This window comes from Homo sapiens, chromosome 11 (assembly GCF_000001405.40).
Source record: "Homo sapiens chromosome 11, GRCh38.p14 Primary Assembly".
Lineage (NCBI taxonomy): Eukaryota > Metazoa > Chordata > Mammalia > Primates > Hominidae > Homo > Homo sapiens.
This window is the reverse complement of record NC_000011.10, coordinates 98,446,538-98,518,626: the sequence shown is the minus strand read 5'-3', so window position 1 is coordinate 98,518,626 and position 72,089 is coordinate 98,446,538. Positions and strand designations below refer to the sequence as shown.

The 72,089-nt window shown below is 36.0% G+C and overlaps 1 long non-coding RNA gene across 1 annotated transcript, besides 2 other annotated features; it reads left to right on the top strand.

The window, feature by feature from the left end:
• Positions 22,429 to 22,930: an enhancer, noted in NCBI's record as "NANOG hESC enhancer chr11:98366426-98366927 (GRCh37/hg19 assembly coordinates)". NCBI's record gives its function as "activates a minimal SCP1, AML or CMV promoter by ChIP-STARR-seq in primed H9 embryonic stem cells {active_cell/tissue: H9 hESC(primed)}" and the evidence as "EXISTENCE:reporter gene assay evidence [ECO:0000049][PMID:30033119]".
• On the top strand, positions 22,926 to 65,264 carry LOC105369455 (uncharacterized). Its single transcript, XR_947946.3, has 3 exons — positions 22,926 to 23,804; positions 28,817 to 28,925; positions 64,600 to 65,264. It is a non-coding gene; the product is annotated as an uncharacterized LOC105369455 (long non-coding RNA).
• Positions 65,050 to 65,550: an enhancer, noted in NCBI's record as "H3K4me1 hESC enhancer chr11:98323806-98324306 (GRCh37/hg19 assembly coordinates)". NCBI's record gives its function as "activates a minimal SCP1, AML or CMV promoter by ChIP-STARR-seq in naive H9 embryonic stem cells {active_cell/tissue: H9 hESC(naive)}" and the evidence as "EXISTENCE:reporter gene assay evidence [ECO:0000049][PMID:30033119]".

Genomic DNA, 72,089 nt, shown 5'->3' with positions numbered 1-72,089 from the left:
ATAGAAACACATGCCATGCTCATGGACAGGAAGAAAAAATACTGCTAAAATGAGAATACTGCCCAAAACAGTTTATGGAATTAATGAGATTCCTATCAAATTATCAATGACGTTTTCATAAAATTAGAAAAAAAATTTAAAATTCATATGGAGCCAAAAAAAGAGCCTGAAAAGACAAAGAAATCCTAAGCCAAAACAACAAAGCCAGAAGCATCACACTACCTGACTTCAAAGTGTTCTACAAGGCTACAGTAACCAAATAGCACATGGTCCTGGTACGAAAACAGACACATAGACCAAAGGAACATGTTAGAAAACCCAGAAAAATGCTGCATGCCTACAACCATCTGATCTTCCACAAAGGTGACAATAACAAGCAATGGGGAAAGGACTCCCTGTTCAATCAGTGGCTCTGGGATATCTCACTAGCTATGTGCAGAAGATTGAAACTGGACTCCTTCCTTTCACCATGTACAAAAATCAATTGAAGATGTATTAAAGACTTAAATATAAACCTAAAACTACAAAAACCCTAGATGAAAACCTAGGAAATACCATTCTGTACATAGGCCCTGGCAAATGTTTCATGACAAAGTCTCCAGAAACAATTGCAACAAAAAACTTAACACATGGGACTTAATTAAACTAAAGAGCTTCTGCAGAGCAAAAGAAACTAACAACACAGTAAGCAGACAATCTATAGAATGGGAGAAAGTATTTGCAAACTATGCATCCAACAAACTTCTAATATGTACAATTTATACAGAATGTAATAACAAGGGAAAAAACCATTAGTAAATGGGTAAAGGACATCAGCAGACACTTCTCAAAAGAAGGCATACATACAGCCAGCACACACATGAAAAAATGCTCAACATTACTAATTAATATAGAAATGCACACCAAAACCACAATGAGATACCATCTCACACCAGTCAGAATGGCTATACTAAAAAATAAAGAAGGCCGGGCACGGTGGCTCACGCCTGTTATCCCAGCACTTTGGGAGGCCGAGGTGGGTGGATCACCTGAGGCTGATCAGTTCAAGATCAGCCTGGTCAACATGGTGAAACCCCGTCGCTACTAAATACACAAAAATTAGCCTGGTGTGGTGGTGGGCGCCTGTAATCCCAGCTACTTGGGAGGCTCAGGCAGCAGAATTGCTTGAACCCGGGAGGCAGAGGTTGCAGAGAGCCAAGATAGCGCCACTGTGCTCCAGCCTGGGCAACAAGAATGAAACTTCATCTCAAAAAAAAAAAAAAAAGAAAAAATGTAGAAATAACAGATAGTGGTTTCAGAGAAAGGGAATGATTATACACCACTGGTGAAAATGTAGATTAGTTCAGCCACTGTGGAAAGCAGTTTGGTGATTTCTCAAAGAACTTATTTAAAACAGAACTACCATTTCACCCAACAATCCCATTATTGAATACATATCCAAAGGAATATAAATTGTTCTACCATAAAGACATATGTACTTGTATATTCATCACAGCACTGTTCACAATAGCAAAGACATGGAATCAACGTACGTGCGCATTAATGTGGAGTGTATAAAGAAAATGTTGTACATATATGCAGTGGAATACTCTGCAGCCATAGCAAATAATAAAATCATGTCCTTTGCAGCAACAGGGATGCAGCTGGATGTGATTCATATCCTAAGCAAATTAACACGGGAATAGAAAACCAGATACCAAATGTTCTCACTTACGAGTGCGAGGTAAACATCACGTACACAGGGATACAAGGAAGGCAACAACAGACAACAGGGTCTACTTGAAGGCGGAGGGTGGTAGGAGGGTGAAGATCAAAATATTACCCATTCGTTACTATGCTCACTACCCGGGTGACAAAATAATTTGTAAGCCAAACCCCTAGTGACACAAAATGTACCTCTGTAACAGATCTGTACATGTACTCTCTGAACCTAAAATAAAAGTTGGAAAAAAACCCTCTGAGAAACAAAAGAAATATTTTAGAAGAGAATAAGATAGAATTTTTGTTGTCGCTGTTATCGGTTACCTACATACTTGCATACAATCATGACTATATTATTTCTTAATAAGATGAAGGTAAAGACTAAGAAAAAACATATAGTATACTTCTAAGAGTCTCAGTATTGTATTTCACCATATTTAGTTACATTGAGAAGTGTATGTAAACATGTCTACCCTTTATGTCTATCATACTGACTTCTAACAAAAATAAATTGAGCATAACCTAAAGGGTTTTAATTAATGACTTCCCTTTTTTCTTACTCCTTTATCCAAGTGCAGGGCATAGACAGATAACATAAGGTTTGAGTACAAAGTATTCCAGATGGCCAGCATAATTTTTACAATTCACAATTTCTAATTTATATAAACGGAATCACAGTAAGGTCAAACCAATCAGCATTTTAGTTTAGTGTTTGTTTAGCATTTCGTTTTTGTTAATTTAATCGACGACAGGCACATGAAGCATGTGTTTCACTCTTTTTATTATTTTTTAAAGGCACCTGAGGAATCAAAGATGCCAAACAAAAATATCAATATCTTTAATACTCTCTGGTTTTTAAGATGTTTAATATTCCTATTTTCTTCAAACGTGTTTTACTACGGAAATGTAGCATGCAAGGTCACTTCTTAGTGCAACAACTGACCCATGTTGCTCTCTTCTGGGTTGTCATCTGTTGTGCATTGGAACTCGGAGGTAATTCTAAAATGTCACACTAGTTAGGGAGAGGTTTTAATGTAAAAAGGAGAAAAAATTACATTAAAACATGTCAGAGAGAAGTAAGAGAAGAAAAAATTTAAATCTCTTATTCTTGCATTACTTTATGAGCATGTGAAGGCCTGGTGCATTTGCTAGATAAATTTAGTGAGTGGGTTTGTATTCAAGTGAACTGGTATTTACCCACTCTCCTGCTGGTCTCCCTTCTCATGAGGTAAATTTAGAATCAACCTCTTCAGTGCAATAAACTTAAACTCTGGCATCAGGAAATCTGGATTTTTGTGGCAGCCATTGATAGGAGTTGTCTGAGTGTGTCAACTGCCAAATACTTAAAGACACTGGGCCCAAGTGAAGACACACTTTCCACTCCTGGCATGACGGAAGCCACAACTTTTGTGAAAATTTGAGTTTGGTACAACACCCTCAATGGGTTGAAGGTGCTGGACCAAACCCAATCATACTTCCTGTTTTATAATAATTTTTACAGGGTACATCCACCCCCTCATTTGTAAATGCTTCTTTCTCAGTAAAGAGTCACCTAGTTAATCACATCTTTACGTAAGTGACCACAGGGGGGAAAAAAATGCAGAAGCATATCACAATCACAGTACAAGACCTAACATCTGGATACACACACTTTTTGAATACAGTTGAATACACACACAAACACACACACCCCTCACTACACCAGATATTATTTAAACATCATTCAAAACTTGTTCCATTCACACATACATTAGCTGTTTTTTCTTCTCAAACAATTTGTTGTTGGATCTTAAGTATGCACTACATGGATTTTACCAAATCACAAGCAAAAATAAAAGCTTTGGATAACAAGGAGAAGAGTCCAAATATAAAACAGAAAAAAAAATGCTTTGATAAGCCCAGTGGCCTACTTGAGCAGACAGAACCAAAAGAAATATTTATTAACATCTCTCCTCCTCCTTTAGACCTTATAATAAATACAGCACCAACAAAAATTCAACAGCTGAAATCTTGATGCTCGTTCAAGCCTGCCTGGTTACCGAGGCTTCCAGCATATATCAGCCTTCAAACTCATGAATCTCAGTAGGAGAATAAACTTACAATTTGATTAACATACACTCGGGTTTTCTGTTTGGCAAAAGATTGCTACATACCTCTGGCTGATACATAAGCTGTCATTCCAGAAACTCCCTTCAATTCTAAATTAGGTCATTTAATTTAAGTTTTGTGAGAGGATTTTCTATGGATGAAGTTGTACTTCATGCAATTAACTTATCCAATCATTCCTATGTGTCAGGAAATAATCTTTGCTGATTATCTATAATCCAAAAATTATAGTTTTAGGTATCTTTAGGATGGGAGAGTGATATTCAGAAGAGAAAGATAACTGGTGATAGTTAACGGTGATTAAAAGGAAATAATTGCATCACAATAACACTTTTTGAAAGAGCAAACTAGTGCTTTTTTTCAAATTATTAATCCTAGCTATCTACACCATAAAGTAATTTTATTATTCTGCTTCTTTCTCTCTTATCCGTATATGCAAACACATACATGCGTGCACATGTATGTGCGTGCGCACACACAATTTTTGCACAGGTTATATATATTGAGAGAAAATTAAAAGGAGATATTTAAAATAACAGTTATTTACTTTGGGGGAGTAAATTAATTACAGTATTACATCAATTTTAAGAAGTGGAATTAAAAAAATTAGATCTCTTTAATAAATGACATTTTACAATAGCTGTCAGCCAAATGGCTGTAGTATCACAATTTTTATTCCTGATAGCATATCCAAACCAGACAATTGTACTCTCAAAAATTCAGTAATCAAAGCACTTAAGAATGATGAGTTTAAATAGGAGTACTGTTTGTTTCTGAAAACCTCCAATAGGATACTTTGAAAAGAAAACTACAACGTCAAAAGTTTGCAGAAGATTTATCAGGATCTTGGAAGAATATCTTTTAGACTTATACTGTGTAGTAGTGAGTACTGAGCACTTAAAATGTGGGTAGTATAAATTAAGACAGGTTGTAAGTTAAAAATACAGAATTTCAAAATACAGTATATAATAGTATGTAAAAATAATATAAATATTTCAGTACAATTTTTTAATATATATTACACGTTGAAATGATAAAATATTGAATAAATTTGCTTAAGTAAAATATATTATAAAAATAAATCTCATCGGTTTTACAATTTTATATGTAGTAATAAGAAAACTTAAAATTACACACATAGCTCACATTGTATTTCTATTGCACAGTGTTGCTGTAGACTATATGGATCATTTTTTTGCAACACTGCTGCATCAAAAATATTTTGATGGGCCAAAAGATATTATATGGAAAATACAGACATTGATGGCTTTGAGCCAAATAATAATTCTGAAGATTTTGAATGTGAAAGTAATTTTTGAAAAAAATTTTTTAACTTAAGGGTTTGCTAAGTATGGTCCATGATCTAAATCCACCTCCCACTTGTTTTAATAAATAGATGTTTACTTGAACACAGCCATATATATTGGTTTACATATTGTCTATGGCTGTTTTTGTTTTACAATGGCAGTTTTGAGGAGTTGTGATGGAGACATTATGGTTGCACAGCAAAGTATATTTACTATGACTCATTACAGAAAATGTTTGCTGGACCCTGCCTTAAACAACTGATTTTGTTTATATTTTACTTTTTCATATTTGCATAGAAATGATACAACTGTATATAAACATATAAGTAGATAATGAATCCTAAATAATAAAATATGATTAGGCAATTATTTCATCAGCATTTTTATCTTAGATCTTACAAAACAATGTTTTGTGTTACTTCATGTCTGAGAATTGATGAGTAATACTTATGTTAAGCAAAGATTTACTTTCTATTTCTATAAATAAATATACAAGTTTTATTTGCTTAATAAATACTTATCAAGACATTTATATATATTAGGCATTTTAAAATAAATACATAAAATAGATTTTAGGGAATAAGTTTCTATTGTTCCAGAAACTTACAATCTAGAAGGAGGAAAGCAGAACACACAATTGCAGGGGTTAAATGGCATGTAAATTAAAATGCAAGTGTAAGGAAAAGGGGGTTTCCTAAATTTGGGGATGGTTAATAACCTTAATGTCTCGGAAAGAACACTAGAAAAAATTCCAGTAGACTCAAAAACACCAGTATTGAATAAAAAGAAAATAAAAATGTATTAGAAAATATGACATCAACAGCACAGGCAACAAAAGAAAAGATGGATAATTTGGTCTTTATAAACATTTTTTAAATTGTATATTAAAACAGTATCAACAGAGTAAAAAGGCACCCTACAAAATGGGAAAACTAGTTTTGCAAATCATATATCTGATAATGGGTTAATATCAAAATACATAGAGGACTCAAAACTCAGTAAAACAAACAATCTGGTTTAAAAACAGACAAAGGATTTGAATAAACATTTCTCCAAAAAATAAATACAAATATCCAATAAGCACATTAAAAGATATTCAAAATCATTAATCATTAGGGAAAGGCAAATCAAAAGTACAATCAGGAATCACCTTACACCAATAAGAATGACTGCTATCAAGAGGAAAAAAAACATAAAATAGGTGTTGAAAAGACTGTGGAGAAATTGGAAGCCTTCTGAACTATTGGTGAGGAGGTAAAATGGTACAGAAAGTTATGGAATTCCACTTTTAGGTATGTAGTTATAAGATGTGAAAGCAGGAGTTCAGAGGATATTTGTACACTCATGTTCATGGCAGCGTTAATCACAAGAGCTAGGACATGGATGCAGCCCAAGTTCCCATTGAAAAATGAATGGATAAGCAAAATGTGGTACATATATAGAATTGAATATGATTTATCCTTAAAAAGAAAAGTAATTCTGACACATTACAACATATATGAGCACGGAGAACATTACACTAAGTAAAATAAATGAATCACAAAATAAGGTACTTACAGTTTAATCGCAGAGAAATAAAACAGAATGGTGGTTTCCAGAGGATGGTGGGAGTTGAAAATGGGCAGTTGTTATTTAATTGGTACAGAGTTTTAGTCTTGCAAGTTGAAAGGACTCTGGAGAGGAATGGTGATGATGTTGGCATGAAAATATGAATGTACTTAATACCACTGTACACTTACTAAAGGTTCAAAATAGCAAATGTTATTTTATGTGTTTTTACTACAATAAAAATGGAAAAAATATAGGAAAACAAATGTGAGAATTTTTAACTATTTTAGAAAGCAGGAATATTTGCTAAGACTCAAAAACCATAAGGCATAACAAGGTTAACAAATTCAAATAGAAACTAAAATGGAGGCATTTTCTTCAAGAAAAATATTATTACACAGTCAAAGAATGGTTAATAATTGAAATTGAAAAAATATTTACAACTATTACAACAAAAATAACTCAATTAAACAATGGGCAAATATTTACAACAATTTATAAAAGAGTAAATACCCAAATGGCCAATAAGTAAACGGAAACTTAAATAACTTTATTGGTCACAAGAAAAATGAAAATCAAAATCAAAATCACAGCGTGATTTAACTATTTATTTTCCTCAAGGACTAAATGGAAGAGATGAAATACACCAAGCATTGGCAAGCATGCCAAAAAATTAAAAACTTCATACTATGAAAATTCTATTAGAGAACTTCGGAAGAACCCTTCTATACATTGAGTTATGCAAAAACTTTATGACCAAGAACCCAAAAGCAAATGCAAAAAAAAAAAAAATTAAATAGGTAGGACTTAATTAAACTAAAGAGCTTCTGCACAGCAAAGAACAAACAAAAAACCATCAGCAGAATAAACAACCCAGGGATTGGAAGAAAATCTTCATAATCTATACATACAACACAGGACTAATATTCAGAATCTACAGCAAACTCAAACAAATTAGCAAGAAAAAAACCAAACAAATCCCAGCACTTTGGGAGGCTGAGGTGGGCAGACCACCTGAGGTCAAGAGTTTGAGACCAGCCTGGCCAATATGGTGAAACCTCGCCTCTACAAAACTACAAAAATTAGCTGGGTGTTGTGGCGGGTGCCTGTAATTCCAACGGCTCAGGAGATTGAAATGGGAGAATTACTTGAACCTGGGAGGCGGAGGTTGCAGTGAGCCGAGATTGTGCCATCGCACTCCAGCCTAGGCAACAAAGCGAGACTCTGTCTCAAAAAAAAAAAAAAGTCAAAAAGTGGGCTAAGGAAATAAATAGAGAATTCTCAAAAGAAGATATACAAATGGCCAACAAACATACGAAACAAAACTCAGCACCACTAATGATCAGAGAAATGCAAATCAAAAGCACAATGTGATACCACCTTACTCCTGCAAGAATGGCCATAATAAAAAAATCAAACATAATAATGTCAGCGTGGATGCAGTAAAAAGGGAATGCTTCTACATTGCTAGTAGGAATGTAAACTAGTACAACCACTATGGGAAACAATGTGGAGATTCCTTAAAGAAGTAAAAGTAGAACTACCATTTGATCCAGCAATCCCACTATTGTGTATCTACCCAGAGGAAAAAAAGCCATTATATGAAAAAGATACTTGCATATGCATGTTTATAGCAGTACAATTCACAATTGCTCAAATATGGAGCCAGTCCAAATGCCCATCAATCAACAAGTGGATAAAGAAATTGTGGGCTGGGTTCGGTGGCTCACGCCTGTAATCCCAGAACTTTGGGAGGCCAAGGCGGGTGGATCATGAGGTCAGGAGATCGAGACCATCCTGGTTAACACAGTGAAACCCCGTCTCTACAAAAAATTAGCCAGGCGTGGTGGCAGGCGCCTGTAGTCCCAGCTACTAGAGAGGCTGAGGCTGGAGAATGGCGTGAACCCGGGAGGCAGAGCTTGCAGTGAGCCAAGATCATGCCACTGCACTCCAGCCTGGGTGACAGAGCGAGACTCCATCTCAAAAAAAAAAAAATTGTGGTATATATATATACATATATATATACATACACACACACACAATGGAATACTACTCAGCCATAAAAATGAATGAATTAATGGCATTTGCAATCTGGATGGAACTGGGGACTATTATTCTAGGTGAAGTAACTCAGAAATGGAAAACCAAACATCGTATGTTCTCACTCATAAGTGGGAGCTAAGCTATGAGGATGCAAATGCATAAGAATGATACAATGGACTTTGGAGACTCAGGGGAAAGAGTGGGAAGGAGGTGAGGGATAAAAGACTACAAATTAAATTCAGTGTATACTGCTCTGGTGATGGGTGCACCAAAGTCTCACAAATCACCACTAAAGAACTTACTCATGTAAAAAAATACCACCTGTGCCTTAAAAACCTATGAAAATAAAAGGTTAAATAAACAAATAAATAAACCTTCATACATTGTTGATGGGAGTTAAAATTAGTACAACCTGCCTTTATTTGTTTGGGCTGAGTAAACACAACACAACAAAACGAAACAAAAAAACCATAACTGGGTGGTTAAACAACAGACATTTATTTTCTCACAGTTCTGGACGCAAGATACATGATCAAGTGCCAGTAAGTTTAGTTTCTAGTGATGGCTTCTTTCCTGGCTTGTAACAGTAGCCTTTTCACTATGTTCTCAGAAGGCCTTTTCTTGGTATGTCTGGAGACAGAAAAAGCAAGCTCTCTAGTGTCCCTGTTCATTAAGACACTAATTTTCTGTAAAATAAGGGCCTACACTTCTAATGACCCCAGATCAACTTCATTCCTTCCTTACACAAATATAACCACATTGGAGGTTAGGGCTCCAATGTATAAATTTTGAGGGTACACAATAATTTAGTTCAGTGCACAACCACCTTGGAAAATTTTTTGGCATTGCATAAAGAAGCAGATTGCAAATATTGTCTATGATTCAGAAATTCCACTTCTTAGTGTATACTCAATAAACTTCCATTTCATTAAAAGTCAGATTTTAATTATTCAAAAAAGCAGTTAATGATAATCCCAAACTATAAATTAACTCAAATGCCCATCAGCAGTAAATTAGACCAATGAACTGTGGTCTGTTCACATAATGGAATACTGTAACTCAATGACAATGAATTAGTTACCACAAAATGCAAAATTTCAAGAAACTACAAATATAAACTCAGTGATAAATGAGAGACAAATGAGTACATGTGATATGGTTCAACTTTTATGAAATCTGGAAGGTGTAAAAACAAATCTGTGATTCTAAATGTCAACATAGTGCTTGTGATTTGGGTGGTAAGGAGAAGTGGACAAACCATGAACATTGATCTAAAACACCTGAGGTAGTGTTTAATATTGATGAAACTTAACATAGCCATGTCTAGTTTATGAGAAATTTAAGTTCTACACGTATGGTATAGGCAATTTGTTGTATTTATATGATATTTAAACAAAATTGTTTCTTTAATTGTTAATGCAGTAAAGAAATATTTTATGTTACACTGTACTTTGTGTTTAATTACTACGCATTCAAAGTTGTTGATCCGATTTTTTTTGGTCAATAGTAAAACTTTCATTAAGAAATAACATTATGAGGAGGTAGAGCAAGACGGTGGAAAAGAACCCTCCAGTGAGTGCCCCTTCTCCCACATACACAAAGAAAGAACAATTTGAACAAATATCTATGCAAGAAAACACATTCACAAAAGCTAGAAAACAAAATGAGAGATTATAGTACCTGGTTTTAGAATAATAGTAAGAAAAGGCACATTGAAAAGGATAGAAAGGATAGTGTCACATTGCCTACATAATCCTTGCCCAGCCCCAGGAAACACAGTGAAGAGAGAGACTCCCTCCACTTGATGGAGAGAAAGGAAAATGAGAGAGGGACTTTGGGAATCCAGTACACTTTCTTCTGGTGTCCCTGCAGGCTCATTGATTTAGTGACCTCACATACTGTGAGATAATTTCATAAACAATTATCCTCCAGGGCTGAAACTGCCGCAGTGATCATGGACTTAGGAAACTAAACAGTCAGTCCCTTATGAATTCCTGGAAAGTTCTTTGAAGAAGGACACGTACAATCAAGGACAGACTGTGAAGACTAGAGTAAATGTACAATTCTTCAGTGTTCAGACATTGATGCACATCCATAAGCATCAAGAACATTTAAGAAAATATGTCCTAGCCAAACATACTAAATAAAGTGCTAGCAACTTACTCTTAAGAGATGGAGATATGTGATCGGTCAGATGGGGAATTTAGAATAACTATTTTAAGAAATTTGATGAACTTTAAGAAAGTACAGAGAAATCGTTCAGAAATTTATTAGAGAAATTTAAGAAAGAGGTTAAAATGATTTTTAAGATATCAAACATAATTCCTGGGGCTGAAAAATAGAATAAATAACTGAAAAATGCATTAGAGGGTCTCAATAGCAGAATACATCAAAAAGGAGAAAGAATGTGTGAGCTTGAAGACAGGCAATTTGAAAATATATGGTCTGAAGAGAACAAAACAGAACAAAGAAAGCTTATAAGACCCATGGCATAGCATCAAAGGAGCAAATTTAAGAGTTTCTGGCCTTCAAGAGGAAGTGAAAAAAGGAAGGGTGGTGGTAAAAAGTTTAACTCAAAGAGAAAACTTTCTGAACCTAGAGAGAAATGTATATATATATCTAACTATAGGAAGGTGTAAGATTGCCAGTTAGATTCAAACAAAAAAAGACTACTTCAAGAGCATAATAATCAAACTCTCAAGAGTCAATGAAAAAGATAGGATTCTAAAAACAGGAGAAAGGAAGCAAATAACATATAAAGAAGCTCCAACATGCCTGGCAGCAGACTTCTCAGAGGAAGGACAGGAGACAGTGGGAAAACATTCAAAATGATGAAAGAAAACAAAAAAACAACAAGAAAAGAAATACCTCACCACAAATAATGCTGTATCTAAGAAATCTATCCTTCAGACATGAATGAGAAATAAAGACTTTTCCAGGCAAAGAAAAGCTGAGGGAAATCATCACCACCACACCTCTCTTACAAGTAAAAGCAAGTTCTTAATTCTGAAAGAAAAAGATGATAAAGTGTATCAAGAAAACATCTTCAGGGATACAACTTACTGGTAAAAGTAAGTATACAAATTCAGAATACTCTCAGTGTAATTGTGGTGTGTATATCACTAATATCTTTACAGTATAAAGACTAAAGGCAAAACTGTAACTATAAAAAAGACAATAATTGAACAGATAATATAAATATACGAAAATTGAGACAAGTCAAAATGTAGGAGAAATGGAGTTAATGTAGAGGGTTTTTTTTTGTAGTTTTTGTTTGTTTTCTTTATATTTTGTGATCAATGGTAAGCTGTCATTAGTTAAAAATAATTTGTTATAACTCTAAGATGTTTTTGGTAAGCCTCACTGTAACCACAAGGGAAAAACTATTATTGTAGGTTACATCAAGAATAAAAAGGAGAAAATAAACCAGATAAAATCACTTAAGCACAAAGGAAGACATAAGAAAGGAAGAAAGAAGTTACAAAGCAACAAGGAAACAAGCAACAAAATGACAGTAGTAAGCCATTACCTATCAATAACAACCAATTAAAAGACACTTAGTGACGGACTAGATTTGAAAAAAAAAGACTCAACTATATGCTGCCTACAGAAAATTTACTTTCCTATAAATATGCAAATAAACTGAAAATGAAGGGATGAAAAAGGTATTCCAGGCAAATTAAAACCTAAAAGAGCAGGAGTAGCTATATTTACAGCAGATCAAATAGACATTACGTGAAAAATGGTAAAAAGACAAAGAAGGTCATTATATAATGATAAAAGAGTCAATATAGCAGTGGAATATAACAATTGCAAATATATATGCACCCATCACTGGAGTACTTAAATATATACTGTAGTATAATAATAATAGGGGACTTCCACACCCCATTTTCAGCAATGGACAGATTATTCATATCAAAAATCAGCCAATAAATATTGAAGTTAAACTGCTCTAGACAAAATGAACCTAACAAACATTTACATAACATTCCACCCAAAAGCTGCAGAATACCCACTTTTCTCATCAGCACATAGAATATTCTTCAGGATAGCCATATGTTATGCTACAAAATAAGCTTTAACACATTTTTTAAAAATCAGAATTATATGAAGAATCTTTTTTAACCACAATGGAATAACTAGAAATCAATCATAGAATAAACTTTGAAATTATAAATATACGAAAATTAAACAATACGCTCATGAACATATGCTCATGAGTAAATGAATAAATTAAAAAAGGAAACTTAAAATGTCTTTAAGACGAATGAAATTGGAAACACAAAATACCAAAACCTATGAAATGCAGTAAAAGCAGTTCTAAGTGGAAAGTTTGTACATTTGTACATTACAAATGTAAATGTAATCATTTACATTTAAAAAGTATAAAGATCTTGAATAAATAACCTATGCTTCACCTCCAGGAACTAGAAAAACAAGGAAAAAACCCAAAACAGGGAGAGGAAAATTCATAATAAAGTTTAAAGCAGAAATAAAAATAATAGAGACTAAAAAATATACAAGGTATCCACAAAATGAAGAGCTGGGTTTTAAACAGATAAAATTGACTAAAAATATCCATGAATAAACTTAACCAAGGACCTGAAAAATCCCTGCAATGAAAACGATAAAACATTGATAAAAGTAATTGAAAACATAAAGAAATAAAGAAATCCCACATGTTCATGAAGTGGAAGAATTAATATTGATAAAAAGGCCATATTGCCCAAAGTGATCTACTGATTCAATATAATCCTTATCAAATTACCAATGACATTCTTCACTGAAATAGTATATAAAATCTTAAAATTTATATTGAAAATACAAAAGACCCCAGATAGCCAAAGCAATTTTGAGCAAAAAGAACAAAAATGAAAGCATCGCCCTACCTGACTTCAAATTATATTATAAACATATAGTGATAAAGCTGCATGATACTGACATCAAAACAGACACATAGACCCATGGAACAGAATAGAGAAACCATAAATAAATCCATGCATTTACTGACAACTGATTTTCAACAAAGTTGCCAACAACACACATTGAAGAAATAACAGTCACTCAAAAAATAGTGCTGAGAAAACTGGATATTCACAAGCAAAGGAATGAAACTAGACCCCAATCTCTCAGAGTAAACAAAAAGCCATTCTAAATGAATTAAAAACTTAAACGTGAGACCCAAAACTATGAAACTACTAGTAAATAACAAGGGAAATGCTTCATGGAATTGGACTGGGGAAGAAATTATTGGATAAGACTACAAAAGCACAGGCAGCAAAAGCAAAAATAGACATATGGAATTACTACTAAATTATTACTATGAAATTATTACAAACTAAAAAGCATCTCCACAGGAAAAGAAACAAACAACAGAGGGAAGAGACAATCTACAGAATGAGAGAAAATACATGCAAAATATACATCTGTTAAGGCATTAATATCCAGAATGCATAAGGAACCCAAATAACTTAATAGCAAAAAACCAAAACCAACCCAATTAAACATGGGCAAAAACTCCTAATAGACATTTATCAAAGAAGACATAAAAAATGGCCAACAGGTATGTACAAAATACTCAAAATTGTCAGTCACCAGGGAAATGCAAATCAAAACCACAATGAGATATGACCTTACTCCTGTTAAATTTGCTATTATCAAAAACACAAAGGATAAGAATTGTTGGTGAGAATGTAGAGAAAAAGAAACCCTTGCACATCGCTGGTGGGAATGTAAATTATTATAGTCATTTAAAAAAAACAGTAAAGATGTTCCTCAAAACCTCTTTATTTTTATTTTAAAAATATAACTGCCATATGATTCAGCCATCCCATTACTGGGAATATATTCAAAGAAAATAAAATCAATATGACAAAGAGCTACTTTACTCCCACATTTATTGCTTCACTATTTACGATAGCCAAGATATGGAATCAACCTAAGTGCTCATCTACAGATTAATAGATAAAGATATATATATGTATATTTGGAGACGGAGTCTCGCTCTGTCACCCAGGCTGCAGTGCAGTGGCACAATCTCGGCTCACTGCAACCTCCACCTCCTGGGTTCAAGCAGTTCTCTTGCTTCAGCCTCCTGAGTAGCTGGGACTACAGACGTGCACCACCATGCCCAGCTAATTTTTTAATTTTTAGTAGAGATGGGGCTCTACTAAATATATATATATAATATATAATTATATATTATATATTATAATATATTATATATATACCACGAAAAACTATTCAACCATAAAACAGAATGAAATCCTGTCAATTGCTTCAACATGGATGAACCTGGAGGACATTATGTTAAATGAAATAAGCCAGGCACAGAAAGACAAATACCACATGATTTCATTCACAAAATTGATCTCATAGAAGTAGAGAGTAGAGGCCGAGTGCGGTGGCTCACACCTATAATCCCAGCACTTTGGGAGGCCAAGGCTGGTGGATCACCTGAGGTCAGGAGTTCGAGACAAGCCTGGGCAACATGGTGAAGCCCCGTCTCTACTAAAAATAAAAAAATTAGCTGGGCTTGGTGGTGCACACCTGTACTCCCAGCTACTCAGGAGGCTGAGGGAGGAGAACGGCTTGAACCCAGAAGGTGGAAGTTGCAGTGAGCCAAGATTGTGCCACTGCACTCCAGCCTAGGTGACAGAGCGAGAGTCCATCTCCAAAAAAAAAGAAAAAGAAAAAAGAATAGAAGTAGAGAGTAGAATGGTGGTTATCAGAAGGTGAGAAGAGAATGAAAGGGGGTTGAGAGAGGTTGGCAAACAGATACACAGATACAAAGTTATAGTTAAACAGGAAGAATATGTTGTGGTGTTCTATTAACACAGTAGGGTGACTATAGCTAATAACAATGTCATATTTATATTAAGATTCCTAGAAGAGAAGATTTTGAATGTTTCCACTGTAAAGAAATGATAAATGTATAAAGTAATAGATATGGTAATTGCCCTGACTCGGTCATTATACAATCTATGCATCACACTAAACCCAGTAAATATGTACAATTATATGTCAATTTTAAATGAAACTTTAAAAAGATAAAAAGAACATTATGACTCTCAATAAAAATAAACACTAGCTTTGAAATTATTTAAAATTCCATTAAATTAGCATTAAAGGTATCTTCATAAGCACAAAATGGATCACACAAATAAATGAAATAGTCATGTACAATACAAATGTAAAAATCAAGCAACATTTTATAATGTAGAAAAAGATGGACTAACTGATATGGTAACCAAAGTAACAGCAAGAATACTGTAATCAATAAAATTATATTACAGAATGCAACAAATAGGAGAAAATTACAGAAGCCAGGTATCACTGTAGATAATAGTAAACTTGGGGAAGATAATCATAAATAATTTCTGACTATACGAGAAGCCAGACTCCAGGATGCTCCAAGCAGCATGGAATTCCTCATCTACTTCTTATTTCGAAACCATAAAAAGTAGGTTTATCTGGTGAAAAGTTATACAGAATTACTCTAGTCATTTTGGAACTATGCTTAACTGAGTACTATAAAACTCTACTAGAATAAAAAGTAATAAAATGAAGGTCTACATCCAGAAGTGTGGGGGCTCATCGCTATTGATACCACTTAGCTCTCCGAAAAGTTGGAAAGCCAGGATTATACCACATAGCAATATACTAGAATATTTATCTTTCAGAAAGTAAATAAATCAAGAAAAATACAAATAAATAGTATAACTGGGTCTTTTATAATGAGGAGTCTAGCCAGATGATGAGACTTATCTTTGTATTATACCCCACACATAAACATAAAATGTTAGAATCTACTTTTTTTTCTTGGTACTACATCCCCATATATAAACAGACACCAAAGGATCCTCAAATATGTGGCAAAATTTCTAACCTTAATAATGGTAATAATAAAATACCAAAAATAAAGCCCTCACCGGATTTGATGTGTGTATATGTGTGTTTAAGTTTTGAGGAGATAAGATAGTCAACTGAATTTGTAATATGGAGTGTTACAGTCAAAGGAAGAACACAGAGAAAGCCCATAGTATAGACTAAAATGCATATATGTCCTTTTGATTCTTTCACTGAATAAGAATTAAGGCCTACACATTATAAAATTCAACAATGTTAGGCAAAGAACAAGAGAACTGTAACATCAATGATTACCAGAGCACACAAAAGATCAGGAGATGCTCAACTGCCCATTAGATTAGAGAGATCACATTGAATACCTGGAACGTTCTCTAGATACACAAACATCACAGTAGTTTATATTTCCTAGAGTAACACTTATTCAACTGCTGCCGATAAAATGATCAAGCTGGTCCTCAATCAAATTAAATGCTTTTCAATACAAATTTTAACATTCTTAATTCAGAATGGCATTATTTACATACTAGAAACATAATATTCACACGAATGAGATAATGAAATTAGCAAACAGTTTCCAGTAGCCCTTAGAAATATGCTTAAAGATTTAAAGGAAATTATGAACATAGGGAGGAGAGAATTAAAAGACTTAAATAAAGAAACAAATGAAATATAAGTTCTAATATATTGGACTGACACCAGTAGCTAGTGGTGTATTGGTCACAGAACATTGAATTCTGCTACTGGCAGATTGTGTGTGTGTGAAGTATAATATTCAGCTGTGACTGTGACTACTGTTATTTTACCTAGATCTACTATTACATTGGGCCCACTGTGATGTACATCAACAAAATAGATGCCTTGGGCCATATGTCTTACAATAAGAAAACTCATGACTGGACAAGGATATACCTGACAATGCTATAGAAAGTCCAAAGCCTTCTAAGACCATGCTTAGCAGTAAAAACAGAAAGAATAGTTGAAGTGGAGCCTCCTGCTGTCTAAATTTTACAAAACAAAAAAAAAAAGTGAGTAAGATTGGTGAAATAAAAACTATATCCAGCACCCTCTCTACAAAGGGGATCTGTGAAATGTTTACAGCTTTTCAGGCAGAAATGAAGTAATGGTAGCTACATTAGAGGGTACTGAAAATAGACACTGAATAGTGCCAATTTACAATATCCACTGCCCAAAATCTCAAAAATAATCTTATATTCATCCCTTCCTGGAAAATAGTCTGGGATATACTTTATCAAATGAGAAATAAAGAGAAATATTCATGGAGTTATAAGACAAAAAAATTAACATAGGAGAAATGATAAGGAAATTCCCATGATATGCTGAAGGGAGATCCTATTAAACATAGAGAGGAAACAGCCAGATTTAAGTGGGAAGACAAAGACCCAAGAAGAGATGTCTCAAAGAAGTGTTTTAATATGATTCAGATATTATCTCAGAGAAAATAAAAGGAAGCATAAGAAAATAAATATACCCAAAGTGTCAAATGTAGCTGATATGTGAATAATATTTACATAGTCACAATAATATATAACCTAGGGGTTGATTGACCAAAATATCTGATATAATCCCTATGTGTGCACAGAAAAAGGGAAGTTTTTTGTTTTGTTTTGTTTTTGGAATGGGTGTTAGGGAACTGACTATTCACCTTGTATAAGGGGGAGCCAAAGGAATTCTAAAACAGAGAAGTCAAGTAATGACAATACAAAGATACTATTGAAAACATGGAAATAAACATCTAAAAAGTAGTTAAAAGTGTGGAATGCTATTGCCTACATAGAGCGAGAAACCCAGAGGAAATGGACTGGAGATTACTGATTATTAGGAGAAAATGGTCTAGTGGGAAGGATGAATTCAGACTCTGACACACAGGAGAAAGGCGGCATAATCTTTGTGACCTTGTGCAAAATAAAAATGCCCTTGTGGCTGTGGCTCCCTGTGTGACTGCAAAGTTCATTTGTCTACGAAACCAACCTAGACCAACACTCTGAATTCTCTCTGGTGTTTTGTTAAGCATCCAGTTGTATAGTTACGCCTAGAACTCAGGAAAGAGAACTAAGGAGGATCATACATTTCAGTGAAATCAGTATACAAGCAAGAGTTAAAGCTAGGAGAACAAATAAAATTTCCTTGGAAAGTATTTGGTAGATAAAGAACAGAAAACAATCTAAAGAAGAATCCTAAGAACAACATAATTCATTTCACCCTGATGGTTTCTAGAAAAATCAATTTTGTGTAGAGGAAAATATTCCTCCTCTGGCCTTATGGTCTTTTTATTGGATCTGCTGCTCACAACTCTCAACTTTAAACTTCTCTTTGGCTTTAAATTTAGTCACATTTTCAGATAACCTCTTAAATGCCACACGTTTTCATAAACATCTTAGAAAATGACTACTGTTTTATAGAAAACATGAATATTTATGAATTTTTAAAGAACATGGCATTCTTTTAGAGAAATGCCTAATAAATTTATAATTACCATACATTTACAACACAATTTCTATAAACAGAGACAAATTCATGAAGAAATCATAAATAAGAAAACTAAGGGGTGAGAGGAGGGGGAACCCTACATATTATCTTTCATGCTTTCTTTTTTGTAAAATATAGAAAGTTTAATTTTGCATTATGGTAATTTTAAAAATAACCTTCAATTGTGTTTTATTATGATTTCTTTCTTTAAAACAAATTAATTTTTATACCTTACTGTATATAGCTTACACAAGTTAAAAAAAGTATGTAATTTTCTAAAAGAGTATTACTGGTGAAATTTCTGCTATTATATTTACTTACTGCAGATTAACATGTCTGAACCTTGGCATTTTTGGCATTTAGGGCCAGATAATTCTTCGTGTGCAGAAGACAATGTAGGATGCACTTAGGGATGTATGTAATGTTTAGCAACATCCCTGACCTTTATCCACTTGATGTCAGTAACATCCTCCACCAACCCCAAGTTGTGATAATTAAAAATGTCTCCAGACATTTGTCCTCTGGAAGAGAAAATTGTTCTTGTCTGGGAACCACTGTTCTACATTTAAGAAAAATTTCAGGTCTACTCAGAATTGAAATCAAACTATTAGGATAAAAATCACTATAAGATGATTTATAATCCATTTTGGGTATTTTGAGTATTTAATTATATGAATGCTTATTAATATTTTGTGAATTATCATAATATGAGGTTTTTTTCTTTTATTGTGAGTTACTATAGCTCTTCTATATTAGAAATCATATTGGTAATAGTTCTTGCTGGGCTGTAAATGAATAACAGAAATTAAGTAGTGGCATTGAGCAAAGGGTATGATTTAGATCTTTTTTTTTTTTTAAGCAGAAGCTTGCTAGTAAAACATTAAATTAACTTGATTCTCCGTCCTGCAGGCCTTTGTGAATCTTTCAAACAAGTGATTTAGGGTTGGAAAGAAGAGACACAAACGAAAAGAGCATCTTCTTTTCAGCAGTTTTGGAAATCAGGGCCCCAGTGTTTCTTAGAATTGAGAGGTACAGGAACCTATTTAGTGAGTGTCATTTGGGGTATCAAGTAAGTAGTGAATTACATGTTTATTCAATATTACACTTCCAACTCAAAGGATGACAATATTACATTTCCAATTCAAAGGATAAAACTTTATCTGTTGTCATCAAACAACATAAAGTGCCATTAGATGAGATTGCACTGAGCCCAGTCAACCAGTATTTTGGATACGATAGATAATAAATACTCTGAATTAAGCATGTATTTATGTAGTCAAGAAACAGTAAAATCACTGTGGCTAGAACAGAATAATAGAGGGAAAAACTGAAGGCAACTCTTCCTCTTAATAATCGCTAGGACTAATTTGGATAAACAAAAATGGAAGCAAGAGACTAATTGAGGAAGCTTCAAAATTAAGGCTTAAGGGTGATCAATTTACTGGGTAAATGGTGGTACTATTTATTCAGATAAAGCACACTAGCAGAAAAAGGAGAAATACAATGTCTTAGCCTGAGCAATTGGATGAATGGTGTTGCAGCTTAATGAGATAGGAATCCCTAGCATAGGAGGTATAATTGACAAAACAGGGAATCAATTGTATACCTTTGGGATCTTTTAAGTTAGATACACTGATCAGAAATCCAAGTGGAGATGTCAAGTAGTCAGCTGAATACAGTATAAGGTTCTGAAAGGTAGGTAGGAGGTCAGAGCTGGAGATTAAAATTTACCACTCACCATTATATCACTAGTATTTAAAGTAGAGGAAGTAGGTAATGAGCTTACCTAGGGAGTGAATGTTTCTAAATAAGAACGTGACCCAGTCCTAAGGCTTTCCACTGCTTCAGGTTGAGGAAATGGGAAAAAACAAAGTAAGCAAAGATGATTGAGAAGGTGCTACCACTGAAGTAAAAAGAAAATTCGAGAATGTGTTATATCTGAAGCCAAGTGAATAAAAGGAAAGTTTATAAAAAGAAGTGAGGAGCTGGGTTAGAGATGAAATAAGACACAGATTGGTGACTGAAAAAAAAGATACATGTGCTGTATTTTAAATGAATAAAGTTGCTTTCTATTATCCCCTTGTCCAAGGTTATAGCCTTATAAGAAACAATTATCATATAATGATCTTGCTACTATAAAACTAATTTCCTATTTCAGCATTGATGTGAATATATTTAGCTGACTGAAAGGGATGGAGGAAATACAGGCATAATTTTTTTGTAATGGGTTGAGTCTAGAGAGGCTACCTCTCATAAGAAATAATAAAGCCTGAAATGAAAGTTCACAGAAGATTCCAAGCATCCATAACTCAGACACACGGGGATTAGAATTTGTGCTACATATGGGTAATATAAACCACGATAAATGTACAGCTTTGGTTATATTCGACAATTTGTGTTAGATGATGTCAATTTAAAAACATACTGAAATTAGTCTTAGTATTTTTCCTCTTAGGAAAAGTACATCTATATAGGAACAACAAATTTAATAATTTATCTGTAATTAAAGCTCTAATATAACAAATTTTACAATAAGAAAAAAATACGGTTTGTGAATTCACACAGTTTAAGTGCAGAGGCTTATTAAAGGAATCTGGGACTTCAACACTAGGTTGTGGCTCCACTGTCTGAAGAAATTAAGTCTTCAATATCATGTATCAGGTAAATGCTAAAATATCTTTTGAACCATGTTGACAAAAATTGAGCTGTAGTCAGCATAGGGTGACAACACAGGCAATTTTCTAACTTTCCTGCTGAAAAATAAGCATGCGAATTATTTAGTTTGATGCTTCCTTGTTAAAAAAGAAGTTGAATCAATAGTGGAATTCATAAATTGTAACAATTATTTACTGGACCTTTATGTTTCAGATATTTTGCTATATTTATGATCGAAATTGAGTTTGAAGTAGTATATAATATAGGAATGCTTTCTGATCATTTGCAATTCATAAAGAAATGACCTACAGACAAGATTAGCATACTTAAGGAATTAATTATTATTACATTTGCTTCTCTTCATTGAGTCCATCCTAAAAGCCAGCCACTGGTAATTCTTACACGTATTACCTCATTGAATCATCTTAACAATCCTGCAAGATAATTACCCTCATTTATAAATGTGAAACTAAGGCTCTGTGACTTTAATGAGGTCATTTCACTAAGACATTAAAGTGTTTCAATAAGGTGGAAGTAATGATTTTGTCAAAGCTGCTGAGAGTTCAAGTAAGAGTAAAACATATAAATGATTAAATTTGGAAAAATGGTATTCACTGATAAAGCTAAAAAGATGGTGTTGGTAGAGTCAATCATTGGTGAACTTTCTAAGAATGGCACATTTAGAGTCAGGATAGTAGTTATTCATGTACTTAAATAGAATGGCTTCAGTAGGGAATAAATACCTAATTGGAGATAATTAACAACAGAATAGGACACAGAGAATTAAAAGCAGTAACTATAAACAACTTTCCTGGCAATTGCCTATAAGATGGAATAGATAATCTATCAATTGTCTAAATAATAGTGCAAGGGAGTGAGGAAGGAAAACAGAGTCTGGAGGCAGGGAACATAAGGCCAATTCACACTTCAGCTGTAACAGGAAATATCCTCTCCATAGGGTATAGGCCATGTAAACGACTTTGTAACTTTACTTCTTCCTCTCCATTTACATAGGGCATACCTCAAATAACCAATGGAATCCTAGCAGGTATTTAAACTCTCAAAAATTCTGTAACAGGGACTTTGAACTCCTATGCTCGGGCCCACTCCCACACTGTGGAATGTAGTTTCATTTTTACTAAATCTCTTCATTCCTTCCTCGATTTGTTTGTGCATTTTGTCCAATTCTTTGTTCAAGACGCCAAGAACATAGACACTCTTCACTGTTAACATATTTTGGCGAGCTAGCCAGGAGGAAGAGATAAGCCCAAAGTCTGGGATTTATTCTTCTCCTTTCTCCTTTTCCTTTCTGCTCCAAACAGGCGAATCTCTTTCTCTCTCTTTTCCTTTCCAACCTGGGACCCTTGGTGGGCAGCACCTAAACATGGAAGCAACTGCAGGTTTCTGGCCATGGTCAGTGAAACTAAGGGGTTTCCACAGGCAAAGCCCAACCACCACTGCCCAATTTGCTTAAGGAATCTGGGTCTTTTTCATTTTTTTACTCTTCTTTTTTTTTTTTTTTTTCCGTCTTTCAATGGCTGTTTCCTAGTAGCTCCTTGGAAACTGAGGACAATTGGCTGAGGTCACTCCCCAGTGTTGCCTGAAGGCCTAGGAACAAATGGGAATAATTGCCCTACCCAGAAGGGGAAAGGACTTTTTAAAAATCTTTTCCACACCTGGTCCCTGATTCCTATGTGTGGTGCAGTTTGGAGCAAACTACCTGTTTCAGGTGACTCAAACTTTCTTTTCTTATGCTAAATTCTTCACTTCCCCTATTCAACTGGCTAAGGGCAAAGGAAACCCACCAAGCCTCCAGTTCCTGTCATTAAAGTTTATGGAATGGGATAAGTTATGGAATGGGATTTGATAAGCGTGGCCTTATCAAATTATAAGGATGCTAAAAGTCGAGTTTTACACCCAGGAAACAGCTCACAGTAGGCTCTGGAGGGAATGCATGCAAAGTGGCACCGGTGCCCACCTAAGGCCAAGAGACATCTGGAACTCTTAAGATTGAACCCCACAGGAGGACACTCGGAGGGGATCATCCGGAACTCAAACTTTCCAAAGAAGATGCTCTCTGCAGAGGTGAGGTACAGTAATGAGCCCTCCTTAGAATTTTCTCTCGCAGTTGCAATGCTGCTTGGCCCCAAAATTGTTTAGAATCTGAAGTTTACTGTCTAATGGGAAAGTGGGATGGCATTGCATGTATCCAGGCTTTTGTGCTGCTGTTCTAACCTTCTTTGGTATTCTTTGGCCCCAGTGCTCCTGGGAATCTGGGGAGGTTTAGCCTTTAAACATCTAACTGTCACAGAGACTGCTTTACCTGAAATTTTGGTTCACAGCCTTCCTTAAATTATCCATTGGGGCAAAGTAAAACTGGCAAGTTTGTATTGCTATCTCATGGCTAACGTTCCAAGCTATTGGATCTTTGTATATATGTGTGTATACACGTCTAGATGTGTTTACTTGTATGTACACTTATTGTTATATGTTGTGTCTACCACATTGGCTTCTAAATAAGAGAGCATTCATAAATTAAGTAAATAAGCAATTTTTGAGTTCATGTGACCTAAGTATAACTTTACTAAACAAGCTAGCTTTCACATTATTGGTGGAATAAAAATAGGCCTTCAGAATTGTCAGCATACATTTTTTTCTGAATTTTATGTTTGTCTTTGCTAGATATTTTAAAATGTCAGTGTTAATTTAAGCTGGGAGATGCATGGGGTGAGCCTGCCTCCCATTTTACTCACAGTCTCACTGAGATAAATCCATGTATGACGGCTTCCTTTAAAAAGACTAATCAGAAACTCAAAATAATGCAACCATTTGTCTCTCACGTATGATCTGAAAGCCCCCAATCCCCCTCCTCGCCTTTCCAGACCAAACTAATTTGTAATGTTTTACGTATGTGGATTGATGTCTCATGTCTCCCTTGTTAAAAGTAAAAATTAAGTACGGTGAATGGGATAAATGTTTTAGGTAAACGTTTTGGGTCAATTAAAATCTTAAAGTTATTTTTGATACTCATTTAATATCTGAGTCATTTCCAATTAAGAAAGGGTTGTGATAGGGGAAATATGTTTCTAAAATTGTGGGATTGTACTTATGTATAAATGCCCATATCTGACAGTTCAGGATTTCTTGCTTTTTAGGGTTTCACTAAAGTTTTAGGTTACTAAGGATAAAAATGTTAGTTAACATGTAATTCTGTATAAAAAATGCACCGAAAGTGTTATGTTACTAGTGGAAAAAAAGAATAATTTTGTCTAATTCAGAAGTTATCTAAAAGTTAGCTCAAATTACAGAATTGAAAAGATTATTTATGAAACTAGTAAGGAATCATTAAGTAGGGGAGAAAGATGTGGAAAGAGTTTAAATAATAAAATATTATTTAAATCCTGATAGAGAATGAGAGACATTTGACTAATAAATATTTTCATAGTTAAAGCTCTTAGTCTTAAAGTAAAATAAGAAGTATTGTAAAGAAAGGCATTGACAGTTCGGCAATTTTTTTTTTTTTGATACCATTAAGCATGGAGCTGAATTTAGTGTGGAGCCAAATTTCACATACATGCTTGCGTTGCTTCACACTATGTTTACTCTTTTGCATGGATAGTGCTAGAGTACTAATTGGTCATGTTCCCAAAGTGAATTTCTTGATTACACAGGATGTATGATGATATTAGTAAACTTAAGAATATTAAATTGTATATCAGGAATAAAATATTCAGTATGTGGGGTTTTGGAGGCCTTAGATAACACTGTACTCTCCAGGATAAATTGCATAGGAAAATTGAGGGCCGGTTTTCTGTTTATTTGTTTTTGCTTCTATTTTTAATTCATTTGCTGTTTATTAACCTCTGGCTTTGCTTGTGTATCCATATATATAAAACCATGATCCTTTTTAGTTTCTAGTGGAAGGCTTTTATTTCGTTCTGTGAATAGTTATTTTGTTTCATATGCATTTCTAGCAAGTCATCATCCATTCCATTTATCTGGAATGCCTAAGCTACCTTTGTCAGGCTGCAGGAATTAATGGAGCACACCAGCTTTTTATCCTTAAACTAACTTTTTGGATTTTAGGCTTCCTGATACTTTAAGTGTGTTTAGTATACTGTTACAAATAGAATTTAAGTCATATCTCTCTTTATGGCTAGCTTCTCCAAAATTTGTAAACTATCTATGTGTATTCTTAATTCATGGCAATGTGTTTGTTTGCATATTGTCAAGCAGGGTCTCCAGGGCCGCTCAGGGAGAGAGAACCCACAAACCTAGCATGCTGGCAAAAGGGTAAGAATTTCTTACCAGTCAGTCTCTGGCCTCTTTCTCTCTGTGCAAACTGGTTAACCTCCTCTGCAAAGTTTTAAATTAATGGTTTAATAATAATAAGAGATTACATCAAATATTTTGTCAGAAAAGCATAAAGTGTAATGCCTTTTAGTTGATGTGGCTTTAGCAATCTTTGGGAAATAAAGATGGTTTTCAAGATTATTGGTAAAATACAAATGTCTTCAAAATGTAAACATGTGGTCTAAATTATGTTCAAATATTAGGTTTGCTAAATGCTTTAAGGTCATAAACTGCTTTTTTGGCTTTTAAAATTTGTTTTACTTGTCTGCTTTCCAGCTAGGTAAGACTTGGGGACATGTGGAGTTGGCCACGCCCCTAGCTATGTTGGAAACAGTCAAGCCTTATCAGAACATTACTTACTAGGCCTTCCATTAAAATTCGCCATTATAACATGCAATTAAGACTACTAAAAACAGTTTTACATGCAAAGTGTGCAAGAACAGTAGAATGTGGTTTCTTTTTAAGGTTATAAAAGGTTTTTGCTTCTTTAAAATTTGAGTCATCATTTTGGCAAAATAAATAATTTATGGTAATCTAGAATTCTAAAACCAAACTTCAGTTTCAAAATTGTCTTTCATAAGGCCTGGCTTTCTGGATGAGGGCCCCTGAAAACATCCAGAAGAAAAGTAAACAGGATTATTTTATGTGTTTAGGTACATGGAGTTGCCAAAATGATGTTCAATCTTCTTTAGGTTATATTTTTTTGAATAATACTAATACATATTCCTAAATTTTATGGGATTTCTAAAATTCTAATGTCCAAGAATATGCTATCAATTATAATTATGGTTACTATGTTAAGTTATTGTAAACCACAAAAATAACCAAATTTCCTTGTCAGTGCTATGCACCTAATTTGGAAAAACAACTGGTATCCAAGACGATATAAGCCAAATGTTAATTAAGCATGGATTCACGGAGAAACGGATGGCCACTTTGTCCTTCCTGAGTCCTTAAAGCTTTTATTATTAAAAGTTCTGCATTCCATGACTCATTATGGAAAAGATATAATGATCCAAATTGAATACTTTGGTGTAGTGACTTACAACTTACAAAAATAGTTTATAACCAATGCTTGATCCCATATTCCTGGAAAAACAAAGCTTCAGGTACATTTGGTCACCTGGTGGGACATTTAAACATTTTGTAAAGGGATTTCATTCAATTGTTATTTTCAATGCATGTTTTCTGCTTGTCTAAAAGCTTTCCCATGGAAGAGGGCTGATGTTATAAAAGCAGATTATTATGCTATAGTGTATTTTCGCCAGGTAAAAAAGCTTCTTATGGCTTGGATCTTCCGAGAATATTGGAGAAAGACTATGCTTGCCATCCACACTATAACAAAACTTCAGGACCTTGGGCTTTCGGTTCGTGGTCTTGCAACTGAGAAGGGTCCTTCCACACTTTTGGAACTGTGCACCCATTGGTACCCTTGAGGTAAAGCTAACCAGGGAAATTTCTCCCAAAGAGAAGACAGCATCCTTAATGTGAACAGTTTTTCCCAAGTTCACAGATTAAGACTTCTACTGTCATGAAACTCTTATCTTTGAATGTTTTTTCTTGCTTGTGTCTCTGTGAACAATAGAAGTGGAAAAGGTGTCGGTTTTGTGCACTTATGGGGTGTACTTTTATTTGTGAAGGAGTTTGCAGCCTGCCTTATACATGGATAAACGTATACTTTGATAGATAAAGGATGAAGGCCGAGTGTAGGTAAGACACTTTAATGGTACATGTGTTGCCTCATAATCAGTCAAAAACAAAACACTGGTTCACTCCTCTTAACCCACGTCATGGGTTAAAGGGAACATTGCCAGGAGGCCTTCCTTCACCCTTCTTCTAAAAGGGCCTCATTTGTTAGGTCCTTTTCCCATGGTTTAAAATAAAAGAAGCAATGATTAGAAATGTACCCCTCATGATAGGTTCTATAGCAAATTCTACTGTAGAGGCTACAGTCACACAACAGACTTTAAATTCTCTTGTGAAAGCTATGCTAAATAACAGAATTAGCTAAACAGAAAAGTTACCTGTGCAGCTGCTGGCACTTGTAGCCTATGAGGAAATACATCAAGTAAAGATTATAGAAACTAGTGGTAGGTGATTGATGAAGAATTTGCTTAGTCAAGTGAGTAAACTCTTTAGTTCATTCTTCGATTTGTTTAATTTTAGGAGGTTTGGTTTATGGGACCTTGGGTAAGGAGCACACACCAAACGCTTGGTATCATCCTCCCAATAGTCATAGTAATAGTCTCCCTGGTGTGCTGTATTCTCTCAAAGGTTTTAAATGTTTGCATGCAGCCATCTCTAGAATGTCATATGGACTCTCTTCAACTGGAATAACAAGTGCTGAAAGAAATGTGCAACTATGAGGACACTGTAACCTATGAATGACATGCTGAGACCAGAAACCCAAAATGATGGTAACTGAGAGTGGGGCTAAGGCCATAAGTTTTAGTCACACTCTCGTCTAAGTGAAAACCTGACCAAAAAAGGGGATTTTTTTTTTAAACAAAATTATGAGAGGCCATTGTTTTGGACTGAGCTCATGCACTAGGCCCCAACAAACCAAACCAAACCAAAATGGAGTTGCTCATGCTAAGACTTTAAGGAAACACATGGATTCCAGAACAGACCAGGGTTTGTTTTTCTTCTGTAAATCTCTATAACAAACTTCTCTGGCATCATAGGTATCCACTCCCTGAAGTTCCCATGAAATCTTTTAACCAAATTCATTTCCTCTCACCTAGAGACCATCGAGCTTCAGATGATCACTCAACAAAGGCTCCAGCAAGTTCCAGGTGAAGACACCACCCCTGGCCATCAAGGAGCTACCCTGCCTCCACTAGACACAGCAGGGTAAGAGTTCCATGATCCCCAATAGGTAGGGACTAAAACCCCAAGCCAGTATGAAGCAGTTACAGAAAAAAGACCATCGGCCCCTCTGTCTCTCATAAAGATTTATGGGGATCACATCTCTCAGCGGGGAAATGAGGCAGGAAAATGAGGTCTGGAGGCAGGGAACATAAGGCTGATTCACACTTTGGCTATGACAGGAGATATCCTCTCCATAGGGCATAGGCCAAGTAAATGACTTTGTAACTTTACCTCATCCTCTCCATTTACATAGAGTGTACCTCAAGTAACCAACGGAATCCTCTAGGGGGTATTTAAACTCCCCAACATTCTATAACGGAGCCTTTGAGCCCCTATGCTCAGGCCCGTTCCCACACTGTGACTGTGGAGTGTACTTTCATTTCGAATAAATCCCTTAATTCCTTTCTTGCTTTTTTTTTTTTAGATGGAGTTTTGCTCTTGTTGCTCCAGCTGGAGTGCAATGGCGCCATCTTGGCTTACTGCAACTTCTGCCTCTCAGGTTCAAGTGATTCTCTTGCCTGAGCCTCCCAAGTAGCTGGGATTACAGGCATGCACCACCACGCCTGGATACTTTTTGTATTTTTAGTAGAGACATGTATTTTTGTATTTTAGTTTCACCATGTTGATCAGGCTGGATGGTCTCGAACTCCTGACCTCGGGTGATCCACCTGCCTCGGCCTCCCAAAGTGTTGGGATTACAGGTGTGAGCCACCATGCCTGGCCTTTCCTTGCTTTGTTTGTGCCTTTTGTACAATTCTTTCTTCAAGACGCCAAGAACCTGGACACCCTCTACTGTTAACAGGAGTGTTTCACAAAACTAAAGAATTATTTTGTGTTTACGTTAAATTTAATGTGTGTGGTAGAAACGAAAACTAGAGATTTAAAAGGAAAGGGTATAATGGCAAGAATGAAATCCTTGAGTAACCAGATGCAATGGGATATAAGGAACAATTTAAAGTGTGAACTTAGGAAGCAGAAAAGTTTTACCTTTGAAAAAAAGAGGAAAAATCAACTATATAGAGATCTATCAAAATGGAGATAGCTTTTTTATGAACAATCGGGTTGCTTTTGTTTTCTTAGAGAAGTAAGAAGTAAGTTAATTGACTAAGAGTTAAATACTGAGCAGGGGTAGGGGTTTTTTAAAAATATTACACCTTTATCAGAGTGAGAAAGTAAACCTACCAGGATAATAGTTATAGTTTAGAAAGCCTACTTAAAAGCTATGGCTTTAAAATTTCAGTCACCATCGTTGTGTGTTTTTTACAAAAGCATTCATCAAGGTTGGTGTAGGCCTTGTTGCTGTATTCTACAGTTTACACTGAAATTTTAGTTTAGGCTGGGTGAGGTGGCTCATGTCTGTAATCCCAGCACTTTGGGAGGCCGAGGTGGGTGGATCACAAGGTCAGGAGTTCGAGACCATCCGGGCGAACATGGTGAAACCCCATCTCTAGTAAAATTACAAAAATTAGCTGGGCGTGGTGGCAGGCACCTGTAATCCCAGCTACTCGGGAGGCTGAGGCAGGAGAATCACTTCAAACCGGAGGGCGGGGGGTGCAGTGAGCCGAGATTGTGCCACTGCACTCCAGCCTGGGTGAAAGAGTGAAAATCCATCTCAAAAAAAAAAATAGTTTAAATAGAGTTGTTTCTATAAGTAAAAAAGGCCACTGAAGTAAGAATACTTTCAATTAATTGAATGGCTATAGTAATAGACTACAAAATCAAGCAGTTTAAAGATAGAAGAGAGGACATAGGTAATGGTAGATAATGACTGAAAGTCGCCAGAAGTTTGAAAAAAAATTGACATGGGAGAAAGATTAAAAGATAGCTTGAAAGTTAAGTGGTGTTATTAACAGAGTGAGATACTTAAATTATGAATTTCAGAGGTGGTATACCTATATTTTGTTGTCATTAAATAGCAAATCACCAAATGAAGAGTAAGAGGCTGAGGTTAAGAGAAGGAAAAGGTCTTTAGAAATGAGGAAGTAAAAAGAACACAGACACCAGGTGTTTGCTATATCGTCTCCATCGATATTGAAGTCATAATGAATGACTTCAACCTAATTGGACATTTTAAGTGAGAAGAGAGGAATACAGTATGTAAGTGGGTAATGAAAAGGGGGAGGAGACACAGAGAGCAAGCAGCACATCTTTGGGTTATGTGGCACATAATGTGGAGGAGAAAAATAGAAGTATCACCTTCAGAAGCTGGCACCCAGTGTCTTCACTTGGCAGCCTGAATTCAGTTTTATTAAGAACAAAAAGAACTTTGAAGAATGAATATAGGAGATATTATAGCTAGTATATTATGACTTCCTGAAGGCATACTGTATCTTTTTTGGATATATGTATCTCCCAGATACATAAATGATAGACTCTGGTAAGACAATAAACAAAAATGTATAGTTATATGAGATTAGATCATGATGAATGACCTAGAAGGTTTATAATTCTAATGGTAAGATATAAAAAAGCATGTGCAAAATATGATGGTCTGAATGGTCTCTTAGATGAATTAGTTTAGTTTACTCTTTTAGCATGTTTTTAAATAAATCGTTAGTGCTAAGGCAGGGGCAAGAGCAGACACTTAAGCATGTGGGTGGATGCAGGAAGACAGGAAGCCAGTAACTGAGGGTGAAGAAGAGAACAAGTGTGGTATAAACAAGGCCAGGAGCCCATATCATCCAAAGTAGTAATGACGCCAAAATAATACTGACTTGATGATTTCTTGCCAAGTTATTTTCCTAAAGTTGTCCATCTTATGCATAGAATTTAATTCCAACATTGAAAATGAACTGTTTTCCCATATACAGATGGGCTCCTTAATGCACCATCATTCTCTATGCCTTGCCTCCACGTTTTTACCAATATATGAGGACAGAGTGGCCTTTGTTGGGGATACTAATGAAGAAGTAACTCATATAATTCAATTTCCACGTTCTTCTAAGCCCTTTTACTAAAGTGCCAGTGAACTGCTGTTCTAGATAATCTACATCACATTCATTGTCATCTTGCTATCTTGCCTAGTGGCAAAATTGTTTTAAAAGTACAAACGTATTGAGATATGTACTGTTAATAATTAATGCTATGACATATACAATAATTACTATGCAAATCAAAAGTTTCTCACTTATTAGATAGGTTTTTAATTAATGTTTTTCTAAAAATTTTAACTCTTTTACAAAACAAATACAGTTATCTCTTAGCATTCACCAGGAATTTGAACCAATACCCACCATGGATGTCAGCGTCTGTGGATCCTCGTCTCTTAAGTCAGCCCCCTGCATCTGCAGGTTCCACATCTGCAAATTCAAGCAAATGCTGATCAGAAGTATGTATTTAGTCCACGGTTGGTTGAATCCATGGATGCAGCACCCATAGATACAGAGGGCTAATGGAAATGATGAAATAGTGTTATTTTAATGGCATACCATTTAAAGGAAACATAATATTTAGTTTGTGATTGCATTAGTCAGGGTGCTCTAGAGGGACAGAACTAATAGGTTAGATTAATATAGGAAGAAGAGTTTATTAAGGAGTATTGGCTCATATGATCACAAGCTGAAGTCCCACAGTAGGCCATCTGCAAACTGAGGAGCAAGGAAGCCAGTCTGAGTCCCAAAACCTCAAAAGTAGGGAAGCCGACAGTACAGTCTTAAGTCTGGCTGAAGGCTGGAGATCCCCTGGCAAATCAATGGTGTAAATCCAAGAGTCCAAGAGCTGAAGAACTTAGAGTCTGATGTTCCAGTGTAGGAAGCATCCATCACTGGAGAAAGATGTTGGTCAGAAGACTCAGCAAGTCTGCTTTATTCTAGCTGTGCTGCCAGTTACTAGATGGTGCCCACCCAGATTGAGGGTAGGTCTGCCTCTCCCAGTTCACTGATTCAAATGTTAATCTCTTTTGGCAGTACCCTCACAGACACACCCATGAACAATACTTGACATCCTTCAGTCCAATCAAGTTGACACTTAATATTAACCATCACAATAATTACAACTATCTTCAAAATCATCAATTTATATTTGAGTAAAAATATTGGATCATGGGCCGGGCACGGTGGCTGATTCCTGTAATCCCAGCACTTTGGGAGGTCAAGGTGGGTGGATCACCTGAGGTCAGGCGTTCGAGACAAGCCTGGCCAACATGGTGAAACCCTGTCTCTACTAAAAATACAAAAATTAGCCTGGTGTGGTGTAATCCCAGCTACTCAGGAGGCTGAGGCAGGAGAATTGCTTGAAACCAGGAGGCGGAGGTTGCAGTGAGCCGAGATCATGCCACTGCACTCCAGCCTGGGTGACAGAGCAAGACTCTGTCTCAAAAAAAAAAAAAAGGATCATTTAGGGTTTTTTGTTGTCAGTAGTTTATAATTTGAGTTAATAGCATTTACTTAATGAGTGGGACTGTTACTTTTATGTGTCAACTTGACTAGCCCAAGTGATGTCTGTTTAGTTGGTATTCCTGGGTGTGCCTGTGAAACCAGCCCAATTGTCTCATAGAACTAGTGATTATGGTTTCTTTTGAACAAACACAGAAATTGACCCTCCCAGACTTAAAACTTAAAGTTACATTTGTCTTATCTGAGTTCCTTTTTCAGGAAACCAATCATCAGGTCTACCAGATAATATCAGGGAACTGGAAGTCCCCATTTTAATTGGTCAGGGAGATGGATTTGAGACTGATCTCCCATTCTCCTCAGCTGTGGCACCCGAATAAAGGCTTCTTACCTGGCAATATTCTTCATCTCAATGATGGTGAAGTGAGCATCAGAACCTAGACTGAATCCCTGGTGTATTTATAAGATCTGTGAAAATATTTTTAGAAGAGATTAGCATTTGAATTGGAAGAATGAGTAAATAAGATCACCCTCACCAATGTGCATGGGCACCATTCAATCCTTTGATGGCCTAAACAGAATAAAAAGACAGAGGGTGAATTTCTATTCTTTCATCCTTTTATGCCTTTGGCCAGGTCATTGGCACTTCTGGTTAATGGATCTTCAGACTCAGACTTAGACCAAAACCATCAGCCCCTTCACTCTCAGGCCCTCGGACTTGGAATGAGACTTAACACTATTGGCTCCTATAGTTCTCCAACCTTCAGGCTTGGACTGGAACTATACCTCTTGGCTTTCCTAGTCCTACAGCTTGCAGATAGCAGATTATGGTAATCCTCAGTCTCCATAATCCCGTGAGCCAAACCCTCAGAATAAATGTTTTTCTGTACATCTATATATATCCTATTGGTTCTATTTCTCTGTAGAACTCTGACTTAATACTTCAGTGATTTAATATAACTATGAGAATACTTTAACAAATTTAAATTATTTACATCTTGATTAATGAACACAGGTTTTTTTTCTTGTTATTGTTTTACTTTGCGAAAATCAAAATGGAGTCACTTCTGCTAAAAACAAAACAAAACAAAGCTAGGCATGGTGGCTTACACCTGTAATCACAGATCTTTGGGAGGCTGAGGCTGGAGGATTGCTTGAAGCCAGGACTTCGAGACCAGTGTGGGCAACAAAGTGAGACCTCATCTCTAATAAAAATTTTCAAAAAGTTAGCCTGGCATGGTGGCACATGCTTGTAGTCCCAGCTACTTGGTAGGCTGAGATAGGAGGATCACTTGAGCCTAGGAGTTGGAGGCTGCAGTGAGCTTGGTCATACCTATGTATAGCCACAGACTTTAGCCTGGGTAACAGAGTAAGACCCTGTCTCAAAAGAAAACAAAAACAAAAAAACCCCAACCAAATAAGCAAACAAAACCTTGAAAAATGAAAATGAACCCCAGGAAGGCCACAAATGGAAGGTTCTCAGACACAAATGTCTGCAGCAAAAACTATCATGAAAAAAAAAAGTCACAAAAAATTCTGGAAAAACCACAACCTTGCACAAAGGCCATGTCAACCTTACACCAAAAAATAATTTGTCTGTGAGGACATCTGCTCAGCAACTGCCTGTTCAACCTTTGACTGACAGGAAACTTGCTACTGATTCTTGTGGGCAAGGATAATCTCAAAACAATTATATAATCCTCCTCGTTTTTCCTCTAAAACGTTTGTCTTTCTTTACCTCCCTGAAATGCACATAGTTTACTATGGCACCTGCCATCCAATTGCAGTGCCTATTCTCAGGTAAATAACATTTTCTTTTAGAAATAACATTTCTAAAATGTTACAGTGACAATATTTACAATGACAAATTTGTTCTTTTCAATCAGTTTCAGCATCCAATTGATTCTATATGTTTTTATAGTTAAAATATATAACAAAATGTAAATTTCTACTTATAAATAAATGCAAATGATTTCATTCTAAATAATTTCCACTTACAAGTAAATGCAAATGATTTCATTCTAAATGATTTGCTTTATCTAGCTATGTAAACAATTGTGAAAGCTCAGAAATAATATAGCATTAATTTTTCACTTAAAATGTATAAAATTTGTTAGACATAAAGCTCAGAGAAAATGGACTTCAGACATAAGAGCATTCAAAATTAGTTATTATATAACTTACAAGAAAATTTTTAAACATTCTAATTTTTATTATTGGTCTTATATTATTTAACTTAGTAATTGGCCTAAGTTGGTCTTAATTTAAGTGTGTGGGACATGTGTTATGATTAAGGATCCACTTTTACATTTTTATATTAGCAGATATGCACAGTTTTGAGTTGAAACATTTGTGTATTTACAAAAAAATTAAAATACATGCTCAGAAGTTACATCATTTTGTCACTCACACCCTACGCTTCTGAGCATATAACTATTCAATAGTTATATCTGTGCTGAATTCTGTGTTGGGTGACCTGATAGGAGTCTTCATAGAGAATTTAATGTCCATCTTGGGCTCTCCACTTTACTGTCAGGTATTAGAAGTCAAAGTTCCTCCAGTGTTAGGTGATATATTATTTGTTATTGACTGAATTACAGCCTTAATATGTATTAAAGAGGAACAGCTTAGAAGACTACCCTCTACTCTTCTCATTTGATAATGTTTTTAACTTTTATCTCATTACCATGTAGGGTCTGTATAATGGTCTGTATAATTCTGACATTCAACTGGGGAAGTTAAGGTTTACTTGTTCAAGTTAAAGTAACACATTGTCTCATAGAGCTTGGAAAGATAAACTATAAATACATAAATAAATACACATAATTTGTTATACACACATTTTATGTAAGTATAGAGAGAGAATTTTTTCACCTAAATTCATATATTTTCTTCTAAATCGCCATTTAATTTGACAACTTCTCCCAGTGTGTCTGACCAAAGAAGTTATTTTGGAGAACATTGGGTTAAATGATTATGTGTGCTATTTTATCATTCCAACAGCTTTTACTTCAATTCTATTATTGTTCCTAAATTGCTGATGAGAAAACTAAACCTTACATCGGTAAAGTAACTTGCAGGGGGTACAGAGATACATTCATGCACTAGCTCTATCTTTCTTTTTCACTAACTTCACACTTTATGCATTATGAAATATTTTAAAACACGAAAATGATCTATTAGCCCCACTCATACATTTATGCTAAAGTTATAATAAACTTAATCTGTCCCTTTTTATCATCACCTTTTGCACGATAGTTTCACACTGAGAAATTTAAAGGAAAATGTGTTTTAATTAGTTTAACATGTGGGTTTATTTTGCCACTTATCCTTGCATATTGTGAGTGAGAGAACATAGTAACTATTAAACCACTCCTATGAATACAAGGTGCTTAAGAAAGGAAAAGTTTAATCCCAATTCTTATATACATGTAGGATAACCACATATCTTCAAAATGTTGTTTACTTCAAACATCTGACACCACTAAGCCTGACAAATGAAACGCTGCAAAGAGCTTCTCAATTGTCGTAAATTAAAACACAATACAACAAGGTATATAAAGTAATCATGGGGTCAATAAAATGTTACCATTTTAAGTTCCAGAAGCCCAGAACATAAATTCTAGGTTTTCAGAAGACAGGTGTTTTTTTTTAAACAAAACATGTTACATGCTCTGGTCTCCAGTGGATGACTTCACTAAAAATTATGAAAGAAAAAGAAATGCTTGAGAGATTTGAATACAGAGTTGTTTGAAAATTATCCAATAAATAATTGAAAAAGTTCCAGCAACCAAAGAGGTGGATTATAATTAAATTAATTAACAAATTAATCTATTAAATAAGTAAATATATTTAACTAGAGAGAAATTTTGAAGGACATATCAAATTTCATAGTAGATAACAATTTATCTAATCTAATCAAAATACTGGTGTTACAGAATTAAAATTGTATTGGAGAAGTTATTTTAAGAACAGTAATAAAGAACTTAATGAAAATAAAATTCCATAGCTTAATTGAAATTGTTTCTATGAACTAGTTTTTGACCTATTATGTTCATTTTAGTGCTTTGATTGAGTTAGAATTACTGGATTAATTTCTTCCTAGAAAACAGGTTTAATGAAAGAATATAAAGTATGTAAATAGAAATAGCATATATCTTTAATATCTATGTAGAAAACATTATCCTTGATTTTTTAGAAAATGATTAACTCACAATTAAATCCTACAGGTCAGAATTGCTTTGAAGTACAAGAAACCTTCAAAACTACTTTATGATGTAAATGCTATTGTATGTTATCCAATAACTAGATAAGTTTCTATATTTCTTTACCTTTTTAAAATACTTATATCCTCTAGTCTACCCCATTTGTTAAACTCATGGTTTTCCTTTATGCCTACTCAAACCTGTGTCTTTTATGAACCCTTCTCTGTTACTTCTGGTCTCAGTTATTCATGACACCATCAGTTATTCTATTGTCATTTGTGTGTACTTATGAATTAATAATCGTCTTGGTCTATTTTTGGGGAGGAGTGCTTAGTTTTTTAAAAGATTTATTTAAAATGTTATTGTTAAATGACAAATAATAATCGTGAAATAGCCAGGCAAAAAAAAAATACCACATGATTTCACTTATATACAGAATCTTAAAAAGTCAAATTTATAGACGTAGAGAGTAGAATGTTGGTTGCCAGAGGCTGGGGTTTGGGGTGTGGAATGGGGAAATGTTTACTAACAGGTAAAAAGTTTCAGATAGACCAGAGGAATGTTTTACAGATCTGTTACATGTTACTCTATTTTAATAACTTAGTTTCAGGTCCTTTCCCTCCATTTGGTCATAAATAATTTTAGGGCAATGAACACATCCTATTTATTATTATTAACTAAAATATGTAGCATAGTTGTTTGGCATATAGTAGACACCCTCTGATTAATCAATGGGTTCGAGCAAACTTTGTAAGGTATTTCATTGCCAACAGTTATGTTTCAATGTACCAGATAATCTTCTAAAAGCTGCACAAGCACACATGTGCATGCATACACAAACACACACACACACACACACACACACACACATACTGTAACAATGTTATATTCCTGTATATTTCTGTTGTATGATTATTCCTATATTCCAGATGAAAAAACAAAGGCACACAAAGAACACAAAGAATACATAACTTTCCCATAGACATGCTGCTACTATAAATGGCAGCCTGGGAGATACAGACTTGAGCAGTTTACCTCTGAAGTGCATGTTCTTTGTTTTACATTATATGACTGCCCTGTTGAAATGCTTTTAAACATTCATTCATAAATTAATACATTAAAATTGCATTACCTCCTGTCATTGTCATTCTTTTCATTGGAAATGACAGAATCTCACCTTATGCTAGTTTAATAAAATACAATATAATAAATAGGCTTACAAAACTTTAAAAAAGATAATTTTGTTTTTAAAAAAAATCTATGTACTCAATCATTTCATAAAACAATTACACAAATCAGTCTCTAATCTCCTCACTTCCTCACTCTGCTTTCTATTCTGATATATTCATTATTAGATGCCTCTCTATGTTCTTAAAATAAGTCCCCAGCAGCTGTAAGCTACAAAGGCTCTTTTCACCAGAAATATAAGATGGAATTAGTGCCTCCTGCCTACAATTCCAACAAAGTTCCTGGGGAAAGCATCACATCAATTTCTTATCAATGACCCATGAAAAGAGAGTTTTTTTCAAGTAAAACGCCTCATCCCATCACCTGAAATTAATTATGTGAATGAGAGAGGGTTGTTTTCCAAAGATGGTGACCAGAAAACAAAACCTTATGTTAATAAACAATGTGAAAAAGTTAGTTTGAAAAAGACGTATGACATAAAATATTTTGTTCCTAGGCTGGGCACAGTGGCTCAAGCATATAATCCCAGCACTTTGGGAGGCCAAGGTGGGCAGATCACTAGAGGCCAGGAGTTGGAGACCAAGTTGGTCAACATGGTAAAACCCCATCTATACTAAAAATACAAAAAATTATACAGGTATGGTCGTGTGCACCTATAATCCCAGTTACTCAGGAGGCTGAGGCATGAGAATAACTTGAACCCAGAGGCAGATGTGGCAGCGAGCCGAGATAGTACCACTGCACTCCAGCTTGGGCCACAGAGCAAGACTCTGTCTCAAAAAAACAATTATATATATATATATTTATATATAAATATATATAAATAATATAAACATAAATATAAATATAAATATATATATAAATATATATAAATATATATAAATATATATATATATGTTATAGTTCCTTTGGAATCTACCCTTTGCTCTCAGTTATAAATCTGAGCAGACGACCCCTTGAAAACCCCTTGAAATACACAGGGCCGTTCACTATGTTAGCTGCGTTCTTCAGTATGGGCTCAGTACTTTTTCACATTCTAGCCTTGAAAAACTAACAACTAAAACAACTACAAAAACTAAAAACAATCATAGTTGTAATATAGTAAGTACTATACTAGTAGTGTGGTAAAAATGCTTTCAGTTAACAAAGAAAGAATCAGTTAATTTTATAAATGCTTCACAGTGGTGTGGAATTTTGAGCTAAACCTTGAAAACTAAGTATTTGTTTATTGTATTTGTTTTAATTATGTCAGAAAGAAGATAATAGAATTTAAGAACAAATAACATAAACAAATGCCTTGAGATCAAGATTTTATGACTTCTTAGACAATATTCTACCATAAATAAAAAGGAGGGTGCAGTAGGAGGTGAGACTGGATCTACAGGTGGAAGCTAGTAGCTTGCTGGAGGTCTTAGTAATTTTTTGTTGTTGTTAATGAGTTTTGAAATAGGGATACTATTTCTAGACAGTTACAAGACAAACTAAAGGATATGACTGGGACTTGTTTTTTTTTAAGTTTTTATTGAAAAGATAGATAAAAAAGAAAAAGTGGAGAAGTGAGAGAGGAAGAAAAGAAAGAAAACAAGAAAAAAGAGAAGGAAGAAAATGAAGAAAGGAAGGAAAAGTAGATTCACAAAATACTGATACTATTATTTTATTTATTCAAATTACTTGTAATTTGAAGTGGAACTTCTGCCTTTATATGTGGGACAAAAAGCTTTTATTTACTGAAATGCCTATGGAAAGTGTCAGAATGAGTGTCAAGTTAATATTACTTTGGAAACCCCAGCCCTTATTTTCCCTTAACCACCCTAATGCATTGCAGACCAATTAATTATAACCTGGAGAATTTAGGTATTAGCATTTTTAACCAGTATGAATAATGTAGAAGTTGTTTATATGTGAAATAATATCGTAAAACTTATAAATACCTACCAAGTTAATAATGTGAGAGTCACTGCATGGTAAGAAGATCAGGCAGTGATATGGTTTGGCTCTGTGTTTCCACCCAAATCTCATCTTAAATTTTAGTTACCATTATCCTCAAATGTCATAGGAGGAAACCAGCGGGAGGTAATTTAATCATAGGAGTGGTAACCCTCATGCTGTTCTCATGATAGAGAGTTCGTTCTCATGAGATCTGGTAGTTTGATAGGGGGCTTTTCTCTCTTTTCTTGGCACTTCTTTCTCCTGCCACCTTGTGAAGAAACATGCGTTTGCTTCCTCTTCTGCCATGATTGTAAGTTTTCTGAGGCCTCCCCAGCCATGCAGAACTGTGAGTCAATTAAACCCCTCTCCTTTATAAATCACCCAGTCTTTGGTATTTTTTCATAGCAGAGTGAGAAAGAATACAGGCAGATTCCAAAATATCTAAGATACTATCCTTGTAGAAAGCAACCTCCAAAAGGTCCCCTATAATCCGTGCCTCCTGCTTTTTACACATTTAAGTAATCCTCCACCCTTGAGTGTGGGCTGGAATTAGTGACTTAATTATAATGAACTCAACATGATAAAAGGTGTGAGAAGTTACTTCTGAGATTGGGTTACAATAAAATGGGTGACTTCTGCTTTGCTTACTATCTCCATTTCCCATTATTTGTTCTGAGAAAAGCCAGCTACCATGTTTTGTGTAACGTGAGAGAGACAGAGAACCACATGGTAAGGAACTGATGTCTTTTGCCAATAGTCTTGCCAAAAGCCACTTCAGTAAGTTTGAATGTGAATCCTCCCTTAGTTGAGCTTTGAGATGACTGCAGCCCTGGTGAAAACCTAAACTGTGGCTTTCTGAGAGGCCTTGAGCTAGGTGAACCTAGCCTAGCAGCACTTAAATGCCTGACCAACAGAAACTATGAAACAATAAATGCTTGTTGTTTTTAAGCTGCTAGATATTGTTGGTTTTTATGTAGCAACAGATAATGAAAATGCCTTTCTTATGAGATGCTAATAATGACTTTCATTGCTTTTTTTCCCCCTACAATCTCTGTGAGTTTATTCATTTGCTCTTGGCCAAGGACTAGAAGTGGTCATCACTTAGCCAAATAAAGTACCAAATCCATAATCAGTGTGTGGTAATAAACATTTGGATACATACAGTAGGAATGGCTTTGGGCAATGACAAACTCAGGAGGCCATAGAGAAACAAAGGACTGAAAACCTTGCCGTTTTGGAAACTGAATGCTTTTTTCCTTCTAAAAACATTACGACGTGATTTTTCATACATTCTTTTTTTTTTTTTTTTGAGACTGAGTCTTGCTCTGTTGCCCAGGCTGGAGTGCAGTGGTACGATCTCACCTCACTGTAGACTCCACCTCCCAGATTCAGATAATTCTCCTGACTCAGCCTCCCTGAGTGTGCACATATCAGATGTCTCTCTCTCAGTGTCCTGATCTCTGCTTATGAAGACACTCATCAAATTGGATTCAGGACTACCCTAACAACCTCACTGTACATTAATTACCTCTGTTAAGGTCCTATTTACAAATACAGTCACATTTTGAGGTACTGAAGTTTAGGGTTTCAACATATGAATTTTGAAGGGGCACACTGGAGCCCATAAGAAAGTAGCAGACAAATGTTCAGGTTTCTTTCTGTTTTTAATCATTAGGCCATACTGAGCCATTCAGTTCATATGCTTCCCTGTATCTGTTCTATGAAAGAGGGCAATTTGTAGTCTTAATTCAGATCCAGACTTAGTCTCGTCAATTCTTTACAGTATGATGAATGAGTGGCAGGTCAATTAATTAACAACATTTGTAGAGAACCCAGTTTGTTCAAAACACATACTTACTCAAGCATTAGAGCTAGAGCAAATATATTACTCTCTCTTTTTAAACAATTGTTACTGGATATTTTGACAAAATCAAGTTGCTGATGCAGTGTTTTTGATATGCTAATTTGTTTGTAGCTTCATATGTCTATACATAGCTACTTAAAATAAATACATCCATTCTATGTCCTGTGTTTACTTGGTAGAAAACACATAAGAAGAACATAAACCAAGAAGAAAAATTGTATTGCTGTATATTTATAGGTAAATTATATATATATATATATATATATATATATATATATATATATATATATATGTATCCCTTTCTACTTATTTCTATTTAGGCTTTGAAATGGTTTGGGGGTTGAAGAGACTGGGTGTCTGATCCTGACTTGATTATTTATTAATTGTATAGTCTTTAGCAAGTTGCTTTATTTCTCTGAATATCCATTTTAAAATTGTTTTGTAAAATAATTTAACATACATGATATGTTGTAATTTAACATGTTATATATAATTATATAAAATAGATACTACACACACATATACATTATATATAATATGTACATATATAAATATATAATGTATATTTTAACATATAGTCACCTACAAAAATGTATTCTGATAAAATTAGTGAAAATAAAAAGCCTATAACTCCTATTTTCCTAATAGAATTAATAAGCATTTTCTATTCTCCAGAAAATACTGCCTTGATATGCTAAGTAGAGAAGCAATATATTTAAGAATCATTAATCTCAATTAGCTTTATTTTCCACCAGGAAGTTGTCCAAATGACCTTACCTATGCAAATGATGCCTAATTATTCTCACTAAAGGATCTAAGTTCAATTATCTGGTATTTTGGAGTTCAGCCAGTGTGTTTTGTCCCAAATATTTCAAACCTTCAGGAACTCATTTAAGGTGTCTTTTAACAAAATGCCCCTTACGGCACCTAGAATTTATAGCACTGGTGATATAACTTAATTTGTAATTTACTGTGTTTTGCCTTGTCAACATATCTTAATTATGGCTTCACTTTTGGCTAAATTGGTATAATCGGAGGTCCTGCCTAAAGTAGCAGTACAACTTCACATTAAAACTAGAATATAATGCAATGAAAATCATGAACATGACTGTCTCTAATGTGATTTGGCTGTGTCCCCACCCAAATCTCATCTTGAACTGTAGCTCCCATAATCGCCATGTGTGGTGGGAGGGACCTGATGGGAAGTAATTGAGTCATGGGGGTAGATTTTTCCCATGCTGTTCTCATGACAGTGAATAAGTCTCACAAAATCTGATGGTTTTATAAAGGGCAGTTCCCCTGAATACACTCTCTTACCTGCTGCCATGTAAGACATACCTTTGCTCCTCCTTCACCTTCTGCCATGATTGTGAGGCCTCCCCAGCCATGTGGAACTGTGAGTCCATTAAACCTCTATTTCTTTATAAATTACCCAGTCTTGGGTATGTCTTTATTCACAGCATGAGAATGGACTAATATGGTCTCATAAAATAAAATAAAGATGTAAAATTTACAAATCCAGTCATATTTAATGGTTCCAACATATTGCTGATCTTCACCATCAGCACTTAACACCATGGTCTGAGCTAGGTACAAACATTGAAGTCTTAAAAATGTATACCAGTTGTGTGGATGGTTTTAGATTTTGGACATATATGTGTCTGTGTATGTATGTGTGTGTGTGTGTGTGTGTGTGTGTGTGTGTGTGTAGAGGATGGAAGACAAAACATTCCTATGTGTCAACAATAGACATTCATGGCTTTACATGCACCTTTATTAGGTATTAGTGGTATAAATATTAACATGTTAGCCTCAGTTTTGTCATATTTGAACTTGAGACAACAATAGTGCCTGCTATTCAATCAGAATTAAGTGTGGTGCTTGAAAAAAATGTTTAGCACAGTATTTTCTACAGGAATTATTTAAATAACGTACCATGATTATTGCTGTTTATCATCCTTCTTAAGATCAGTTAATTCTCACCTTTATTCCATGAAGCATATCCTGAAGGAGCATAAAGTTGCTGAGCACACTTAAGAGTTCACCAAATACAAACACATAAAATATACCAACTTCTTTAGGACCACTTGATGCCCTTAAGGATTCAAATAAAAAAACAACTGCTGAAAATAAACAAACAACTCTCAATTCCTTTAAGCAAATGTTTTGGCACTGGTTTTGTAAAATACAGACAATTATAATGTTGCCAATCCAACAGATAATTTTGCATAAAAATTTTGTGCCTCCTTAGCATTTTTCTTCTAAATCCAAGAACTGCTCAAAGATTGTATAGTAGGTGCCAAAATACTTTGTAATCAGCTTTGATTTCACTCTCCTAAAAATAATGCTGTTACTGAGATTAGTAACAGTGAAATGGGATTCAGGAGAAGTTGTTTCTTGCTGGATAAAAGATTACAACTAAAAGCTCTTAAATCTCTGCAATGTATTTCATGTATTTGGATTATCAATTTATACTTTCCTTTAGGAAAACACATAATACAACTTTATTTTTTTTTTACAGAAAAATAAATCTCATCATGTCTTGTTGTCATTTTGTAGCTTACTGTGACAGGCAGAAGAATGTCCCAACAAAGATGTCCATTCCCTAATCCTCACAACCTTTGAGTAGGTTACACTACCGAAGGAAATTTGTGGATGCAATTCATATGCCTAGTGTTCCCTTATTGGAATGTTTAGCATATGGGAGTTATTTATATCCTACTGCTCGAGGCCATCACCAAGGTCGGATTTTTCACTCATGCAAAAACTCAAAAAAATTGCAACCTCAGGCATAAATGGGTTAAGGTTGTGGACTAGGTGTATGGAAATTATCCTAGTGTGCCCAATCTAATAGTAGGAGCCCTTAAAAATCCAAGAGCTTTCTTTTTTAACTCAAACCAGTGAAGCAGGGAGTAAGAAGGAAGATCAGAGAGATATGAAGCATGTGAAGGACTTGACCCACGCTGCTGGCTTTGATGATGGAGGAAGGTAAACATAAGCCATAGAATGTGGGTAGCATCTAAAAGCTTTGAACCCTCCCTTGCCAACAGCCAGCAAATGGAAACTTTATTCTTACAATAACATAAACTGAAGTCTGCCAACCACCTAAATAAATTTGAAAGAGATTCATCCCCAGAGCATCCAAAAAGAAGCATAGCCATAGTGACACCTTAATTTCTGCTTTGTGAAACCTAGAGCAGAGAACCAGGAAAGTTATGCTGTGCCCAGACTTCTGACCTACATAATGTGAGACAATAATGGATGTCAGTTTAAACTGCTGAATTTGTGGTCATTTGGTATGGCAATAACAGGAAATTAATATATTTATTTTATTTCCTTTTCTGCATCCATGATGCTAATATTTATGAAGTCAGAATTTGGTAGAATAATAGGTTTCTATTTCCATTTTATTTACTTATTTTTTGAGATAGGGTTATTAGTCCATTTCACCCTACTATAAAAAATACAATCTTGGCAGAAGGTGAGGAGAGGCAAGTATGTTCTTCACAGGGTGGCAGGAAAAAGAGAGCAAGCAAAACGGAGAAGAGCCCCTTATGAAGCCATCAGATCTCATGAGAACTCACTATCATGAGAACAGTGTGGGGGAAAGTGCTCCCATTATGCAATCACCTAGCACCAGGTCCCTCCCTCGAGACATGGGATTACAGTTTGAGATGAGATTTGGGTTGGGGACAGAGCCAAGCCGTATCACAGGGTCTTGCTCTGTTGCCCAGCCTGGAGTGCAGTGGTGTGGTCATGGCTTACTGTAGCCTCAGCCTTTTTGGCTCAAACGATCTTCCCACCTCAGCCTCCTGAATAGCTGGGACTAGAGGTGCATGCCACCACACCCAGCTATTTTTTTTAAAAAGGTGTAGAGTCGGGGTCTCACTACATTGCCCTGGCAGGTCTTGAACTCTTAGGCTCAAGCGATCCTCCTGCCTCAGCCTCCCAAAATGTTGGGATTACAGGCATGAGCCACCACACCCCGCCCATTTCTATTTATAACTGCCCAAATTTTGCTTGCTTTCTGGATACTGTTTAATTTTTTTCATTTTTCTAAAATACTTCATGCTTTCCATAGATATTTGTTTATTTATTATATTTACAATATTTGGGGCTAATTAGCTCTGTCAGAAATAGCATTGATCAAATCTCTCTTGGAAAACATTTGCTCCATAGAAGCACTTACTTCTAAGATTAGTGTCTGTAGCCTAAACATGGCAGATATTTGGTGGTTCCCTTGTCCCAAGTTCGTGGTATTCATGTCCTTGTATGATCCTCTTCTTTTGATTGAAGTGAGACCTGTAGCTTCCTTACAAAAAATACCATATGATAAAGGTGATGGAATATATGTAATTACATTACATATCAGACATGACCACAGTCCAGGCCAGGACCTGGGTTATAGGTTTATAAAAACCTCAGAAAAGGAAAGAACTAAGCTATGTTAAAATCCTGACCCACAGAAGCTGAGTTGATAAATGCGTATTGATTTAAACTGCTAAGTTTGTGATAAGATTGTTACACAGCAATGGATAGCTAATATAACATGTTTACTTTAATCAGAAGTAATGTCAGAAATGCCCCTTGCTGCTACTCAAAAGAGCTCAGAAGGTGAGGACCAGTAGAGATATTCATTAAAACAATTAAGTAGTTCCATCATGAATTTCCAAATCAATAGAGGTAGTAGTCAAATTTTCCAAGTTAATTAATATGTAGTGTATTTTTATTTTCTTAGCAGCTGAGATGTCCATTATTTTTCATTGTATATGGTTTGTTTAGTACATGCTTTAGGTGTCAGCAAGTTTTAAGGGAGCCTCCAGGGCCCCTTGAGCAGGTCTACCTTGAGGTTCTACAAAGCATATCAAAGCTATCCTGCTAAATAATTCAGAAAACAGGAGAAGTGGGTCCAAAGACCACTTGGAGGAAGATATAGAAAGGCCCAAAGACAGGAACTAGAAGGGCCTTGAGAAAAAAATAATGAAAGATTTTTAAATAAAGTTATATGTGCTTTCTACGACTTCACAAACATTCAGTAACTCCTTCAAAACTAAAGATAGGCTGGGTTCAGTGGCTCATGCCTGTAATTCCAGCGCTTTTGGAGGCTGAGGCAGGCAGATCACGTGGTCAGGAGATCGAGACCATCCTGGCTAACACAGTTAAACCCAGTCTCTACTAAAAATACAAAAAATTAGCCGGGTGTGGTGGCGGGAGCCTGTTATCCCAGATACTCAGGAGGCTGAGGAAGGAGAATCTCTTGAACCCGGGAGGCAGAGATTGCAGTGAGCCGAGATTGTGCCACTGCACTCCTGCCTGGCAACAGAGTGAGACACCATCTCCAAGGAATAAATAAATAAAAATAAAAATAAAATAGAAAAATTAAATAAATAAAACATACAAAAGTTAGCCAGGTGTGGTGGTGGGCACCTGTAATCCCAGTTACTCTGGAGGCTGGGGCAGGAGAATTGCTTCAACCCGGGAGGCGGAGGTTGCAGTGAGCTATCACGCCACTGCATTCCAGCCTGGGTGACAGAGCAAGACTCCGTTTAAAAAAAAAAAAAAAAATCACATTTAATGGTTAAAAAAAAACTGAATTATTTCCTGCTAAGGTCAGGATTGAGGAAAGAAGGACATTCATTTGGAGGTTCTAACCAATATAGTAATATAAATGTATATGCATGCATATTTATCACTAACAACAACGAATGTGTTTTGAATATATTAGCTAAAATATTATACAATTGATATAATAAATATATCTGTGACACATTTTTAAATTTTTGTAATACAACATACATATGTTATCTCACAAAAAGTATGTGACATACTAACGCACATACTAATGTGTATACTAATGTTCCTTTAGTGCTTAGTATACATTTTGAATTAAACTATGCTTGTTATTTTCCAAAACTGTTGACCTTTAAGAGGAAGAATCAAGACAGACTTTGAGACATAAAGCATTAATTAGATTTCAATATTTAAAAAGCTATGTTCATTATTCTAGCATCATCCCTATAAACATTTAATTTTGTCTACAATATTATTTTCTTAAAATGTAAAGTGAACAAGAATTTTAGAGATTATCTTCCTCAATCAACATATTTTGTAAATGAAGAAATTTTAGTCATTCTATAGGGTATAGTTTTAAATTTTTTTGTGAGCTTGATCCTTTTTTTTTTTTTTTTTTTTTTTTTGAGACAGAGTCTCACCTTGTCACCCAGGCTGGAGTGCAGTGACGCCATCTCGGCTCACTGCAAGCTCTGCCTTCCAGGTTCATGCCATTCTCCTGCCTCAGCCTCCCAAGTAGTTGGGACTACAGGCGCCTGCCACCACGCCCAGCTAATTTTTTTTTTTTGTATTTTTAGTATTGACAGGGTTTCACCATGTTAGCCAGGATGGTCTCAATCTCCTGACCTCGTGATCCACCCGCCTCGGCCTCCCAAAGTGCTGGGATTACAGGCGTGAGCCACCGCGCCCAGCCAGAGCTTGATCCTTTTTACATGTACTAATTGGCCAGTCCAGTAACACATTAATTTCCTTAATAATTAAGGTGATGTTCAGATATTTTTTGTTTTTCTACATTAATTTGTATAAATAATGTATTTCAAGAAAAATGTCGATTTTATTGAAGACATCAAATTTGTTGGCATAAAATTGTTTATAACTTTTATTATTTCAAAGTTACTTTCTCCAGAACTATTGGTGATAACTCTCCCAATGCTGAATGGGTGATTTGTGTTTATTCTCTTTTTTATGTGATCAGCAGAGCTAGATTTTATTGATTTTGTGGATCTATCAAAATATAAGCTTCTGGCTTTGCTAATTTTTTCTATTGTCTTATTATTTTGATTTCATTAAATTTCAGCTCTTATTCTAATTTGATTGCTTTCTGTACTTGGGTTTATTTTGCATTTACTTTTCTAGCTTAATAAGGTTGAACCTTATGTTCTTGGTTTAGATTTTTATTTTAGTTCCTAATATAAGTATTCAGAGCTATAATTTCTGCTCATAGAACAACATTAATTTTATCTTACAGATTTCACATCTATTTTTACCATTGAGTTAATTTTTTAAAATTCCCTTATGTTTTTACCTTCACGAATTATTTCAAGTGTCTTCTGTAATTTAGGGTTTTCCTAGATATTTTCTTATTATTTCTAATTTAATTTCATTTGGGTTCGGTGTAGATAATTTTATATATATTGACCTTTTCGTAGTCTAGCACATGCAATTCCTCAATGAATGTACATGTACACTTGAAAGAAGTGCGTATTCTGTCATAATTATATGCAGTTTTCTATGAATATTATTGGATCAAAGTGGCTGATAGTATTTGTCTTAGTAAGGTTGTCCTGCTGTAACTCAGCAGAGGCTGGGTGGCTTAAACAACAGAAATTTATTTCTCACTGGTTTGGAGGCTGGGAAATCTGACCCATGAGTGCCAACATGGTGGGTTCTGGTAAAAGCACACTTCCTGGTTTGCAGATAACCATACTATCATTGGATCCTCATGTGGTGGAGAGCAGAGAACATCTCTCCCATGTTTCTTCCAGTAGGAAAATAACCCCATTAATGAGGGCTCCACCTGCGTGACCTAATGACCTCTCAAAGGCCCAAGCTCCAAATGCCATCACATTGGGAATTTAGGCATCAATATATAAATCTGGAGGGGTGCAAAAATTCAGTCCATAGCAGCAGTGTTTACATATTTTCTGTCTCTACTAATTTCAGGTAGTTTCTCTATCAATTACTGAGAGAAGGTATTAATGACTTCTACCACGAATGTAGAACTATTTGTTTCCCCTTTAATTCTGTTAATTTTTTGCTTCATGTATTTCAAATCTTAGTTGTTAGTGCATATACTTTTTCAATTAGCTGTATGTATTCTTTACATGTTTTTATGTTTTTATTGTAAAAGTCCCTCTAGTTTTGGTAATTTTTAAAATTTTTGTCTAGAATCTATTTTATTTTATCTTATATTAAAATACCACATCAGGAAACCTGGTTGCAGTTCCAATGTATGAAGTGCTGGGAAGTCAATATATCTTTATTACAAAAAACTAAAATTAAAACTAAACAAATTGTAAATCAGTGACATTTTTGGACCAGTTATAGAACTGAGGTTTATGACAAATCACCACCCTGAAATCTGGAGAGACAAGAAAATCCAGAGTCAGAACTTATCTGGAGGTGAAAAGACTAGAAATATAAGCTTGCAGGAACATGTAAAAAGGTAATCTTGAGGAATAGCTGGAGGCCACAAGTGGACTAACTTGAGGTGAGAAACTCCTGGGAGAGGTAATCTGAGAGTACCCTACATTTTCATGGGTTTTATCTTCAGTAATCTTATCAGGGTCTCACAGTAAAGAGCTAAGAAATATTTTCTCCTGGGTCTGGAAGTTGAAAAGTAACCACTGTAAAACATGCCCGGAGTGTTCTCCAAAGCAAACATCTATTCACCAAGGAAAAAGACTTTACTGCAGTCTTATTCTACCCGAGGGTAGGACAATTTTCCCACTCCAGCTTCTTCTGCTTTTCCTGCCTCAACCAAGGGGGTAAACAGAAACTTAAGAAAGTTGTGAGGATCATATGCCAGGGCACAGTTCTACCAAAAGTCTGAGATTTTATCATGAAATAATACAACAGTTTCCCTTTCTCACATCTCTCTGCTACACAAAGAAAGCTTCAGCATGACAGTGGGTTGCAACTGAATGAGCTATAAAACACAGATACTCTCTCAAGAGGAGGGCTTAAGGAGGCCTAAAGTCAACAAGGTAGACCAAAAAACACAATAAAATAAAATAAAATAAAAATTTTTTATAAAAGACATTAGAGAAATTAAAAACCAAAGGCATGTAAATCTATAGCAAATAGTAGAAATGGGCCAACTCTTAGACAAGTTAACATGAAACTACAAAATAAAAGCCTATTACTTCAGTTTCCGTTACCTACTACATCATTTGGGCTTTCAACAAAATATGAGTCATGGTAAAAGACAATAAAAAATAAAGTATGAAAAGCTAAAACAAGCATAAAAACAAGACTCAGGTGACACAGATGTTGGAATTATTGCTGCAGAATTTCTGCTCCTTAGTAGGCTAAATCTGGGTTATTGTGTCACAACCAGAATAACTTAGGCATGCAGACACATTGAAGGGTGAGGGGAGTGGAATTTATTGGGAAAAAAGGGGAAAAAACCCAAAAAACTCTTAGCAAAGCTAGAGGAGTTCCTGCCAGGGGGCTCCCATCTCACAGAATGATTGCAGGTCACCAAATAGGAACTGAAGAGACCAGGCTTCTCCTGGCAAAGGCGAGAACTTCCCATGGCTCCACCCAGTTCTCCCACTTCCCAGGCCAGTGGGAGATTCTCCAGGGACACTCCTCCTAATCTGCCTCCTGCATCTATCATTATCAAACAGAAAATTTAATATAACTATTATATATCTTAATATGTTAAGATCTTTAATGGAAAAGAAAAAGTCATGCAAGAAAATATGGGTAATGAAAGCAGAGGTGGAAGTCCTAAGAATCAAAATAAAATAATAAAAATAAAAAACTCTGTAGCAGAAATGAAAAACACTTTTGATGAGATCTTCACTAGACTTAACACAGCTGTGGAAACAATAAGTGAACTTAAAGATAGATAAAAAGGCCTGTAATCGCAGCACTTTGGGAGGCTAAGGCAGACAGATCACAAGATCAGGAGATCAAGACCATCCTGGCTAAGATGGTGAAACCCCATCTCTACTAAACATACAAAAAATTAGCCAGGCATGGTGGCAGGCACCTGTAGTACCAGCTACTGAGGAGGCTGAGGGAGGAGAATCACTTGAACCTGGGAGGTGGAGGTTACAATGAGCTGAGATCGCACCACTGCACTCCAGTCTGGGTGACAGAGTGAGACTCCGTCTCAAAAAAACAAAAACAAACAAACAAACAAAAATAGATGAAAAGAAACTTCCCCAACTGAAATGCAAAGAGAAAAAAAAATGAACAGAAGAGAACAATATATTCGAGAACTGGGAAACCATTTTAAAAGATGTATCATACGTATAATTAGAACTCAAGAAAGAAAAGGATAATGGAATAGAAGTAAAATTTGAAGTAATATTGTCTAAGTTTGTTTGAAAATTAATCTCAGACACCAAACAACAAATGAAGGAAGCTTACAGAACAGCAACCAGGATAAACACTAAAATGTCTTCACTTAGGAATATCATATGCAAACTTCAGAAAAGCAATAATAAAGAGAATGTCTTGTCAGAACTCAGAAGTGAAAACGTCTAACTCATACAGTTGAAAGGTAAAAATTACAATGGACTTATCATCAGAAACCACATAAGCAAGAAAAAAAACAAATAAAATATTCAAAGTGTTAAAAGAAAAACCTACCAGGCTAATATTCTGTATCCAATAAAATTATCTTTCAAAAATGAAGGAGAAACAAATACATTCTCAGATAATCAAAAAGTTATGGCATTCAATTATTATCAATAGACTCACTATGCAAAAAATGTTTTAAAAATTCTTTCATGGAGAAGAAAAATAATACAAACTGGCAACTCAGATCTACATAAAGAAGGAGAAATATAGAAGAAGGTATACATGAGGGTCAAGTTTAAAAAATATTTTTGTTATTGATGCAAAAGATGTAATAATAATAACAATGTATTGGGTGATAGTAGCATATGGATGAATGGAATGAATAACAATAAATTGTAACGGATTAGAGAGATGAATTAGGTGTAAGTTGTTATAACCTACCCACACTACACATGAAATTTTATACTGCTTTTTAAATTTACCTAAGATTAGTTTAAAATGCATATTAAAAACACTATGACAATTAATGAAACATTTTAACTATAGTCAATTTCCTAAGAGATAAAATATAATCATATAAAATGCACAATTAAAACCACAGAAAGTCAAAATATGCAAATAATATAAGAGCTGGACTGATCCAGGTGGTAACGAATTACAGATGGAAATAAACTCATCTTTAGTTTAACAGATACATATTATTATGTATAGAAATACTTACAGATACGTGTGTATTTATATTTACATAACATATACATACACAAATATGGGTTGGTATTCATATATACATTTCCTTACTCTGCCAACTGAGTGTCTAGATCTGTCAGCTAGAAGCAGTGACATCCAGTAGCAAGCAGCACAGCTAGTGGTCAGATCATGTTTTCTAATACTACTGTCCAAAAAAAGAAACTAGAGATCCATGGAGAAATGGCTGATTCTAAGACTGGGGCAGGATATATGCAGAAGCATTTTATGGTACTAGAAAGTTGTGCTAAACAATAACAGAAACAACAGCAAAATCACCACTGATGAGTGTATGTCAAAGGGACACAGGATCCAATGGAAAGAACTCTCAATGACCATACCTGTAATAATTTGGGCAACAAAATAAGTACAATGATACTTGATTATAGCTCAGAACAACATTAGTATATTTTAGTCTATACTGATATAAGCAAATTATATCAATAAGTACATGGTTGAGAGAAAATAAATTTCCCATGCAGGAAAATTTAACTTATACACATATTCCTTCCTCAAGAAGTTGGATTATAATCTCCCTCCTTAAATGCACATAGTGACTTTCTCTGAATGTGCACAGTATGGAGAGTGGTGGGATTAAGAATGACTTAAGAGTGGATAAAACTAACCAACAATCTTACCTCAGCCAAATAATTGAGGTAAACATAAACAGAGATAAGTCATGTTAATAATATCTACCACTTTACCTCTATGGTGTTTTTCCTAAAACATTGTTTTTAAGTCTATTTGTCTTCACTCATTCGTGCAGCTGTAACAAAATTCTGGAGACGTGGTAATTTATAAAAAACAGAAGTGTATTTCTGACAGTTTAAGAGGTTGGGAAATCCATGATCAAGGTGCTGGCATTTGGATGTGCAACAAGGGCCTTCACGTTACATCCTCACATGGCAGAAAAGATGAAAAGGGCAAAAGGGATGAACCCTGTTTCCTCACATAACAGAACAGAAGAAACTGATCCGACTCCTTCCAGCTCTTTTGTAAGAGCTCTTAACCTATCCATGAGCGCTCCACATTTATGATTTAATCACCTACTAAAGACCTCACCTCTGAACACTATCATATTGGAAATTAAAGCACATGATTTTAAAAACTTTTTTTTAAATTTTACTTTAAGTTCTGGGATACATGTGCAGAACACATGTATTTGTTCCGCAAATACATGGTTTGTATTTGCAGGTTTGTTACATAGGTATACATGTGCCATGGTGGGTTTGCTGCACCCGTCAACCCACCATCTAGGTTTTAAGCCCTGCATACATTAGGTATTTGTCCTAATGTTCTCCCTCTCCTGCCCCCCATCCCCCAACAGGCCCCGGTGTGTGATGTCCCCCCTCCCTGTGTCCATGTGTCCTCATTGTTCAACTCCCACCTATGAGTGAGAACAAGACACATGAATTTTGAAGGACATTCAGACCATAGCATTCCACCCATTGTCCCCACTTTATGTCATTCTGGCATGACGTACATTATTCCATCCCAATAGCCTTGAAAGTCTTAACTTGTTCTAGTATTAACTCAAAAGTCTGATGTCCAGAGTCTCATCTAAATCAGATATGGGCCAGGCATAGTGGCTTACATCTGTAATCCTAGCTTTTATGGAGACCAAGGCAGGAGGATCACTTGTTCAAGACCAGCCTTGGCAACATAGTGAAACCCATCTCTGAAAAAACAAAAAATTCGGATATGGGTGAGACTGAAGGTATGATTTATCTGAGATAAATTGCTCTTCAGATGTGAACAAGTTAAATCAAGCAAGATAGACACTTTCAAAATACAATGGTGGATCAACCATAGGATAAACATTCCCATTCCAAGAGGGAGAGGTAGGCAAGAAGAAAGCAGTAATAGGTAGCAAGTAAGATAAAAGCTCAACAGGGAAAGCAACATTAAGCCTTAAGGTTTGAGAATAATCTTCTTTGACTCCATATTCTGCCTTCTAGACACACTGGAGTGGGGGTTGGACCCCTAAGACCCTTAGCAGCCCTGCCTCCCTGACTTCAGTGTGTACAGTCCATGCGACAGCACTCACGGGTTAAAGTCCAGTACCTGCAGCTCTGCTAGGCTGTTGTTGTATGCTGGTGGCTCTATAGGTCTGGGGTCTTAGCGAGGGCCCTGCCCCCATGGCTTCATTAAGCATTGCCTTAGAGGGGCCTCTGTGCAGTGACTCTGATCCCACAGCTCTGCTGGGCATTGCCATAGTCAGGGATCTAGATAGTATCACTGCCCCATGCAGCAGGTGCCCCTGCAGCACTGCCTCTGCCTCAGCCCCAGTACTCACAAAGAAATCCCTTGCAATCTAGTTAAAGGAAGCTATGTCTCCACAGCTCTTGTACCCTGCATGCCTGCAGAGTGCCATGTGGATGTTGCTAGCGCTTGCCATATGTGCCCATTGTGGGGTGGCCTGAGCTCCAGCTGAGTCCTCTTGAGCCATAGCTGGAGTGGCCAAGGAACCCTGCACCAGAATGCAGGGAGCAGAGACTTAAGGTGGTACTGGGCAACAAGCTCTGAGGTCCCAGGGATGCCCTGGCCGTTGGTGCTCTGGGCTGCTCCCTGGATACCATTCTGCTTAAGGCCCTAGAAATCTGAGGCTGTGATGGACATAGAAGGGTAGATCTCCAAAATGTGTTTAGAGTCATTCTCCCATTGTCTTGATGAATAGCTTCTGGCTTCCTTCTACACATCCTAATTTCCTTATCCCATGGTTGCTTGGCCCCACTTTTGTTTTTCTGTCCTAAACACACTTTTTATTCTTCATACGACCAGGCTGAGAATTTTTCAAAATCTTTTTATTCTTCTTTCCTTTTGATTGTAAGTTTCATCTCTATATTATTTCTCTCTTCTCTTATTTTTATAAGCAGTAAAGAGAAGCCATGTAGCACTCTGAACATTTTGCTTAGAGATTTGTTAACAACAAATATTCTAATTCATTGCTGTTAAATTCTGCCTTCACAAATCCTTAGGGCATGGACACAATTTAGCCAAGTTCTTTGCAACTTTGTAGCAAGAATGGCCTTCTCTCCAGTTTCCAATAAGATATTCCTCACTTCCACCTAGGACCTCATTAGAATGACCTTTACTATCTGTATTTCTACCAACATTTTGTCCATGACCACTTCAACAATCTCTAAGGCTGAGGCTTTCTCTACAGCTCTCATCTTTTTTGGACCTGTCATCAGAATCACCTTTATGGATCTGTTCAGGGTAATACATGTTTTCCCAGCATTCACTTCAAAACTGTTCCAGCCTCTACCCATTATGTAATACTAATGATGCTTCTACATTTTCAGGAATGTTGTAGCAACATTCCCACTCCTTGGTACCAATATCTGTCTTAGTCCATTTACACTACTATAACCAAATACCTGATCCTGCGTAATTTATAAAAAACAGCAATTAATTTTTTGAGATTCTGGAGGGCAGAATAAATCCCAGATTAAGGCAATGGCATTGGTTTATAGTGAGGGTCTTCTTATTGCATACCACAAGGTGGAAAGAGTAAAAAGGTAAAAAAGAGACAAACTCTTTGTATTCACATAGCAGAAGTGCAGAAGGGAGTGAACCCACTCCTTCACATTATTTTTAAGGGCCCTCATCCCATCCGTGAAGGCACTGCCCTCATGACTTAATCTCCTCCTAAAGACCTCACTTCTTAATACGATCACATTGGCAATTAAGTTTCAACACATAAATTTTTGAGAGAAATGGAAACCACAGCCATATTATGAGAAAGACATCAAGCAAATTATAAATGAGAGACATTCTACAAAACACCTGACCAGTACTTCTCAAAAGTACTCAAAATAGTCAAGATCATCAAGAATGAGAAAAGTTTGAGAAATTTTCACAGCAAAGAGAGCCCAAAGAGATATGATGATTAGATGTAATGTGATATTCTTAGTTGGTATCTTGGAAGCTACTCGGGAGGCTGAGGCAGGAGAATCGCTTGAACCCAGGAGGTGGAGGTTGCAGTGAGCTGAGATTGCGCCACTGCACTCCAGCCTGGGCAACAGAACAAGACTCTAGCTCCAAAAAAAAAAAAAAAGTCATTAATTTTGGTTAATTAATTAATTATAACAAATATGTGATACCGATAGAAGACGTTAATAAGTTAATAATAGAAATGGTATGGGGTATATAAGAACTCACTACTATTTTTGTAAATTTATGTTTATCTGAAATTATTCTGGTATTAAAATGTTGAATACATCTCACTCTAGCCTTTTTGTATTTACTGCTAGCGTGGCAAAGACTTTTACTTTTACCTTGTGTCTCTCTATTTAATGGTATCTCTTGAAGGAGGCATAGTAGAATCTTTCTTTGTAACCATTCATCAATCTCTGTTTTATTGGAGTGCATAGATTTAGAATGTCCAGTATATTAGCTTATTAACTAAATGTGGCTATTTAAATTTAAGGTAATACAGTTAAACAAAATTAAAAAGTAATCCCTCAGTCTCACTGGAAATAAGATATATTTCAAGTACTCATCAGCTATTTAGATTTTAACAACTTTAATAGATATAATTATAAAATGTTCAACAGTCACATTTGTATTTTTAAAAACTTAAAGCAAAAGGTAAAGTTTTATATTTATTCAGTTATCATTTGTTTTACATTTTCAAAAATTCATGTCATTCATGAAGATCTTTATCTTTTAATTTTCCTTTAGCCTAAAAATATTTTAGCATTTTCTTTAAATTCATCTGTAAGTGATAAATTATTTTAGATTTCCTTCACCTGAAAATTTCTTTTCTTCATCATCATTCCTAGATAATATTTTCACTAGTTACACAAGTCTTTGATTGACTTTTTTTTTTTCTTTCAGCACTTTAAAATTTTCTCCACTTTCTTCTGGCCTCAATGTTTTCTGTTCAAAAGTTAGGTTGTTCAAGTAGTTTTTTTCCCTGAATGTAATGTATCATATTTCTCTGAATGCCTTCAAAATTTCTCTTTTATCTTTCGTTTTCAGCAGTTTTAATTAAGTTGTGCTAAAGACTTACAGTACCCCCACCATTTAATCCATTTCTGCACAAATTTTTGTCCTGCACTGAAATGTTTTCTCTTCTGTACTGTCCTTCCTTAATAGTTCCTAATTCCTCACATCCAGCTTACTTCTGTTCCCCTCATTTAAGTCTTTCTTATCATCCTTGGAAAGCAGGTAATTCTGTTTTTCTTTCATTTTTTTTAACCAGCTTTTTACCAGAGCTTGCAAAGATATTCATTATCATACTTATCATTCCACATTTCATTTAAACATGTCTATCTTTCTAAGTGTAAGTTCTTTGAAAGAATTAAAAATACCTAATTTATCACAGAATCACCTACTACATGTTATGTCTAATAACAATGGTTCAATGAATTCCGTTAAGTGAACCAACATGAATATTAAGGCTGATGCCAGCACCACATGCATCAAAGGGGATAACATGTACCCACACAACCCACAATGTCAGCCATTTAACAAAATGCATATTTATTTGTCACTCATCCCATAATTCATTATGTGAATATGCCAAAGGACACATAAGATTGGGAGGCAAAAATAAGGTTCTGTAGCAATCACAGAAGCAGGGGTTTTCCACGTAGTGGCTGCATTATTAGTCTTTAGATTTTCACCAGATTCTCTGCATCTAACTGGCCAATAAGAATCTATAGAGAGTGCAGAGTATAACCCCAAAGATTTGAGAAGCCAGAGCTGTGAGTGGTTTACATCACTTGTGTCCACGTATTAGTCTCTCACACTGCAATGAAGAACTACCTGAGCGAGGTGGCTCACACCTGCAATCCCAGCACTTTGGAAGGTCAAGGCAGGTGGATCACCTGCGATCAGGAGTTCGAGTCCAGCCTGAACAACATGGTGAAACCCCATCTCTACTAAATACCAAAAATTAGCCAGGCATGGTGACACATACTTGTAATCACAGCTACTCGGGAGGCTGAGGCAGGAGAATCGTTTGAACCCGGGAGGCAGAGGCTGCAGTGAGCTGAGATTGAGCCATTGCACTCAAGCCTGGGGCACAAGAGTGAAACTCCGTCTTAAAAAAAAAAAACAACTACCTGAGACTGGGTAATTTGTATAACAAATTGACTCACGGTTCTGTAGTCTGTACAAAAGTATGCTGGGGAGGCCTCAGGAAACTTACAAATGTAGTGGAAGGTGAAGGGGAAAGCAGTCATGTCTTACATGGCCGTAGATGGAGGAAAAGAGAGAGAAAGGGAGTGCTACACAGTTTTAAATAACCAGGTCTTGTGATAACTCACACACTATAATGAGAACAGCAAGGGACCCATCTGCCCCCATCATCCAGTCACCTTCCACCAGGCCCCTCCTCCAAGACTGAGGATTACAATTCAACATTAGATTTGGGTGGGGACACAAATCTAAACCATATCACTTAGTTTCATAGAAATGTCTTTGTTCATGTCTTATTATTCTATCTCTTTTCAAAACAAAATTGAGGAACTTCTGCCTTAACCATGATTGTCCAGGAATTGCTCTCCCATTATAAACAACTAGAAAACTACAATCTACTGTTTTAATATATTGGACATCACAATACGCAACATAGGGATGTGGTCACAGAGGGAAAGTAAGCAAACAGTAAAAACTATGATTATCCAAGTGCATTGTCTGGATGCCATTTGCAAGCCACAGAGCAAGAAGGGAAAGCCACAGAGTCTAAAAGTCTCACTGAGTCTCCTTAGGAACCTACTGTTTCCTAAGGAGCCCAAGAAGCTACAATTTTCATGACAGTACTGCAGAAGACAGAACTGCACAGAGAGAGCTCTAAAGATCTTCATGGAGGGTGAGGGAGCGATATTTCCTTAAAGGCTTTGTTTATGTACTGATCTGCTCATGTGTGAGAAAAAACTACATCTTACTGGGAGAAAACCACCAGAAAGCAACAGACTAAATAATTCTAGTCGCTGATGCATAGCTGGAAGTATTTTATATTCACATCTAGCCAGACTGAAGGGACTTCATCATACATAGGCAATGAGTGGATTCCTCAGAAAGGTCACACCATAGTATGGAGCTAAATTAAATATATAATAAATGCTGCTCTGGATCTACCCTAATTAAGCAAGTCTCAATTTTAGCAAACTAATTGCAATTAACTTAAGTGTGAGCCAGAACAAGTCCAACACTCTTTAAACAACTTCATTAAGACCCAGGTCCCATTGATGAAAACATAAAATATCCAATATTCAATCTGAGTATTTGAAAACAGCATAGCTCAGTGCAGGTGAGGGATTCATTAAATGTGATAAATTGTCATTTACTTTTTTTTTCAGAAAATGTTGAAAACATGATTTAACATAAAATTTAATAAATTGCAATGCATATTATACTTTTTAGGTAAATGCTAAGAATATAAGAATAAAATTTTACAAAACAAATTTAGGAGATATAAGAAAATAATTAAAATTATGATAAACTGAAAGAAGACAAGAAGGAGGGATAAAAATTACAAACCAATGAACAAAAATGGAAAGCAAAAAACAAGATTGTGACTTAAACTGAATTAATGTTAGTGAATTCATTAAATTTATACAGAAGAAGATTTCCAAGTAATATCCAAAGATTATCAGAATAGTTAAATAAATTAAGCAAAAATTTTCTGCTATACACAGGAGGCAACTTTTAAATATAAGAATACTAAATGTTTAAAAGATAGAAAAATATATCCCATACAAATAGCAAACAACAAAAAACTAACATAGCTATATTAATACCAGCCACCATATATATACAGACAAGAAGTATAGAACAGAGAAAAAAAGAATCTTAATAACAGCATGTGATAAACAAAAAGTATCTCTATCAGAATCTTGTGCCAAAATTCTATAGAAGTACAAGTGATACAAAAGTGGGGAAGGGAAGCGCTGGGAAGGAAAGGGCATGGTACCTTTAAATGATACAGAAGTTGGGTAGGGCATGATCCCTGGCTAGGGCTCCACCCCCGGGCCTGTGCCCACGAACCTAGGTGAGTACAGGCATTTTTGTTTTTCTGGCCAAAGGTTGCATTTCCCAAGACCACCCTCGCCTGCCATGCCCCCATCCTGTGCCTATAAAAGCCCCTAGACCTTAACAGGCGTCTGCGCCTTCGGGAGGCGGCTGGACTTCGGGAGGAGCACATCAGCAGAGGCACACACGGGCAGCTGGATGTCGGATAGGAGCACATCAGCAGGCACTGGTATGCTGGTAGGCCATCAACCAGCAGAACAACATGAAGTTTGGCTGAGACAGTCAGAGGAGAGCCTGGGCCACTGAGCAGACCAACTCCAGGGAAAAACCATCTCCCTTCTGGCTCCGCCATCTGCTGAGAGATACTTCCACTCAGTATAACCTTGCACTCATTCTCCAAGCCCATGTGTGATCTGATTCTTTTGGTATACCAAGGCAAGAATCCCAGGTTACAGAAAGCCCTCTGTCCTTGCAATGAGACAGAGGTCTAATTGAGCTGACTAACACAAGCCACCTGTGGACGGCTAAACTAAAACAGCACCCTGTAACACATGCCCACTGGGGCTTCAGCTGTAAACATTCACCCCTAGTCACTGCCGTCGGGTTGGAGCCCCACGACCTACTGGTCTGTATGCTCCCCTAGAGGTTTGAGCAGTGGGGTACTGAAGAAGTGAGTCACACCCTCATTGCACGCCCTGCTATGGGGACACAGGAGCTTCTCCCATTCAACTGGGGGCTCACTTGGGATATTGGGAGCCAATGCAAAACTGCTGGGTCTGCCTTTCTTCCAAAACCCTGCCACCTTGCTTTCTTTCCAGCAAGCAAGAGGCTCTGTTTTCCTTTCACCTTTTTTCTCTCTCTCGGTTTGAAATGGCTCTTATCTTTTCCTTTATAATGTTAAGAGTTTTGCTACAGGCTGCGGCAATGTTACTAAGTAAAATAAGCATTCGGCTCAGCTGCCAAAGTTGCAAATCAGACCAACTGTTCCTGGAGGTGGCATGTATGCCTCCGCCTCGACAGCCACAGGCACACACAGCTCAGGGCACCTCTCCTTATCCTTTCCCCTCCGAGATGAGGTGCCTAGGTGTGCCCACCGCAGGCAAAAGGCTGAGCCCAACAGCCACGAGAGGGACAGGAGAAAACCTGTGGCAGCCGGGACCCTACAGCTTGCTTCTTGCTGGTCACACCAACAGAACCTTTCCTCTCCTGGTCAAAGAATTCAACCTGGTCTGAACCATGGGAAGGATGGGAAAGTTATAAGGATTAGAGGGGCCCACTTGCACTAAGCAAGGGGTTCTTCCCACAGAATCTCCCCCCCTTTGGCCCCATAAACTGTTTTTCTCTTTTTTTCTTTTCTAAATGAGAGTGCGCCCCCTCTCAGCTCTGTTTTTGATAGGGAAGTTAAGGAAGGAGAGACTCCTGCTGGCTGCTAACTGCAAATTCGGCAGGGCTTATCTGAGACACTAAATGGATACAAAAAGCCTCTGTAATACCTTTTCAGTCTCAAACTCGATTCCAACCTTCAGGCTGAGGCCCTAGAAAAAAAAAGACCAGTTCCGAGGGATCCAAAGCCAGGCAACAGGCACAATGTAAACGGGAAGCACCAATTCCTGCCGACTGAACCTCACCCAATGGAAAAAGGCCATGCTCCATGGTATAAACAGGCCCAGGGAACTCAAAATTTGCTGACAGCAAGGAGAAAGGGAGGCATAGGTGAGGGCAGTTAATTCCTATTCTCCAGGTTTTCCCTGCTTCACGGGTACATACTGCATATAGGTACCTATAGCCGGCACCTGCCAAGGTTGCCGGGGCTCGGCAACCCAGATCTTTGCTAGCAATGTAGGATTGATCCAGCCCTCCTATTTGCCATCTCAGGGAAGGATGCAAGGGGCAAGCCCAGGGAATTAAAAATAGGAATCCCAGAAGCACTCCCAGTGGGGGAGCCAGCTCCCTGAAGCCCTGCTCCTCCAGGTCTACCACAACCTCCCTACACAGCTTCAGACTCTCACTTGCCCCCTCCTAGAAATCCTCACTCGGAACAAGCCCCAGTCTCACTCTTGCCCCTCCATCAGATGCCTATTGAATTTGGGCCCAGTAAGATTCAGGACCCCTTCTCCCTACAGGATTTAAAGCAAATTTAGGGGGATCTTGGCAAGTTTTCAGATGACCCTGATAGATATATAGAGGTTTTCCAGAATTTCACCCAAATATTTGAACTCTCCTGGAGAGACATTATGTTACCTTTGAATCAGATCCTAACAGGCACTGAGAAGCAGGTCACTCTGCAAGCAGCAGAGAGATTTGGGGATGAGCTTTGTATCACATATAGCATGAGGAAAGGGGGTGAATAGTATCCAACTGGAAGAGAAGCAGTACCAGGCAATGACCCTAAATGGGATCCCAGTGATGAGATGGAAGCCTGGAAGAGGAGACACTTTCAGGTGTGCATAATGGAGGGCTTATGTAGGACTAAGACCAAGTCTCTCAATTATACTAAACTGTCGATGCTTGACCAGGTATTTGATGAAAATCCCACTGCCTTTCTAAAAAGACTAAGAGAGGCCTTGGTAAAGCACACCTCTCTATCTCCTGATGTAGTCAAGGAATAGCTAATCCTAAAGTTTATTACTCAGGAAGCTCCTGATATCAGGAGGAAGTTGCAGAAATGGGCCCCGGGACCAGATAGTACATTAGAGGACCCTCCTGAAAATGGCCACCTTGGTCTTTTATAATAGAGACGGGGAGGCCCAGGAAAGAAAGAGGAGATACAGGAAAGAGGCAGAAGTTTTAATGGTCACTGTGCAAGCCCACAAACCCCAGAGTTCCTAAGGTACACCTGTTAACTGCTAAACTATGGCAAGAAGAGTTATCTCTCTTCTAAAGTTTATCCACTCCCATACAAGGTTTAATTTCTTTCACCAGGGTGAAACAGCTTGGGGTAGAATGTTGTTGTTAGTATATTTCATGTTTTTCTCTGTAATCTTTGGCACTACATTCTTGCCTTGTATAATACACATGTTTAACCCATGCATACTTAACCTTATAAAACTTGTTTCTTTTTTTTTTTTTCCTCTCATGCCTAGAAGCCATTGGCTGCTCTTTGCAAGGAATCCTTAGACAGACCTCTGGGAGGAATCTGACTACTGTTTTCCCCAAAACAATACGCCATCAGCAGGAAGCGGCTAAGACCAGTCATCATCCATATTTTAAAGGCAGTTACACGTACTTCTTCAGAGGGGGAAAATGATATGGAAGGGAGGAAGGGAATTGCTGGGAAGGGAAGGGCATGGTCCCTTTAAATGATGCGGAAGGGGTAAAGGGCATGGTCCCTGGCTAGGGCTCCACTCCCGGGCCTGTACCCATGGACCTAGGTGAGGACAGGAATTTTTGTTTTCCACCCAAATGTTGCATTTCCCAAGACCACCCTGGCCTGCCACACCCCCATCCTGTGCCTATAAAAACCCCAAGACCTTAGCAAGCAGACACACAGGCATCTGGACGCCAAGAGGACCACACCAGCGGAGGAACGCACCGGAAGCTGGACTTTGAGAGGAACGCACCAATAGGCACCAGCATGCCGGCAGGCCACCGACCGGCAGAAAGATGCAGAGTTTGGCCAGGGCAGTCGCAGGAGAGCCCAGGCCACCAAGCAGCCCAACTCCAGGGGAAAACCATCTTCCTTCTTGCTCCCCCGTCTGCTGAGAGCTACTTCCATTCAATAAAACCTTGCACTCATTTTCCAAGCCCATATGTGATCCAATTCTTTTGGTACACCAAGGCAAGAACCCAGGGATACAGAAAGCCCACTGTCCTTTAGGCAGGGGTCTAACTGAACTGATTAACACAAGACACATGCCCGCTGCGGTTTCAGCTGTAAACATACCCCTAGACGCTGCCTTGGGGTCAGAGCCCTATAGCCTGCCCATCTGTATGCTCCCCTAGAGGTTTGAGCAGCAGGGCACTGAAGAAGCAAGTCACACCCCCATCACACACTCTGCTAGGGGAAAAAGGGAACTTTTCCTATTTCACAAGGTAACCCTAGCCATACAAATCCAGTTATATATAGCTAAATTCAACAGATTGAGCATTTGAAAGAGAAATCATCTACATTCATGGTTGTATATTTTTAACTTACCTCTTTGAGTAGATGATAGAACAAGAGAAAGTAATTCATTAAGAATGAAGTAGATTTAGAAAACAAATTAACAAATTTGAACTAATTGACTTTTTAGTATATGTATCTGTGTTTCTATAAAATGATATAATGTCCCACTAAACAAGTCAAGATTATATATTTTTCCAAGTGAACGGACAACTATTACCAAAAGTGACTATAAATCTGCTTATGAAATGTCTTGAAAATGTAAAATAATTGAAATTTCACAGAGTAGTATCTCTGAGTACAATAGAATTAAACTAGAAAATACCAACAAAATAAAACTCTCATATGATCCCAAATTTGCTAATTAGGTTACACATTCCTAAATAACTCACATGTCAAAGAAGAAATCTTGGGGAAAATAGTTGAACCAAAATAAAACTGAAAATATATCAAAACTTTGTGAGGTAAAAATTGAGTTCGGGAATGGTAGTGTAAATAAAATAAAGCCATTCTCCTTTGCTGATTACAACTAAAACCTCTAGGGAAGAAAGGAAAGGAAAGGCTGGGCTCGATGGCTCACGCCTGTAATGTTACACTTTGGGAAGCCAGGAGGTGGAGGCTGCAGTGAGCAGAGATCGCGCCACTGTATTCCAGCCTGGGTGACAGAGCAAGAGACTCTGGAAAGAAAGACAGAGAGAGAGAGAGGAGGAGGCAGGAGGAGGAGGAAAGGAAGGAAGGAAGGAAATGAGGATTCTAAAAAGTACACAAAAATGGAAGATTGTGGACATGAATCAACACTTGAGTTGGTAACATAAAAATATCAGAAATATTAGATATCTGGGAAAAGTTTTTCAGAGAAATATATCAAGAAAAACATTGAAAATATTAAGTAGAAGTGGAAAAGATTCAAGATTAAATAGTTATGATTGCAAAAGCAAAAACTTAAATCACTATTTAAAACAAAAATTATAACACAGGCATGTAGAGTTTAGATGTATGCAAATACAATTCATCTGACAGTGATAAAATGAAAGATGATAAGGAAAGATTTAAATGGAAGTTTTCTACATTTTATGACAAGTGATACAATATTAATATTTAGAAGACTGTGAAAAGATTAGGTATTATATTGTGTTTCTTAGGGAGAGCATTAAAGCTGTATACAAAAAGTAGAGGTAAAACGATGAGACACTGGAATGGCTAAACTCCAGAATACTGACAATAACAATTGCTGACGAGCATGTGGAGCAACAGAAACTCCCAGTCATTGCTGGTTGGAATGCAAAACTAAAAAAAAAAAAAGACAGTTTGGCAGTTTCATATAGAACAAAACATACTCTAACCATATTATCCAGTATTCATGTTCCTTGATATTTACTCAAAGGAGTTGAGTTCATATGTCCATATAAAACCCATACACAGATACTAATAGCTCCTTTTTCATAATTGCTAAAACTTGCAACCAAGATGTCCTTCCATAGGTGAAGGAATAAATAAAATGTGCTACATCCAGACAACAAAATATTATTCAGTGCTAAAAAAATGCGCTGTTATGACAAGAAAAGACAGGGTAGAAACTTAAATGCATATTACTAAGTAAAAGAGGACAATTTAAAAACCCTACATACTGTTCCAACTCTACAACATTCTGGAAAAGGCAAGAGCAACATATTGCCTTCTGCTTTGAGGCCTGAGTACATAATATTGTTTCTCCCTGAGACACTCTGTCTTACTGTTCACCTAGCTAATTCCTACATTTGATTCTCATCAAAATTTAAATATTATCACTCAGAGGAATCTCCCCAAATCCCCAGTGCAAATTAAGCAATATTTTTATCCTTGTACTTATCACAATTTTTGTTATACATGCATTTGTATAAATATTTATATATGTCTAAGAATACATCATCAAACAGATATACTTTTAAGTACCTGTAAATAACAATCTTAATTCATTATTTTTACATAAGCATGATATTTCCATTAGTACCTAATAAATTGCACCAACAAAATTTAGCACTTTAACTCTTAAATTCTAATTTGTAAAGAGCTGTGGCCCATCGTACTTGGGCCAAAAATATGTTCTTTAAGGTAAAATTTTATCCTTGTTATTTAGTCTTAATTATTTCACTGTGAATCCTTTAACGTATTAGTAAAACAATTGTATGGAACTGCAGAAATCTTCCAAGTTTATTTACACCTAAAATTATTCGACTGCTATTTTGGAAGCTTTTAATTTATTCATTTGAAAAGGAAATGAAAGATGAGGGGAGACATCTGAAAAACTCACATATAATTGATTCATTATTGTTTTCTCTTATATGCTCATTTATTTTTTCCCAGTTTTATCTTTTTTAGTCAATTGATTATCCAAACATTTTAGATAAAATAGTGCTAAATGTAAGAGAATATCCACAATATAAATTTTTCAACACTTTTGTTTCCTAACCACTCATCTACACCAACATATGTGCACGGATGCATGCCATGGTTAATTGTATGTGTCATCCTGACTGGGCTAATGGATGCCCAGATAGCTGGTAAAACATTATTTTGGGGTGTGTCAATGAGGATGTTACTGGATGAGATCAGCACTTGAGTGGATTGAGTGAAGAAAGTCACTCGAAGTATGCATCTTCCAATTCCTTGAGGGCCTGAATAGAACAAAAGGTGGAGAAAGGGCAAGTTTGCTTCCTGTTTGTGCTTGAGAAATCCATCTTCTTTTGCCCACCCTTGCACATTGCTGCTCCTGGTTCTCATATGTTCAGACTGACTGAATCACGCCACTGGCTTTCCTCTGTCTTCAGATTATATATCTATCTATATCTATATCCACATCTATAGCTATATCTATCTGTCATCTATTTATCTATCTATCATCTATCATCTGTCTATATATAGGTTCTGTTTCTCTGGAAAATGTTGGCTAATTCAGTACATATATCACATATGCCCTTCAGTATACATATGCAAGCACACATATATATGCATGCACAGACTCACACGCACACACACATAGAGCCAAGCTTTTCATTCACAGCATTAAGAAACATTTTGAATAAAAAATTCTTAAGAAATTCAATTTAAGTATTTGCCAGAGGAATTTTTTTTCAAATGTCAAAATATTGCAAAATAATAGACCTTAAGGATATGGGAAAATCAGAACAAAGCCTGTTATATTTGCTCTTGTAATTCTACCTAGGAGAATCTAATAAACTCTGCAATGAGAGCATATGTTATAAGCTAAAGCTAATATCTGACACCATAGAGATGCAAACAATGAAACACTTCCTACATTTCAATGAAGAGAACTGTTCTGTCATCCGTTTTATACAAAATTACTAACTGGCAGAAATTATGTACTTATGAGGGATGCCAATACACTGGCAAAATACAGTGAGTATTTTCATCTCAAAACTCCCAAATTTTTTTTTTACAGCTTGGTCTTGCCTTGTTTTAATAGGATTCATTTTATCCTTGGTGATACAATGCTGTTTCAGCAAGAAGTGATCACTTATCAGGCAAATTAAATTCCTACTCAATTTCCTTAACAATAACTCAAAAGCATGGATATCAGCACTTTGGGATTCAAGGAGAATTTATTACAAGTGAGACAAAAGTTTTATCTGTATATGTAACACATTTTGATGAATACTAAAATATTTGTAAATGATTACAGGGTTCATTTCAGCTGTAATATACCAAAGTATATTAGGAGTAAACAAATGTCTCTCATTTCAATTATCAGTTACATATTGAATATTTTTCTACCAAGAGAAAAGCAAGTTCTACAAATTATTTTAATTTTTATTTTCTCTGTTGATGATTACTGGAGCAAACAAGCACAGACAAATGTAGTGGGTTGCTTATTTCTTTACATGACTATTTAAAATAATTGAGTCAATTATTAGGCATAAAAAAAGTACAAGAAAATTGTTTTATGATAGCTACTAGAGCTAACAATTCACTGAAACAGATAATTGAACACCAGTAATATACTAGGTCTTACCTTGGATCCAGATTTAGGTGCATTACCATAGAGGATGCAAGTGAAAGATTGTGCCCTCAAAAGATAATGTTCCTTAGGATGTCAGCTATAAGAAATGAAAATAAAACTCTCTTGATTCGGAGTTGGTAAGGTCTATCAAGCTATCAACCATCCATATATCTAAAGTTAACCATAATACAAATGTCTTTCCTAGGTCCTTTAGAGTTAATACTGCTTTAAAGGAAATTTGAAAATTTACTGAAATCAGATTTTTTTTCTTGCTTTTATTCCCCTGGTTCAGTATAGTACAGCTTAGACAAAATAGAAAGATTCATATATTTGGGCTTATTCAGATTTCAACCTAAAATTAAATTATTTTAAATTGTTAAATGTACTTTATGCAGTGCATTTGCAGGAATCCTCAATGCCCAGGTTCTTTAAAAGTTTTATTCTGTTAAAGTTATAGGAATATTCCTAGTTCCAACATAATACCTTGCTTTTTGTTTTTAAAATCCTTGTTAAAATGTTAGTCTTACTTGGATTGTATAACCAAGCCATAATAGCATGATTTAATTTTACTTATAAAGAGAGCTGGGTTCCCAACTAAGCCCTAAGGAAACATAACACAGGATGTGCCGGGTAGGGACAGTAGTCTTGGTTCAAATACCAATCTATCTCTTTTACACCACGTTTTCAAAAATTTTCATGAATCAGTGTTTCTTCATTTGTTATTTCTTTTAATGACCATTTCTAGAGACGTGTGTGTGTGCGTGCGTATGTGTGTGTATTTTCACCAGTTCGATTGTAGAGTGAGTCAGCAGAGGTCCTCACATTGTCATGCTAGAATCCTCCAAGTTCTTTATCAGAAGTAGTTTTTCCAACAAATAAGGTTTTTTTTACTATGTATAGAAGGTAAAGTTTGCCACCATCAAGAGTTATACTCTCTTGTCTAGGAGTTTACTGGTTTATATGTTCATAAATTCAAACAGCCTTTTGTTTCAGTCTCATGTCACTTTTAAGACATGCTTCACTATTATGCTGAAAAGCCATATACTAGTAATGTATCCTGTTCATTCATATTTTTTTTAGAAACCAAATGAAATACTCTTTTTTAGTCTTTTTTAGGTTGTTCTCAAGCTTTATTTTTTTCCAGGCTATTTATCACCAACCATCATTTCCTTACCAGGATGTATGGAAGTAGATATAACTAACTTTGTTTAGAAAATTTTGTAGTAATAACTGTGGAAAATAATAGTAAACTTTGTTCAAGAACCAACAATGAGAAATATTTAGCACATGTAAATAAGTGAGTACTTTAACAGGCATTTTCCTCTATAGTGAGAATGCTGGAGTGTTAACATGACACTTGCTCCACAAATGCAATAAAGAATTATTGGTTTTTGAGTCTGCATTGAGCACTTCAGACACTTCAGGCTGTTTGTAAAAAATTAAAAACAAAGGGGAAGTGTTGACTAATATAAATCCAAGCAGATTTAACCCAAATAAGATTACTTCAAGACGTGTAATTATCAAACATTGCTCAGTTGCTGGATCTGTAATATAATTAAGTGAGAACAACTTCAACGGAATGCAATTCTAACCAGTTTGAAACTCAAATAATCCTTGGTGGTTTCATCTAATTCAGCTACTTACTTATCAGAAGGACTTTTTTTTACCATGAGATATTTAAGTAATATTTACATCGACTATTGAACATTTTCCTCCGTAGTTCATCAAAAGAGGAGATGGCTCAGCTTGATTACTTTTTTTAATTTTTAAATTTTTTTATTTTTTATTATTATACTTTAAGTTTTAGGGTACATGCGCACAACGTGCAGGTTTGTTACATATGTATACATGTGCAATGTTGGTGTGCTGCACCCATTAACTCATCATTTAACATTAGGTATATCTTCTAACGCTATCCCTCCCCCCTCCCCCCACCCCACAACAGGCCCCGGTGTGTGATGTTCCCCTTCCTGTGTCCATGTGTTCTCATTGTTCAATTCCCACCTATGAGTGAGAACATGCAGTGTTTGGTTTTTTGTCCTTGCGATAGTTTGCTGAGAATGATGGTTTCCAGCTTCATCCATGTCCCTACAAAGGACATGAACTCATCCTTTTTTATGGCTGCATAGTATTCAATGGTGTATATGTGCCACATTTTCTTAATCCAGTCTATGATTGTTGGACACTTGGGTTGGTTCCAAGTCTTTGCTATTGTGAATAGTGCCGCAATAAACATACGTGTGCATGTGTCTTTATAGCAGCATGTTTTATAATCCTTTGGGTATATACCCAGTAATGAGATTGCTAGGTCAAACGGTATTTCTAGTTCTAGATCCCTGAGGAATCGCCACACTGACTTCCACAATGGTTGAACTACTTTACAGTCCCACCAACAGTGTAAAAGTGTTCCTATTTCTCCACATCCTGTCCAGCACCTGTTGCTTGATTTCTTAAGTTGTAGTCACCCCAGAATT